The following is a 72,089-nucleotide window of genomic DNA, read 5'->3' as shown; positions in this document are numbered from 1 at the left end:
AAAGTGTGTGAATAAGATTTACACTAAATCCATTCATATGAAATCAGTTTAGTTCTTTTTACCTAGTCCAGTTCTAAAAAAAATTATGGGTTTTACAATTAGATAACTTGAATGAGCTAACCCTAGATCAAATGGCCAATAAGAATTTCAATTAGAATCAAACATTTTATATAGACAAAATGAAATTCACTAGATAGAAATTGAAAGCAAAAATCAAGTCATATGATTGAAATCACAAGTAAAAAGCCAAGACATGAAGTTGGAGAAACTAGGGTTCTAACTACACATGGCTAGAACATTAAACAATTCTAGAAAAGAGGAGTTAATTTGCAAACAAGACTTACAAATCAAACAACAAATGTTTCCAAATGATTACAATCGAAACATTGCAAAAACCTTCGAAAGCGCTCTTCTTCCGTGCCTTGGAAATGAAGTATGTGTGTCCATTTGCTCAAAATCCTGTGATATAGGAAAAAAGAAAACTGTCAAAAAGCAGTTATTTGGCCGAACACGACCTGTGTTGATATAGGTTAAATCCACACCACTTGTGTTGAGTGTAAAATACAATTCTTTCATTGAGATTCCTTCCAAAGTTCGATGCTTAAATTGATATAAATGGACCAACACGACCCATGTTGATATAGGGTAAATCAACATGACCCATGTTTAGCATGGTCAACAGCCCCCTTCTTGGTCAAACATTACTCATGCTCCGTTTTGGTGCAACTTCAACACGACTTGAGTTGGAATTTGTTTCAGGCAAAAACTTGATTTTCCAACTTTTTTCTCTTCTAGTCCAACCATCTCGAAACCATCATTTGTACTTCCCGGCACCTCACAAAGCACATTTTCACCTCCGAATCACCTGAAAAGAACATAAAAACGTGCAAAAAGGTTGTTCTAGAAACTAATATGACTTTTAATGAAATGTATATAAAATGAAATAAAGTGCACAAAATAGATGCAAAAAAAGGACCAAAAAGTGTGCAAAAAGGTTCACAAAAAATGCACCCGACATTACTCCATATATTATGAGGTGTTACTAAACTTCTTAAATTAAAATGAGTTTCAAGATACAATTTATAGTTACTAGAGCACACCTCTAAAACTTAATTAGAAGGAAACATGACTCATCCATGCTTGAATAATTTCAAACAATGTTCATTTCTATTCTTAGTGATACAATTGCACTAAGATGTTCTTTAAGCATTAATTGTGATACAATTCCACAATTACTAAGATGATAAAAAAAACATGATACTAAAGTACTCTCCTTTCCTTTCAGATTGGAGAAACTTCTATGTTTTTGCCTAATAGATTCTTTATTCGTTCTGCTACTTTTTGAACCCTTTTCAAAAGTATTAGAATTTTATTTAATCTTATAAACATGATCATATTTACTGAAATATTAGTAAATCATAATGAATAGAGTTATCGTCCCTTGTGGTAGATCTGAAAGGTCTATATCAATATATATATATATATATATATATATATATATATATATATATACATATATATATATATATATATATATATATATATATATATATATATATATATATATATATAGTAGATCAATAAATCCTTTACTTGCTTCACATAAACATGTGAACAATGAGTTATTCATAATTTTCATTGAACAAGCTTCTCATGCATCATGCAATTCAAATTGTATGACTCCAAGTTTTTATCCAATTGAAAACTTGGTGATGAGATTTCTTTTCACTTAGTCACTTATGACAGGACCACAAGTGATATCATAAGAATCAAGTGCACAGTTAATATTCCTATTATTCGAAACATGATTAATACACTCATTAATTCTATTGCAAGGATATATAAAATAAGGTAACCATATATACCAAAACTTCATTTTTTTAATTAAAGAGAAAATTGGAACTTCTCCTTACAATGAATGAAAAATTGAAAGACTACGTTTCTAGACATCTCCAAAGAGTAATAGAAATCTATTAAATTATACCAACTCCTTACTTGTAGCTTTAAACTCTAACCATCGAAACATGCGAAAAAAGTGTATTTCCCACAATCAGATTTAGCTCACTTTTTGCTTAAGCTGCCTTATTTCTTTTAGATCCTATAATACCATCAAAATACGATCATCACATTATGTATTAAGAATATATGAATAGGAACTTATGAAGTTAGATAATGGGTGTACCTAAAGTAGAACACAAGAATTGAATTTACCACCTTCAAGATCCTTTAGGTATTTTGGGCAGCATCGCTTCCAAATGTCCCTTCAATTGGCAGTAGACACAAATATACTCATTGGGATCAATAGTGGGAATGATCTGAGAATCAAACTTTCTCATTACCATATGATAGAATGATTTGACCTTGGTTGATCCCTTTCGATTAGGAAGAAAAATATATTCTTCATCATCAATGCTACCATTGTCAATATTTATGGAACTTTTTGCATTAGACCCTATAAGCATTTCTACTTCAATTATGTTCTTAAGCATTTATGATTTAGAAAATATCAACAACTCGGTTAGATAAGTTAGGGTCACATTGAGATTCCTTATATTAAAGTTCTCAACGAACTAACCATATGACTTCAGAAGCACGATAAGAACCAAATTAATGGCTTGCTCCTCCGGGAATACTATAACACCCCTATATTCGGGCAAGATGATTAAGATGTAATAAGCGTTAAAAATGAATTTTTGATAGAATATTGTTTAGGATAAATAATCTTAATCGAAACTATAGTATATTTGAGAAGGATTGCATGCCTACAAATAACGTAGAAATCCGACTTCATATGCAGAAGTTATGCTTCTTCAAAAAATTTTGATTAAACTGGCACAACTCTACCTATTGAAAAAAGTGAATTTTTGATAAATTACTTTTTACCGTAAGTGATCTAAATAGAAGTCATAGTAGTCGTTAAACCGAGAGTGTGTATATAGAGAACGTCTAAATCTTACTTCGTGAAAGCAAGTTATGATTTTTGCAGTTTCAGCTCAGTAATATAGGCACAAAAATAGAAATTTTAATCGATTGATTGTTAGCTAAAACAACCTAAAAGAGAGTTGAAGATCTCGTAAATATGAACCTCTCAATATAAAGACAGTCGAGAACGAAGGTCGGACGAGAGAGTTATGAATTTTTAACAGACTTTAACAGTGTAAGTCTGTTAAAAATATAACTTTAAAAATAAATTCAAAATTAGCCAACAACTTCTAAATGAAAATTTTAGATCTCGTTGATAGCTATGCATGGATATAAAATACATCGAAAACGGAGCTCTTATGAAGAAGATACAAAATGTTGAAGTTTAAAGAAAACAATTCGCCTGCAAGCACGCGTGTCGACATGGTGCGCAATGCACCTCTGCCAACCCATGAGATTTCGACATGTGTCATGATTTCAGTGGAGCCACATCATCACCTGAAAACTTTCACAAAGCAACCAGACCTGGTGCGCGGCACACACCTGCATTTTCGCATACAAACAACGTTGCAAGATCGATTCATTCCCCATATTTCTTCTAATAACTTCTATCGATTTTCTTATCACTTAGACCAAGATATCATAGTATTTAGGGTATTTTGGCGAAGCCCTGACTTCCCTAAGTTCCCGGTGACTAGTAGCCAGTAGGCCGGAGTTCTGCCAGCATAATTTTTGGACTTTCTTTAGGAAAATCTCTATACTTTAAGCTACACTTATATTTCTTTCAGTGTAACTTATAATTATACTCATAGTCATTACTATGAACCTGTAATTAAGATTTATCAGTGATTCCAAGTCATTACACTGATTAATCTACTTATAGGAATGATGTTTATGCTGGATTTAGTGAGGTGTTTAAAGTGAGGTTTCCAAACAATATATTATGTATACCAAACGAAACCTGTCTCCAGTATGATCCTACATGGTTGTTCCTTACTTGATAGATCTTGATATAGAAATTGGGATTAGTGAGAAATCTAGACTATCATTAATCTCTAGGAATATACGACTAAGACTTAGTAATATTCAAACATTGGTCACATCACAGGAAAAGCTAAAGTACCAAGGAAAAGTTCTGCTAAAATTCTAAGGCATCCGCTCTTATCAAGTGAATGCATAGTCTCTTTCATGAACTTGATTTTACTAAAAGTATTGATTAAATTATTAAATATCTTATTGCTTGAAATATGTGTTAAGAACATATATGATAATATATAATATGTGAATCACTTATGGTTCGAAATATGTTAAGATGTATATATATTATTTCATGATAATTATAATAGAAGTATCATTAGAGAGAAGGATAAAGGTTTATTAATACCTAAATCCTCTATAGACACTAAAGTAGGATAGTGTTGTCTAAAATAGAGCTGGTATTAGGAGTTGAGCAATGTAGTCTTAATAAGAGATAATAAAAGACTTACAAAAGAGGCTTAAGTTTAATTAAGTTAGACAATGGGTAGCATCTTCTTAAGAGTACATGCAAGACATGAATGGAGAGTAGAATTCTAACATCCCTAGTCCGAGAGTATGGATTAGGAATAGTTATCCGTCCCTGGTCGGAGAGTATGGGTTGGTCATAGTCATTTATCACTAATCCGAGAGTATAGATAAGGCATAGTCATTTGTCCTTGATCCGAGAGTATGGATTAGACATAGTCATTCATCACTAATCTGAGAGTGAGGGTTAGATATAGTCATTTACTCTTGATTTGAGTGTATAGATTAGGTAAAGCATTTGTTCCTAAATCCAAGAGTATGGATTATGTTGTTGCAAATGATTAAAATGTTGGATAAGGTGTCTAAGTCCATAACTTATTTGGTATATACTTGACCCGACCGGCATGGTCCATTTGGGTTGCATCTCATCCAAACTATTTATGGATAATTTTATGAGAGTTATACACATATGTTTATTAATATATTATAAGTTATAATATATTAATATGAAGTTATGTTATTTAATTAGTTTTAGTCTTAAATTAATTATAAATTAATTTAGAGATTAAAAGGAAGACTAATTAGATTATGGGCTATTTGTTTTATATAGTGTGGGCTAATACTCATTTGTTAATGGGCTAGGCTTATATGGAAGTCCATGGATGATCCATGGAGCTTTTAACCCATGGATCCTTGGAAAGGAAAAGACATGGGTTATTAGGGCTTCACCCTAACCATGCACACTATATAAGCATGCTTATGAAGCATGAAATGAGACTAGTGAACTAGTGTGTGTAAGCTTGTGTGTGGCCGAAAATTATACAAGTGTGTATACTCTCTCAAAGTTTTCCAAGAGTTTCTGGTGTTTTGTGATTCCATTTGAGGCATTCACACTATTGGTGCTTGGCCCTCAAACTCCTTAGAACCAAACTCATCAAAAGGTATGTAATCTCTTCTAACTCTTTTATGTTGAAATGTTCCCCATGCCATGTTAGATAGGTTATAAACCTTGAAAAATTTATTATTTTGCATGTATTTAGACAAACATAGATTCAAGGTTTATTAGGGTTGCATGCACACATAGGAAGTGTTAGATTGCTCAAAACCCAACAGTGGTATCAAAGCCTAGGCTTGCTTGTTTGATACTTGATGCAAAATAGTGAAAAAAGTCGAAATCGTTGTTGTCTGCATGATGGACTCGCCGAGTCCATTGGGGGACTCGACGAGTCCAAGGCAAACTTCAACCTACTCGTCGAGTAGGTTCATGCACTCGACGAGTAGGATCGACATAGTGCATATTTTCGACTTTTGCTGTTGGAAATGGACTAGAAACATTACCCTAAACTGTTTTGGTGTTTTAAAACTTATTTTAGTTGGTGTAATGGTTGTTCTAATCCATTTACAATAGCATATATCAAAATTCCATGACTTTATGTGTTCATATAATTCTTGAAATTTTGATGATCATGTTCATGTTCTTATGAATTTAGAAAATGATAGGAATTATTTGCTGAATTGTTTAGAATTAATTCTTGATCATTTATGTGTTTTAATGGAGTCCATAATTTGTCCTCAAGTTATGGATTTCCAAAGGTCACTTTTATTTAACACACACTTAAAACACATAAGTTACATGAAAATGATGAGTCTTCATTTTTATGAACCTTTAATTCATAAGTTATGAAATGAAGAGTTTTGCATAGTTACAAAACTTGCCCTCAAGTTTTGGAATTTGTAAAGTTTCACACACTTTAATAAACTTTAATTCCAACCCTTAGAATTTTAATAGTTAAAATTCAATCCTTATACTATTTATAACATTAATGGTTAATTATTATATATATGTATAAGAATAAGTCGTTTTACCGTTAGTAGGACTCATTCACGAAGCCGGTCTATAAGGTGGGTATAAGGTTGTTTCCTATAAAATGGCGACTTAATGGGTGTCCATTCTCACCCACTGCTTGCTTGATCGGTGGAGGGTCGTTAGCCGAATGGGTAGAACAATGACTTTAAATCCTCATTAAAAGTATAATGATTATTATAAAGTAACTAAACTCTTTTTAATTCCCAATCTTAGTTACCTTAGGAAAAATGTGAACATGGTGCTAGTCCATGGAATTCACACTTTGTACCTTACCAAGTCGTTGGTGGAGCGTGTGTGGGTAACCGGCACACAAACTTGGACTAGTAAGGATCACGAAGGGTGACTTAATGTTTGTCATAGATCAATGGAGCGTGTGTGGTTAACCGGCACATTGATTAGGTGATAATATTAAGGGTACCAAGTGAATTAGCATGGTTATTCACACCTTGTTTTGTGATCCTCGGCATCCCAGTCACAAAACTTGAAGGGCACAATTGAGATTGAAACATGCCATTGAAAATTTCAATGAATCTCAAAAGAATCTAGGAATTTCAAATCCAATTAAACCTAATAAATCCTTTCGTTTTCGTGGTGGAAATTGGTGAATCGTCATTCACCTACCTTTCAAATATATTATTACTTAGATTACGGCATCCCTCTTCTAAGTGTAATATATTGTGATTGGATCCTAGCCTTAATATTACATTTGGGTGTCTTATTAAGGATTCTATATATCTAATCTAAACTTACTCTCTTCTTTCAGATGTCTTCCAACACTAATGCTTTGGGCTCTAACCCAACTGGTTCTTTCTCTCTCAAGAATCTTTGTGGGAGGGTCATCTTTGATGTTTCCAATTTCATGGATTGGATTAGGAACATCAGGATGGTTACTTGTTATGAGGAAAAAGAATATGTCCTCGATAAGGAGTTAAAAGAGCTTGATGAGTCTACTGCTACTCCTGAGGAGATCGCTGAATTCAGGACTCATGAGAGAGATGCTACTAAGGTGGCATGTATCATGATGGCCACGATGACAGCCGAGCTCCAAAAGTCATATGAAGATTTCTACCCTTTTGAGATGCACCAAGACCTGATGGAAAGGTACCATCAGAGTGCTCGTCAGGAGCGGTACGAAATAATCTCCTCCATAATAACAACCCGCATGAAGGACGTGAATCCGTCACATGCAAAAGATGCAAAGGTATGTGGACTGTTTGCTGAAGCTTAATGTAAACATCCCTGAGGAGTTGGCAACTGACATCATTTTGCACTCCTTGCCTTCTTGTTATGACCATTTTCGTATGACATATCATATGAACAAGGAGGAAGTTACTCTCAGCAAGCTTCAAGGACTCTTGAAGACCGCGGAATCCGGTCTTAAGGGTAAGGCGGTTGTTACCTCTACTACTCCTACTCCAACATCTACCCCTGTTTTGGCTATCGGGCAAGGCAAAGGGAAGAAGAGGAAGCACCCTTCGAAGGGTACCAAGGGAAAGTCTCTTGAAGGCTCCTCATCAAAGACCAAGAGTGGTTCTGTCACTCCTTCTGCCATTCCCAAGGATGTTGAATGCTTTTATTGCCATGAAAAGGCACACTGGAAGCGAAACTGCCCTAAGTACTTGCAGGATCTAAAGGATGGGAAAGTGAAACCCACCCATGCATAATTGTGGCATTGTCGTCTTGGACATATAAACAAGAAACGCATAGGCCAACTCCAAAAGAGTGGAGTCTTGGAATCATTCGACCTTAAATCGGATGATAGTTGTGAATCTTGTCTACTTGGAAAGATGACAAAATCACCCTTCACTGGAACTTGTGAGAGGGGTGAGGGTTTGTTGGACCTAATACATACTGATGTATGTGGGCCATTCAAAACTGCCACAAGGGATGCTAATCGGTATTATGTGACTTTTATTGATGATTTTAGTAGATATGGATATGTCTACTTAATCAAACATAAGTCAGAAACCTTTGAAAGGTTTAAGGAATTCAAACAGGATGTAGAAAATCAATTGGGCAGGAACATTAAGATGCTTCGATCCGATCGAGGTGGTGAGTATCTTAGTACCGAGTTCCTTGACTATCTTAAGGAGTGTGGGATTGTCTCACAATTGACTCCTCCCAGGACACCGCAGCTGAATGGTGTAGCTGAGAGGCGTAATCGAACCTTGTTAGACATGGTTCGCTCTATGATGAGTCGAGTTTCGTTACCAATCTCTTTTTGGGGGTATGCCTTAGAGACTGCCGCCCATATCCTTAATCTAGTCCCTATAAAGAAGGTTACCAAAACACTTCATGAGATGTGGACTGGGAAGGTTCCCAATTTGGACCACATCAAAATTTGGGGTCGCAAAGCTTTCGTGAGGCGTGAAACTCATGATAAGCTTGAACCCCAAAGTGAAAGGTGTATTTTCATCGGCTACCCACAGAAATCCTTCGGTTACCTCTTCTATAGACCCAGTGAGAATGTGGTCTTTGTAGCACGAAGAGGGGTCTTTCGTGAGAGAGAATTTATAAGCCAAGGAGACAGTGGGAGGCAAATTGATCTTGAAGAAATTCAAGAATCAATTGGTGAAGGAACCTCAGACACTAGCAATAAACCTGAGGAGGAAACTCCTATTGATCCAGCTGACGAGTTTGTACCTCCAAGGCGTTCCACACGGGTTAGAAACACACCTTCGTTTTATTATGGCTTTCATATTACTATGGAAGGTGATACGTTTATCAGTGATAGTACATTGGTAAATTTGGATGAACCTAGCAGTGTTAAGGAAGCCATGGCAGGCCCAGAGTCTGCTAAGTGGAAGGAGGCTATGGACAGCAAGATGCAATCCATGTATGACAATCAAGTTTGGAACTTGGTTGACAATGTACCAGGCCATAAAACAGTCGGGTGCAAATGGATCTTCAAGAAGAAGACCGACATGGAAGGAAAAGTGCATACTTATAAGGCTCAACTGGTTGCGAAGGGTTTTACTCAAACTCAAGGTATTGATTATGATGAAACCTTCTCGTCGGTAGCAAAAGTTAAGTCTATTAGGGTTATGTTAGCCATTGCCGCATTTCATGATTATGAAATATGGCAAATGGATGTCAAAACCGCTTTCCTTAATGGAAAGTTGGCTGAGGATGTGTACATGAATCAGCCAGAGGGTTTTGTCAGTACAGAGTACCCAAATAGAGTATGCAAGCTTAAGAAGTCCATTTATGGATTAAAACAAGCATCCCGTAGCTGGAATCTTTGTTTCGATGAGAAGGTCAAAGAGTTTGGTTTCTCGAGAAGTGAAGATGAGTCTTGCGTGTATGTCAGAGCTAGTGGGAGTATAGTTAGCTTCTTGGTATTGTATGTGGATGACATACTACTTATAGGAAATGACATCCCAACCTTGCAGGAGGTTAAGTCCTGGCTTGGGAAGTGCTTTGCTATGAAGGACCTAGGGGAGGCTGCCTATATCCTAGGGATAAGGATATTAAGAGAAAGGAGTAGAGGACTAATTGGACTTAGTCAGAGTACCTACCTGGATAAGGTGTTGAAAAGGTTCAACATGGATAATTCCAAGAAAGGAGATTTACCGATCCAAAGCAATGCCAAACTGAGTAAGACTCAGAGTCTGAGTACAGAGACAGAAATAGATGAGATGAGCCAATTACCATATGCTTCCGCAGTTGGCTCGATCATGTATGTTATGACTTGTACCCGCCCTGATGTGGCCTTTGCTTTGAGCATGGTCAGCAAGTATCAGGGGAACCCTGGCAAGGCTCATTGGACCGTGGTAAAGAACATTCTCAAGTACCTGCGGTGGACTAAGGATTGGGTGCTTACCCTTGGTGGGAGTGATGACTTGAGAGTATTAGGGTATAGTGATGCTAGTTTTCATACTGATAGGGATAACTTCCGCTCTCAGTCAGGCTGGATCTTTACCTTAAATGGAGGGGCAATTTCTTGGAAGAGTTCCAAGCATGAGACGGTGGCTGATTCGACTTGTGAATCAGAGTATATAGCAGCGAGTGAAGCAGCGAAGGAGGCGATATGGCTAAAGAACTTCATCGGAGACCTTGGAGTTGTACCAACTATTAAGGAACCTATAGAGATTTTCTGTGACAACAATAGTGCGGTTGCCTTAGCCAAGGAACCAAGAGATCATGGCAGATCCCGACACATTGACAGAAAATTTCACTTCATAAGACACAAGATTGAAGAAGGACTCCTCGTGGCAAGGAGGATATCATCGGATGAGAATCCTGCAGATCCCCTTACGAAGGGACTGACGAGGGTTAAGCATTTTCAGCATGCGAGGCGCATCGGGCTGAGGGACGATATTAGTTTTACAGATTAGATAGTTTTCCTGAAACTTGTAAAATGTAATCGACGTTTGATGATGAATAAAATTTGTGATTTATTTATGAGTAAAGTGTTACTATCATTGTCAATTGTTTACTATTGTTTCAGTTTTGCATGTTTTGACTTCCAGAATAATTAATTTATTCAAACCTCCACAAACGATCATACATAGGAAGTAGGTATGAATCAAGATTGTCATGAATTGGGTTTGTAGATGGCTAAAAGGTGTTTAGACATGGCAATGGTTGCTGCAACATTTATGAGTACTCATAAGTTATGAGTATTGGTATAAACCCACGCTCACTTGTATCACTTCATGGAATTTATCTCGAGTGATCGTGAGACGATAATATCATATAAATCTTCAAACCTAGAGATATGAGTTGTTACCTATGAGTTGGTTGTGCATTGATTGCACGTAAACGCATCAATAACTTGATGTTATAAAACGTGCCTTTGTGTACGATTCAATAAGTAGTAGAACAAGCATATCAGTCGAAGTTTATCTGTTCCTTCTAGAAATAGAAGCGATATTTGGGCCCCTCGATGATTTTGTGTTGACCCATGTACCGGGCCCGGTCAGAACTAAACCGATATGTTCAGTGAAGTTCTTCGTCAAACAAATCGGAAAATCGACGGAGTTCCATGTGTTTGTCCGGATGATGTCATGAGAACAGAGGATTATGTGATCACTTGTCTTAAAAATGGCGCTTCATAGTTCGACGGAGTTTTCGAGAGCTACGATCGATGGTTGGTTCCTGAAGTTATATAGGCAAATATAGTTATTAGACTTATCCAAGTGGGAGTCTGTTGGATAAGGTGTCTAAGTCCATAACTTATTTGGTATATACTTGACCCGACCGGCATGGTCCATTTGGGTTGCATCTCATCCAAACTATTTATGGATAATTTTATGAGAGTTATACACATATGTTTATTAATATATTATAAGTTATAATATATTAATATGAAGTTATGTTATTTAATTAGTTTTAGTCTTAAATTAATTATGAATTAATTTAGAGATTAAAAGGAAGACTAATTAGATTATGGGCTATTTGTTTTATATAGTGTGGGCTAATACTCATTTGTTAATGGGCTAGGCTTATATGGAACTCCATGGATGATCCATGGAGCTTTTAACCCATGGATCCTTGGAAAGGAAAAGACATGGGTTATTAGGGTTTCACCCTAACCATGCACACTATATAAGCATGCTTATGAAGCATGAAATGAGACTAGTGAACTAGTGTGTGTAAGCTTGTGTGTGGTCGAAAATTATACAAGTGTGTATACTCTCTCAAAGTTTTCCAAGAGTTTCTGGTGTTTTGTGATTCCATTTGAGGCATTCACACTATTGGTGCTTGGCCCTCAAACTCCTTAGAACCAAACTCATCAAAAGGTATGTAATCTCTTCTAACTCTTTTATGTTGAAATGTTCCCCATTCCATGTTAGATAGGTTATAAACCTTGGAAAATTTATTATTTTGCATGTATTTAGACAAACATAGATCCAAGGTTTATTAGGGTTGCATGCACACATAGGAAGTGTTAGATTGCTCAAAACCCAACATAAAATGCAACGGTCGGTGGGATGAGGTAAATTACTTATATGAGTTGAATTTGTATATTGTAAATCTTAGGATATATATATATATATATATATATATATATATATATATATATTATAACGTTGTGGGATTGAAATCCCTATGCGCTCACCAGGTTTCCATTCTTGACCCACTCAACTTCTTTGTATCACACGTAGCAGTACAAAGGTACATGCATGATAAGCGATTCAAGGATATGTAAAATGTTAGTCTATAATATTATAAGGCTTGTTTATGCTTATGTTTCTTGTATCAGTTATGACATTCCAAAGTTTTTAATAATTAATGAAAAACATTTCTTCAGAGGTACTTTTACGGGATCAAATTTTGCATTTATAAATAATTTTTTTATTTTAAATAAGCATAAATAAAATGTTTTAAAATGGGCGTGAAATGGGGATGTCACAATTGGTATCAGAGGATTATTTTAAGCGGACTAGGAATTTAGAGGATTTCTAGACTTCCACTTTGAATGCTAAGCAATTATTGTAAAGATGTGTATCTATTATAATTTAGATAATACACTTGAATTGACACTAGCACAAGAACACTTAATATAAGAGGCCTAATTTCATGTTATATGATAAATGATTTATAGCATGCTTTAGGTTGCCTGAATTCCTATTACTTTATTAAATTTGAGGTGTGTTGCCATCCAAGATTTAGGAAAATTTATGTGTTCAGGTTTCTAAACATTTAATTAAAGTATTAGATATGACATATAACTTTTCAGAGTAATAAGGAGGAATACACGTCTAAACCTTTCATATCTATATTCTCATAGCGGTACACTAAACATCGTTTTGATGTCTAGAACGTCATGGTGAGAACTCATAGCGGATCAGGAAACGGTAACGAGAATCAACAACCAGAGCTTTCTGTAGTTGATCTTACACCTAAAGTAGTACCAATAGTTGAACCTATCACAATGGTGATGATTAGGGCTCTGTTAGCATAATAGAGGGAATAAATGAGATAGCTCATTCAAGAAAAGGGAAGAGAGCCTATTGTGCCTGTCATGCAGTTGGATCTTATGAGCGACAATTTTATGAAAGAAATTATAGTAGGATAGTGAGTAGTATGGAGCCCTAAGTAATTAGGAGGAACAAACCTGAAGTGGAGATTAAAGGTGATAGATGCAAGTACAAGGACTTTACTGCAGCCAAACCACCAAGTCTTTCTGGTAGACCGACACTAGGAGAAATTATAGACTGGATCTTCGAGACGGAGATGGTATTTGATAGCTATGACTACAAGAACAAACAAAGAATTTTTCTTACATTCTGATAGTTAAACACTGAAGTATTAAGCTGGTGGAAGTTGTTGACTGATACCATGCCTAAAGGAGAAGCCAGTAAGACACCATAGGAAGAATCACTTGTGCATTTAAAGAGAGAATATTGCTGTGAGCAGGATCTTCTAGAGATTAACAGTGAATTTGAGAACCTAAAAAAGGGCAAGATGAACGTCAATGATATGTTGCAAATTTTATGGAAAAAATGAAGCTAGTCCCTCACTTAGTTCCTACCAAACTTTCCAAACTAGTGGATTATGGGCCAACAGTGAAGCTAGAAACCACTATGAAAACTAGCGTCTGGGCAGCTTGGAATGTACAGAACCAGATAAACGAGAAGGGTCTGGAAAGAGCCGAGACAAGAGAGAAAAGGAAGCTTAAAGGATCTTCAAGATCCGACAAGAAGAATAAGTTCTCAAAGTTTGACCTTAATGGAAAGATGTATAGGGTAACGATGAAGCAAGATCGTGTGACAACTGTAGATCGAAGCACTATGGAAAATGCTTTGAAGAGGTGACTTGCTTCAAATGTAGGAAGATTACTCAATATGCCAATGAATTCAATGAAGTCTGCTTTGAGTGTGGAGAAGTGGGGAATTTCCACAAGGACTACCCGAAGAAAAGAGCAGCGGAAAGGCTAAATATTCTACCAAAGCCAAAGGAAAAGGCATATCATATGATCTTGAATGCAGAAAAAGGAGAAGTTGACGTCGCTTGAGAAAAGCAAGAGAAGAAAGTTATATCTTGTAATCGTTCAGATAGTATAAGGTTGCATAGCCTAATGTAATAGGAGTGATGTATGAATAAGATTGTAATAATTTTCAGATATAAGAAAATCCCTAGATTATGTTATGTTGTTTAATTATGGTTTCGACATAATGGATTGGCTAATCAGATAAAAGAAGATCGAGAATGTTTACCTTATACCGATAAAAACAAGTTGTTGTATAGTATGCTTTGCAAATAGACCACTACACAAAAAAATTGTACAATAAATTTCGGTGCAGGATCATCGTGGAGATAAACGTAGGAATAGAAAATCCTAGTGGAATCTAGAGTAAATAGTTGTATGTGCTATCTTGGACATATTATTATATGTTAAGTTTGTATGCGATTTAGCTTAGTGAACTGCAAGAAATTTATTGGGAAGAGAATGAGTAGGTGTGAAAGGTAGTAGAGACCTATACTACCAGAAGCACGAGACTCGCACTTGAATCAAGGAAAGTCACAAGGTTACTGAAACTCGAAGTAGTTGAGCTATTTTGTTCATTTCCATCATTACCTTTGTTTCGATAATGAATACGAAGATAAATATTATTCTAACCTTAGCAGTCATATCGTATCGATTTCAACTCATCCACAAAGTAAGTTCGACGTAGCGTCTGACTTTAGATTAAAGGAAAAGAGAATTGTAGTGATCAATAGAAGTATTGTGATCGTTATTAAGGCTAAGCAACCCATAGCTAGAAATGGTACCTATCATGATGTGATTATATCACTTTAGAAAATGAAGGAATGTACATTACCTACTAGAGACTAACTCAAAGAGACATAAGTATAACCGTTACATCCTACGATGAGAGTTCATTACAAAGTGACCCATCGATCTATCGTGATAATCGAAGTTAAGACCTTATCTTAGGTTAAGGAGCACGAACCTCCAATGGGGATCGAAATTAGAAGGAAGAGAAAGTGTTGAATTTAGCATTGTTAACACACATATGACCTTCCAGGCCATGACCTTCCGGTCCATATGTCTTAGGGGACTTCCGTCCCAACCCGGTAAACCTTCCGGTCCTACCCGTGTCGACCTTCCGGTCTACATCATAATGCCTTTCGGCCCATATCATGATGCCTTCTGGCCCATATCAAGCATAAAATACATAACGCAAACAAAACAGGAAACTAATAGCATACAATGCATATATCTTATAGCATTCCAGACCTTCCGGTCACACATGACATAGGTACCCTTCTAGGTACAATATAGTGAGAAGACTCACCACGTATAATGTCTCGTGTCTCACATGCTTGATATCTCTGAATCTCACAACAATGACCTAGCCTCGCCTACTCACATCAAGTAATTATTCCAAATCATTAACGGATCTCAAGGCTATACTATATTCCTTTCTACAATTCCACAGAAGGGTAAAAGACCATTTTACCCCTCCCTGACTCAAAAGTCCACATGTTGACTAAAACCCTAAAAGTCAACAAAAGTCAACAGCAAGCAGTACGCGAGGCGTACCAACTCCTGTACGTGGGGCGTACCCTTGCACTCCAGAAACGGGGAACACAACCCCTACGCGGCGCGTACTGGGATTATGCCCAGCGTAAATCCCAGTTTCATACTTTCTTCATTTTAGTGTCTTAATCGGTTAAGACTTGCATCCAAACTTCAGATCCGACTCCTGTAATATGACTTAATCCATAAAGTTGAAACCTTTAAGCCTTTGCATGGCTGTAAAGGTCACTTTGTGCTCAAAACACCTTTCCTCTTTCCATAATAAGACTATAACACATGCATGACACAAGATCCAAGTCCAAGACTGGAGTTTTATGAATCCTCAACACAATATACACTAGAAAAGGTCAGATCTAAGCTCATGGAGACTCTTTGCACACAAAGTCTCCAACTTTGAACCAAAAACCCTAGAAATGGTCTAAAAAGAAAAACTTATGAAGAACAAGGAAAGATTTGAGCTTTTTACCTTAGAAGGGATCTCCAACTACTATAGAACTCGGATCTACACTTGTTCTTCAACTTCTAGCTCCAACAATGGATCCTTCTTCTCCTTCTTCACCTTGAAAAGATAACTTTAAGCTCAAAACACACACACACAAGCTAAATCACGGATCTCAGCTCTCTAAGGACTCACTCAAGGGGATATGGTTGCTAGGGCAAAGGAGTACATGTTCCTTTTATAGTGCAAAAGCCAGAAATTAGGGTTTTGCATCTAGGCCGGTTACGCCCCTCGTAACCTTGGGTACGCCCAGCATACCCGGATGAATCCACGTACAAATTAAGCACGCGAGTACACGCATCGTACTCCTTAGTACGCCCAGCGTACTCACAAGCTTAACATTCTCTCAAGGGACTTAACATGACAACTTGGAAAAGAAGAAGGGTTAAATGATCGAACCTGAATTCCGGGATGTTATAGTTCAAGCTAGTGAGAACTAGGAGACTCAATGGCTTCCTTGATTAGTTTCTCTAGTGACCATGGTGGAAAAAGAGCTTGTCGGGTGACCAAGACGTCATGAGCATCTCTTTCCATTTTCTCCTTTTCTTCTTCCTCCCTAGCGATCCGGAGATTTTCATCAATCTCTTTGTCATGATTTTTCCTTCTCAATGCATCCTCTTCAGATTCCTCATCTTCATCACTTTGAACAATTATACCATTCGCCTTATCCTTCACACTAGAACCTGAAGCTACCTTAATCTTCGGTCTAGTGGTGACTATTAAAATAGTAGATGGTTGTTTGGGAGGTTTTTGATGATCTTCTCCCCCTTGTTGCGGAGGAACAACGGGCTTCATAACACCCTCAATTCGGCTTAAGATCTCAAGAGCTGGAAGTAACTTCTCAGTCAAGTGGTTTCGGACTGAGAGAGTTAGAACCAAATCAATACGAGGTTGGAAAGAAGGGAGAAGACATTAGAAATGCAGCTTTTGACAACTGCTCGCTTGGTCTTTAACGAATCAATCTCCTTAATTGCTTGATTCAACTGAATGGACTGAATTTCAATTGAAGTGGGTTTGCGAGCAAGTTCATCCATAATCTTGTTCTTTATGGAAAGATCTTCGTGAAGTTTGTCAAGAAGAGCATTGATATTGGTTAGAAGAGTAGTCTCGTCAGCTTGAAGAATTGAGCGCACCAAATAAAAAATTTCTTTTTCAGCTTGAAGAGATTTGGAAAGCGACTCAATTGCATTGTTCACTTTGTTGCCGTTGGTTTCAGCAGCACCCTGAAGAGGTTCCAGAAAAATATTGACATCTAAAATAAGAGAAGCTACATATTATGTTGCTCTGTGACAAGATCGAGTGGAGGCATCCACTGCCGCAGTTGCCTTTTGAATTGATTCATCATGCCTTTTGATGGAAGTTTCAATCAGGGCTTTGACAGCAACATCAGAATAAGTAGATGTGGAGGAAGTGGAAGATGAAGTGAGCAACTTGTCAAGTTTTTCATTGAGATCTTTCAAGTGTCGCTTGGTGAAAGGAGCATCGTCATCATCGTCACTCTACACTTGAGAAGGGCTATAGTAGAAAGACTTATAATCTACATCATCACCACCAAGAATGTGAAAGGATTCTGTAGAAGGAGATGGGGAAGTGAGTATAGGAGTAACAGGTGTTTTAGTTTCTAAGGTAGGTTCCCCTGTATCAGATACGTTGACACGAACCGAAGGTTCGGGTATGGCTGTTGTTGTTGAGGAGACTTGAGTGAAGATTAGTGGACGGAGAGGGGCAGTGGTAGTAAAAAGGCCATTCCACTAAGAAGGCAAACAAGACTTCTTGAACTTAGTCACTATGGTAAGAACATCGGTGTAGCCCATATCATAGAACATCGGCAATAGCTGTGTGGTGGAGATGGAATCAGGAACCACAAGCTTTTGAAACAAAGGACTTGTGATTGAAGATCTCAAAGTAGATTATCTCCGTGTGTTTATCATAAGAAGCAAATGAATAGACTTGGGATAGCAGAGACATGGGTACTGATTCTAATTGGGTTAAAGCAGTAACCAGTGGTGAGTATTTGAGGAATTCAACCACCTATAGCATGTAAGAATCATAAAGGAATGGATTCAGTTCGATAATCAGGTTTTGGTTGGGTTTGATGGTTCGCAAAAAAGATGAAGCTTTTTGTTCATGAACTGATGAAGATTCCGCCATTGTTGCAAGGGTGAAGAAGAAGAAGAAGAACAGTAGAAAATCACGTGTGTATTCTTAAGTAAGTTTGGAAGTGGTAAATAGGTACAAGGGGTGTGAGAAACCCTTATATACTGTTTCTAGGAGAGAGAAAGAATCTGGAGTAATGACGATACAATCTTCTGAATCGGCACCTAAAAAAGCGCGATTTGACGGCTTGGATTCCCTAGAAACACGTTATAGGCATGACATTAGGAACTGTTTCAAATTCGTGCACCCGTTGCAAATCTTATCCAATAACTCGGTTTGAAATTTTATCTTGTTACCGCCTTTTTATCTTCAAAAACGTTTCAAATTCCTTTACAAAGCGTGAAAAACCCTTTCACTTCATATAAGGGTGGCAATGTTCGCTCCTTAACATAGAGTACCACCATAGTAGTTACTACCGAAGCATCGAATCTCAAAAAATTGCAATTAGTACCACGAACAAGAATCGATAAAATCATAAAGATCTTCGTGCAAGAGTGTGCCAATAGAAAAGAAATAAAGCAAAGTATGTGTGGGATTTAAGTGATGTCTATTTAGACACGAATCTATGGATCCCGGGCATGAATCGCTTCCTTCAAAGTCAAGAGAGACTTAGAAGTGTTTGTGTGGTTTCCTATTGAAATATGATCAAATGTTTATTAAGAAACATTGAAAGGTATCTTTTCAAATTTAAGCTATAAGGGGTGACTTAGCTTCAACCGAACTTCAATACTTGACATAAGACCAAAAGTTGGATAAAGTACTTGTGAGACCGATGTGGCCTGTAAAACAAGTAGGTTTGAATAATTTTCAATGACTTTGTGATAAATGTAGAAAGCTCGAAACAAAACAAACTGGATCTTTTGAGAAGAAAAATATTGGTATTTAGACAATTTCATAAAGATCTCTCAAAAATAAAAAGGATATTTCTTGGTACTTTACATCAAAGGGGATTCGTTAAAACATGGGTGAAAACTAGAACATGTTATTGCTCACCGTCAATTTATTATAGGTGTTGGATTTTGGGTCTCACTTAGCATGTGGTGAAACAAAACTAAGATCATCAACACAGATGTTGTGTAACCATAAACCTCAGTGGTAAATGCTTTAGGTCTCAAGGGTTACGATTATTAACCAAAATGAGATGGAGAAATAATGATAAGATGGCTAAAGAACCGATAGTACCCCTGCTATGTAATAGTGAACAAGCAGTTAACTCTTAACTCAATATGAGAAGAGTAAGGTAGCTCGTGATTTGAGTGAATTTGTCAGCCTGATTGGGTAGAATCGATTTGTGTATATCAAATCATTAAGGCTTCACTTGAAGTCTTTGAGGCTTCAGTCAACATGCAATAACATGCTTCTAGGGACAGTTAACTAGTACAAAGATAAAGAAAGAGATACATGTCCCAACTATTGCATTGGAAGATGTCCATAAGTCTATTCTTATAATATTTTTGGTATTGTTATTTTATGCAAAGACAAAAAAATATTTTTTTGGAATTTTAGGAATATTCTGAAAAGAAATAAACATAAAGAAAATATTTTTGGATTTTATGAAAAGAAAGAAAAACATAAAAGATAATAAATGAGGATATACAAAATATACAACTGAAACAATACCTTAGAAATTATGAAACGAAATGGACCGAGCGTTCGGTTGATTTTAGTTTCCGAAAATTCTGGAACCGAAATAGACCGAACGTTCGTTCTATTTCACTTGATCAATTTTAATTGAGATAAGGATGTCTCGGTACTAACTCAGCTTCCATCATGCCTAAGCCTTGGATTTTTTTTTAAAAGTTGGCTTCAGGTAAGGCTTTTGTGAAAACATCAACTAGTTGATCGGTGGATCGAACAAAGTGGACTTCAATGTTACCATCTTCAACATGATCTTTGATGAAGTGTTATCTCAGTGCGATATGCTTCGTTTTGGAGTGTTGCACTGGGTTGTGACATATCCAAATGGCACTTTCTGAGTCATAATAGAGAGGAATCTTCTTCATGTTCAGGTCATAATTTCTTAATTGACTTTAGATCCAAATGACATGTGAGGTGCATGAGGCTACAACAATATATTCAGATTCGACTGTAGATAGTGAAACACATGTTTTTTTCTTGGACTGCCAGCTGAAAAGTTTGCCATCAAGGAATTGGCATCCACTTGTAGTGCTCTTTCGGTCAAGACCACATCCTCCAAGATCAGCTTCAGAAAAATCTTGAACGAAGAAGCCTGATTTTTTTGGGTACCAAAGACCGAGAGATGAGGTTCGCTTCAATTATCTGAAGATGTTCTTAACAGCCACCATATGTCGTTATCGTGGATTAGCTTGGAACCTGGCATAATAATAAGCAAAAAACATGATATCTGGTCTACTAGCTGTTAGATAAATAAGAGACCATATCATTTGCTGATAAAGGGTCATATCAACAGTCGGTTTCTCCAAAGATGGTGTTAGCTTTGTTCCAAATGCCATAGGAACCTTCACTTTGGAATCTCCCATCATACCAAACTTAGCCAGCAAGGTCTTCGTGTAAGCTTCCTGATTGATAAATATGCCATCGGGTCCCTGTCTAATATTCAAGCCAAGGAAAATGTTAATTGGACCCATTGAGCTCATCTCAAACTTAGTCTCCATCAATTTCCTGAATTTAGCTGTTATGATGGGATTTGTGGAACCAAAGATGATGTCATCGACATAGATTTGGATGATCATCACGTGGTTACCCTCTTTCTTGCGAAAGAAGGTTGGGTCAACCGAACCTTGTTTAAACTTGGACATTTTTAGAAATCGAGTAAGAGTTTCATACCAGTCTCTAGGAGCTTGCTTCAAACCATAGACGACTTTAACCAGAATATAGCAATGATCAGGATACCTTTCGTGCACAAAACCCGGTGGTTTCTCCACATATACAGTCTCCTCTAGTTCTCCATTCAGGAAAGCACACTTGACATCCATTTGAAACACTTCAAAATTTTTGTGTGCAGCATATGCCAGAAAGATTCACACCGATTCTAACTTGGAAACAGGAGCGAAAGTCTCTTCGAAGTCTATTCTTTCTTCCTGACAGTATCCCTTCACTACCAACCTAGCCTTGTTGCGAATTACATTTCCCTCTTTGTCCATCTTGTTTCTAAAAACCCATTTTAACCCAACTATAGATGCATCTTTAGGTGTGGGAATCAACCTCCAAACCCAGTTTCGCTCAAACTTATTGAGTTCATCTTGCATAGCTTGTACCCAATCAGAGTGATCATGTGCAATATTAACCATTTTCGGTTCTATTTTCGAGATGAACGAGTTAAACATGCAAAACTCTACTTGAGAGCACAGAGCAGTTTGCATCGCTTTTATTTGAGACCGAGTAGAACTCCCTCAAATGATTCACCAATTACTTGAGTTTTTGGATGATCTCTTGTCCATTTTGTGAGAGGAGGGTATTTTGGATCATAGGCAGGATCCAATTCGGCATTTATTTCTTCCTCAAACTCTGATTGAGAGTCTTCGTCATTTGTTTTCCCCTCAAATAATGAAACTATTTCAACATCCAGTTCAAAATACTCCCCCTCGGTTGGGCATCCATGGTTTGGAGTTGAAGTTTGATTCTCCACCTTAAATGATGAGACGGTTCCAACATGAGGGTCAGATTACTCCCCCTCAAATGGGACGTCATGAGTTTTAGCTGGTGATGAAGTTTCCTCGTGGAATGTATAACTATCTTTTGGAGGTTCTCTTGGACATGGTTGTTCGGTTGGTTCCTAATGTTCGCTTACCATTTCTTTTGCTGCTTCATCGATAGTTTTCTTCAACTTGTCGATCTTGTTGTCAGCAGCCTTTGCCTCAGAATGAATTGCTATCTCTAGTTTATAAAAGAGCTACATATATTCTTCAAATAAATTGGAAATTGGAACCGAGACTTGACCTAATTTTGGAAATATTTCTTCCGTTGATCCTGTGCTTGATTGAAGTTTCTTTACGTAAGCATCATCAAAGGTGACATAATAGGTTTCTTCAATTTTATTTGAGTGTTTGTTCAGAACCCTATATGCCTTTGAAGTTAAAGAGTAACCAAGAAAAATTCCTTCATCAGCCTTTACATCGAACTTGTTATGGTTCTCTTTGGAGTTAAAAATGAAGCATCTTGAACCGAACACATGGAAGAACTTTATGGTTGGATTCATTCAAGATTTTGTACAAAGTGATGGAAAATCACTTATTGAGGAAGGATCAGTTCTGGGTATAGCAGGCAACAACTATTGCATTGCCTAGAAGTACAGTGGTAAAGAGGTGAAACTGAGCATGGTTCGGGCTGCTTCACACAAAGAGCGGTTTCGTCTTCAACTATGTCATTCTGTTGTGGAGTGTAGGGAGCAGAGAAGTGGCGAGACACTCCCCTATCAACAAGAAATTCTTTGAACTCTTGATTCTTGAATTACAACCCGTTGTCGCTTCTAATGTTTATAACCATCTTTCGCAATTGAAGTTCCACTTGCTTTATAAACGCTTTGAGTTTTGCGGCTGCTTCTGATTTCTGTTTAAGAAAGAAAACCCAGGTGAAACTAGAAAAGTCAACAATAGTTACTAAAATGTACTTACTACCACCGGTACTTTCAATTTTTGAAGGTCCACACAAATCGATATGTAGTAATTCAAGTGGTTCGATGATCTTTTTGTTAAAACATGTGGGATGACTCTTTCGAATTTGCTTTCCCATCTCGAACGCAACGCACAAGTGTTCGTTATCAAATTTGAGATGTGGAAGTCCTCGTACGTGATCACCAATAACCAACTTGTTGATATCTTTGAAGTTGAGATGTGAGAGCCTTCGGTTGCATAAAGAACTTTCGTCAGAGTGTGCTTTCGTTAAAAGGCATACAGCTGACTTTCTTCAAATTGGATTGAGATTAAGAGGGTACATCTCTCCCTTTCGCTGGGATTTTAACAGGACAGTCTTCGTCTTCTTATCAACAATCTCTGAACCTTCATCATCGAATGAAACCTTAAAACTAGTTCCCACAACAAGTTGCGAGACACTGATTAGATTGTGTTGCAATCCCTCTACATATGACACCTTCCTGATTGAGAATTCCCCATTTGTGATCATTTTGTAACCTTTGATCGTGCCATATGAATTATTCTCGTATTTTACACATCCACCATCTTTAAGGGCCTAGAACTCGCTTAGCTCTTCCCTCCTTCCTATCATGTGACATGAGCAGCCACTATCAATGTACCATTCGTCTTCGAACTGCTCGTCACTTATTACCTGCAAAAATCAAGCAGATTTAGGAACCCAAAGTTTATTGGGTCCTTGTGATCCTTTTACAGGACAGGGAATTGCAATTGAAAGATCAACTAAGTATGTTCTATTTGTTAAACTGGTTTCATCTTTTCATTCGATGGTGAAAACTTTGATTTTATTTTTTTCTTGTTTCGATTTATTCGAATCAGACTGTTTAGTTTTGTTTTGATTCTCATCTAATATAGTATTTTGATTCCTAGGGTTAGCTGATGTGTAACGCCCGTACATCAGGGCTAGTCAATTTACAGACAATACACGTCAAAAATGACTTTTTGATAGAAGATTATTTAGGATGAATAATCCTAACTAAGTTGTAGTATATGTTACAAGGTTTCCGTGCATATTAAGAACGCCAAAATCCGAGTTATAACGAAGAAGTTATGACTTGTTAAAGTTTCGCGACAGAACCGGCACAACGCTGAATGACGTAAAAAGTGCATTTACGTTAGAGTGATATTTAGCCTTAGCGATCTAAACGAGAATCGAAGATCTCGTTGTTAGTAGCGAAACGACGAAAAGTTAGGCAAAACGGACGTCGGACGAAAAAGTTATGAATTTATAACGAAATTTTTTGTCCCGACTTATTAAAAATAAATAATAAAAATCAAAGTCAAAATTAGCCGACGGAGTCTAAACTAAAGTCGAAGAGCGTAGTCTCACCTACGCGTGGATATAAAGAGCGTCGAAAACGGAGTTCGTATGAAGAAAATATGAATTTTCGAAGTTTATTAATTAATTAATAATTAAATTTAATTATTAAAACCCGGTATTATCCGAAGGCGAGTCATCGGACTCATCCGAAGTACGCCCCACGTACGAGTGTACGCCCCGCGTACAGCGAAGCATGACGACCTTCGCACTCGAGTTCTTCGGATGACGCATGCAGTGACGAATTCAGACGCGTATGCCCCGCGTACGCCTGTACGCCCCGTGTACTCCGAGGCTCCAGCCTCCTATAAATAAGATGCGAGGGCAGCCGGTTATTTTGTTTATTTTCTCTCTTCTCTCTCCCATTTTGCATCGATTTGCATGCCAGAAATACCTCGAAGCCCCGGTATTATTCTCGAGCCCCGAAGCAAGTCCCGAGATCCCGAAGATCCCGAGAAGTGCGGTTCCCGAGCCGAAGCTCTGCCCGCGAGAAGTTCGATTTTTGTGGAGATCTTCCAGATCTACAGAAGAATACTACTTCTGCAAGTCGTAGTGCTGTCCGATCATCTTCTGATCAAGTGAGTGTATACTACCTTTCTTAAACACGATAATAATACAAGTATGGTTTGAGTGTATTAAGTTTATTGTTGTTTATATGTGTGAGTATGTAGTTACTTTCTTCTAACACATAAATATGGCGTATTTGCTATGAAATACGTGCTATGTGTTTATATGTTATTTTTCTATTTGAGATGGGCATGGAAATTGGAGTTTTATACAGGTGTTAAATGATTTAAACTGTGTAAGTATTTATATCTACAAAATTGTTGGGTAGAACATAGGTAGATGGAATAGTTGGTGACTATGGAGTTAGCGCCTATTGTATAAACCTTGGCGACGATGTGACTTCGTGCCTATTTGATGAACCTTGGCGAATATGGAGTTAGCGCACGTTGAGTAAACTTTGGCGACTATGGAGTTAGCGCTTGTTGAGTAAGCCTTGGTGACTATGGAGTTAGCGCCAGATAACTATGGATCTAGTACTTGATAAATAAGCTTTGGCAGCAATGGAATTCGTGCCAAATTCCTTACGAATAAATGAATGAAGGATAGTTGGTTCTTAGGGTAAAACCTTAAGAAGATAATGGGGATGGGTAATTGGGTTGATTGTTTGCTGATTACATATAATAATTATATTATTGTGGGTTGAAAACCCTATATGCTCACCAGGCTCCTAAGCCTGACCCACTCAGTTTTCTTTTCGTTACAGGTAATGGCACAAGGGTATAAGTTGGAGGACTTGACGAGAGATTTTGGATTATAGATCAGTAGTTGAATAACTATTGTAAGGTCTATTTTATATTGTTTATGCTTTTGGTCTGTAACGAACATGACATCCTGAGATTTTATTATTTAATGAAAATACATTCTTTTCGAGAAATGTTTTGATAAATGGTTATCATATTTTATTTTGGGAACAAATTTCACAACCGTTTTCTTTAAATGATCACTCTGATTTATTAAAAATAAAAGCATAAACAAATCGGTCTTTTCTGGCCGTAAAATTGGGGATGTCACAGTTGGTATCAGAGCATTAGTTTAAGCGAACTAGGAATATGGATTTATTTCAAGACTTAAACTTAGAATGCTAAGCAATGATTGTGAGTTGAGTGTGTCCATTATATTTTAGGTAGTACACCTAAATTGACACAGGCACAATTTTATTTTAGGAAAATTGCCTAAAATGCTATTATGTGCTAATTGTTATACGTTTGCCATATATGATGTTAATTGTTCGGATCTATGGTCTGTTGCCGACCGGATCTAGAAACCGTATGTGTTTAGGATTCTAAGCGTGCGTCTACGATATTAGAACTAACATGTAAACGTTTCGGGGTGATAAGGATGATTTGAATATCTATCGTGACTAAGGATCTAATTTCACCTCATTCGGTGTATAGATCAAAAATGGTGAGAACGAGGAGTGGAGTTGGAAATGCTGATGAAAACAGGAATCAAATACCAGTAATTGAACAAATACCTGTTGTAGCAGTAGTGTCTGAACCAATGACAATGGCTGGAGTTCAAGTGATGATCTAGGCAATGTTGAATAATCAGATGGAAGAAACCAGATGTCTGATCAGGCAGAATCGCGAGGAATTATCAATTCAAGTTGAAGAGCTCGAAGTAAATGGAGGGCAGTCTGAAGGAGGAAACTAGAGTGGGACCGTTGGTCAAGCCAACCCACAAATAGTTCGCCAAAACAACCAGGATAGAGGAAATGATGGATGTGGATGCAAGTACAAAGATTTCATGGCATCCAAACCACCATGTCTTTCTGGGAGCTCGACACCGGTGCAAGTCATGGACTAGATCTCCGAAATGGAGACAATGTTTGGAAGTTACGAGTGTAGCAACAGATAGAAGACCGCTCTTGCAATCCCTCTGTTAAAATCTGGAGTATTGACCTGGTGGAAATTACTGCCTGGTTCGATGCCCAAGGGGGAAGCTAGTAAGATGTCTTGGGAAGAATTCGTGGTGCAACTGAAATTGGAATACTGCTCTGAGCAAGATCTTCTGGAAATCAACAATGAGTTCCAAAATCTGAAGAAAGGAAAATTGAGCGTTACTGAATACGCTACGAGCTTTACGGAGAAGATGAAGCTTATTCCACACCTAATTCCAACTGAGCTTTCCAAGGTCAACAAGTTTGCCAATGCATTACCAGCGGACTTTGGTCCGATATTCAAACAAGCAACCACTCTGAAAGCCGCCATCTGGGTAGCCAAGAATGTTGAGACCCAAATAAAAGAAAAGGGTCTGGAAAGAGTTGAAGTTGGAGAGAAAAGGAAGCGTGAAGGATCTTCAATAATCGACAAAGAAAGTAAATTCTCGAAATCTGGGGGAAGAGATGAAGCTAAGTGGTGTGAGAAGCGTAAGAAGAAACACTTCGTGAAATGTAGTGAGGAGATGGCTTGCTACAAATGTGGGAAGCCAGGGCACTACGCCAACAAGTGCGCACCTATCAAGAAGGTGTGCTATAGGTGTAACGAAGAAGGTTATATTTCTAAAGACTGCCCACAGAAAAACACGCCTCCACAGCCAAGGGCATTCAACATGTTCATCAACAAAGCAGAAAAGGATGGGAGGATTAAAAGATGAAGACTTCATATTAATATATAAAGTTTGTATCAGGAAGCATAGCCTGTTAGAGGCATAGTATAGGGTGAACTTGAACTTTTGTGTAATAGTTTCAAGATTTAATATAAACCCTGGTTTTGTTATCTGATGTGTTGAATGATTATATGATTTATGTATGGTGACTTGGTTAACTGCGAGACAATACTTGGGACGAGTATGAGTAGGTGTGAATGGTAGTAGAGATCTATACTACCGGAAGCACAGGACTCACGCTTGGATCAGGGGAAGTCACAAGGTTATCAAGAAGCTAGTAATTGATTTCATTTTATGCAAGTCTGTCATTTCCCTTGTTTCGGTAATGACTAGTAGGATGATGGTTATTCCGACCCTAGTGGTCATATTAATTGAGTCCGACCGCGATGAGAGATCATCGGGGCATGACCCATCGGTTAGTTACAATAGATAAATGAATGTATTTATCCTTAAAAGAAGAAGGAGTCCACAATAAGGATTTATTTTGTAACTTAAAGATGTCGATCTAAAGTCCAACATAGTACGAAGAGTAGATGCAGGGTTGAGCATCAAGGTTATTACTTAGAATGGAGAGATAACTTATGGAGTCAGTATACAAATCCTATTTCGTTGATGATTCCAGGACGTAATCATCCTAAGGGGGAGATAACTGTAACACCTGTAGATCAGGGCTAGTCAATTTAGAGACAATAAGCGTCAAAAATGACTTTTTGATAGATGATTATTTAGTATGAATAATCCTAACTAAGTTGTACTATATGTTACAAGGTTTCCGTGCATATAAAGAACGCCAAAATCCGAGTTATAACGAAGAAGTTATGACTTGTTAAAGTTTCGCGACAGAACCGGCACAACGCTGAATGACGTAAAAAGTGAATTTACGTTAGAGTGATATTTAGCCTTAGAGATCTAAACGAGAATCGAAGATCTCGTTGTTAGTAGCGAAACGACGAAAAGTTAGGCAAGAACGGACGTCGGACGAAGAAGTTATGAATTTATAACGAAATTTTCTGTCCCGACCTATTAAAAATAAATAATAAAAATAAAAGTCAAAATTAGCAGACGGAGTCTAAACGAAAGTCGAAGAGCGTAGCCTCACCTACGCGTGGATATAAAGAGCGTCGAAAACGGAGTTCGTATGAAGAAGATATAAATTTTCGAAGTTTATTAATTAATTAATAATTAAATTTAATTATTAAAACCCGGTATTATCTGAAGGCGAGTCATCGGACTCATCCGAAGTATGCCCTGTGTACGAGTGTACGCCCCGTGTACAGTGAAGCATGACGACCTTCGCACTCGAGTTCTTCGGATGACGCATGCAGTGACGAATTCGGACACGTACGCCCCGCGTACGCCTGTACGCCCTGCGTACTCCGAGGCTCCAGCCTCCTATAAATAGGATGCGAGGGCAGCCGGTTCTTTTGTTCATTTTCTCTCTTCTATCTCCCTTTTTACATCAACTTGCATGCCAGAAATACCCTAAAGCTCCGGTATTATTCTCGAGCCCCGAAGCAAGTCCCGAGATCCCGAAGATCCCAAGAAGTGCGGTTCCCGAGCTGAAGCTCTGCCCGCGAGAAGTTCGATTTTTGTGGAGATCTTCCAGATCTACCGAAAAGTAGTACTTCTGCAAGTCGTAGTGCTGTCCGATCATCTTCTGATCAAGTGAGTGTATACTACCTTTCTTAAACACGATAATAATACAAGTATGGTTTGAGTGTATTAAGTTTATTGTTGTTTATATGTGTGAGTGTGTAGTTACTTTCTTTTAACACATAAATATGGCGTATTTGCTATGAAATATGTGCTATGTGTTTATATGTTATTTGTCTATTTGAGATGGGCATGGAAATTGGAGTTTTATACAGGTGTTAAATGATTTAAACTGTGTAAGTATTTATATCTACAAAATTGTTGGGTAGAACATAGGTAGATGGAATAGTTGGTGACTATGGAGTTAGCGCCTATTGTATAAACCTTGGCGACGATGTGACTTCGTGCCTATTTGATGAACCTTGGCGACTATGGAGTTAGCGCACGTAGAGTAAACTTTGGCGACTATGGAGTTAGCGCTTGTTGAGTAAGCCTTGGCGACTATGGAGTTAGCGCTTGTTAAGTGAACTTTGGTGACTATGGAGTTAGCGCCAGATAACTATGGATTTAGTACTTGATAAATAAGCTTTGGAAGCAATGGAATTCGTGCCAAATTCCTTACGAATAAATGAATGAAGGATAGTTGGTTCTTAGGGTAAAACCTTAAGAAGATAATGGGGATGGGTAATTGGGTTGATTGTTTGCTGATTACATATAATAATTATATTATTGTGGGTTGAAAACCCTATATGCTCACCAGGCTCCCAAGCCTGACCCACTCAGTTTTCTTTTCATTACAGGTAATGGCACAAGGGTATAAGTTGGTGGACTTGACGAGAGATTTTGGATTATAGATCAGTAGTTGAATAACTATTGTAAGGTCTATTTTATATTGTTTATGCTTTTGGTCTGTAACGAACATGACATCCTGAGATTTTATTATTTAATGAAAATACATTCTTTTCGAGAAATGTTTTGATAAATGGTTATCATATTTTATTTTAGGAACAAATTCCGCAACCGTTTTCTTTAAACGATCACTCTGATTATAAAAAATAAAAAAAAAAAAAAAAAAAAACATAAACAAATCGGTCTTTTCTGGCCGTAAAATTGGGGATGTCACATGATGTCTTCTTGGTATGAACTTCAGCATGCGAGACTTGCTTGCCCTTTCTTTTGATATCCTCGAATGGGTTCGGCTTCGGTTGTTGATGAAGATAATGGGGTTTAGGACCGAAACTGGTCTTGCGGTTCTTATTATTGTTGGATTCGACACAACCATTACTCCTTTGGTTCGTTTGACTGCACGACTAAAAGTGAGTGCATGGACTTTTGTTTTCCTGAGGCTTTCCTTTCACCTTCGGATTCGATACTTTGTGAGCATGATTGGCGTTTTGAGAATTCCAAAACTAATTTCTCTCTTTGATATTTTTCTGGTACCTTCTATTCCTTTGACGTGTTTGTTCAACAAGTTGGTTTTGAGATTTGTGAATCTTTGCTTTTGGTTTTGGTTTCTCTTCACTAGCTTTGCTTGGAGACGATCCTGTTGTTGCCTTTTCCGATTCGCTTTGAATTTATTTAGTATCGCTTGTACTTGGCTTATCAAAGCTTAAAGGCTTGTTAAGTGGCTCAACCACATATCTACCCTTGACTCTCCATGAGGTTTGCTCCGACAGACCTACTGTTTCTTCTACATTGTCAATAGGAGCTGACCAAAAAAAGTTATCACACCCATCAACGTTGTCTTCATCTACTAAGGAAGTTAGCTCAACCGTTTGCTTCTTGGTAACTCCAGTAGTGGCATATACTTGATCCGATATAGTTTGCACCTTTTGATATACAACTTCCTTTTCTCTAAGGACTTGAGACTTGTTCTTGGACATGCGAGCGAACTCAACTGAATTTTCAGATATGAGTAGCTTTGCCGGTTCGGGTTCGCTTTTGAGAAACTCAGAGCAGTTGACCTCATCTTTTATGGTAATTTCACTCATATCACTGTCCTCCTCAAATTATGAGGAATTTTCCACATTCATCTTATTTTCTGAACTTAATTTGGTACTCAATGAGTCCAATTTGTGCATGGTTTCGGTCTTTATTTTCAAATTTTCATTTTTGTCCAACAAATTCCTAAGCATGTCCTTATGGTCTTTGGACTTAATAAAGGACTCTATTTTGTCCATACCAATTTTGTGCCTCCAAAATCTCGTCTGATGATACAACAGATTCACAATTGTAGCAATCAATGTTGACTTCATCCTCCGGAGTCTCCAACCAGTTTGCTCTCCTTCTTTTCTTCTTCTTTCTGAGGATTATTTTTGATCTCCTCTTTCACCTTTTCTGAGTTATAGCTTCCCAGCCAGTTTCAGTTCTTGGCGACAGGGAACTTCTTACGAGCAAACTGCTTCGGGTTGGAAACCATCATTGCATACTCTTCATTTGTTAGATCACATTCTGACATTTCTAACTCTTTCTCATCTTCTACCACATTCTTTCCCTTAGAGAGAAGAGCCAAGGATCCCATACTAAACACCACTTTCGCTTCCTTAGACACAACACTTTCATTAGACTTAAGAATACCCACCATCTTCACCAGTTAATAGGTCTTAAACTGCTCATGAGCCTTCATAGTTGATGCCACAACCATCCACTCAAGTCTTAAACCATTCAGAAATGTGACCTTCTGTTTGATCACTTCTCTTCCAATACCGTGCTTGATCATATTGCTTAAAAGATGGTTGAAATGATCGAATGTTTGAATTGGTTTTTCATCAACCTTTTGTTGGAAAGCACCGAACTCAGAGAGCAATAGAGTTTGGATGTAATGTTCTAGGTCCTCATCTGTGGAATACAGGTCTTTAAGTCTATCCCATATCTCTTTTTTAGTAGTGCATGGGCTTACCAAACAAAAAGTGTCAGACTTCAAAGCAAATCAGATCATTCTCATGGCTTTTACATTACACAACTTATACTTTTCATCTTGAGGAATCTCGTCCACATCAGTCAAGAGTTTGTTGTACTCTGTTTGAGTCTTAATGGTTCTATTCGTTCCAGAATGAATAAAAGGGCCCAATGTTATCGCCTCCCAGATTAGATAACCATTGTCTTCAGATCCAACTACATAATCTTCAAAGTGATGCGTCCAAACTTCATAATCTTGAGTGTATAGGATTGGAATCCTAGTTGTAGATCCAGTGCTGTTGGGGATATTGATCGGATTGGTTTGTGAATCACAGTGGGACATGATGACCTTTTATATATATCTGCAAAGAATCAGACTTGTAAAGATTGAATTAGGGTTTTATCAAAATCAAGAAACAACGTCAATGAAGAGATAATGGCTGCCACAGATTCGATAAAAGCGGAAACCCTAAACACATTCTTCCAACAGAAGAGATGCGTATGAATTACATAGTCTCCTTCTATGATACTGATTGATGAGAATAAAATTCTTTTAGATCGATAGATTCAAACAGATATCAATAATAATTAATAGAAAAACAATGAACTCCTCAATGAATCAAACGAATGTTGAATGATTAATATGCTCCACTTCAAAAGAATTCATTGAGAATTGCTACTGTAGAGGTCTGCTAGGGTTACAATACTTGATCTATCACAATTCCAATTTTGACTTTTTAATTGACTAGTAAAAGCGAACATATGCTCAAATCATTCCATTGAGATCCAATTCCAATTGGGAAACCCATCACCAATACGGAAGACAACAAACAACAAACCTCAAAACATAGATTAATTTTCAGATCAACAATCGCCATGTTCTTCATCTCAAAGAAAATTTCCAGAACTTTTCAGTTTCATCCACAAATTTAATCATAAATGGAGACACGATAAAAAATTCTCATCCAGTTAGATTTACATATTGAATCAACAGAGTTTTCATCTACATAAATCGTATTAGAATTGATTTCAAGAATAAAAAAAATTGAGATTCAAAATATAGTCGAATCATGAAATCGATTTGGTAAACCAAATAAGATTGATAAGTTGAAACAAACATATTAGATGATCTAGATCGAAGAATCGAGTGATGAAATCGAGCAAGGAAAATTTGTGAATCAGAATTTTTATCGAGAACTGATTATGTATGTCCAAGTGATAAACAGTTGCGACAATAATGGGCTCAATAACAAAAACAAATCGGTGGAATAAATACGGATCAAAACAATTAGGCCAAACGATCAAAACAATAAAATCAATATTGGATCAAAGAATTGATCAGATCCAAACAGAATATACGAAACAAATACGAACCAGATTGAAATAATACCAGATGAACAGTACAAGAATATCATAAATCTTCATAAACAATGACTTGAACATAATTTTGATTCCAAAACACCAATAAACTTCAATAACTTGTGTAGAAAATTATCAAATCAAGAACCGATACTTCAAAAATGAATAGATCTTCAAAAACCCGCTCTGATACCACTTGTTAGGTTAAAACCCTAATCAGGATTTGATGAACAAAATGCACAAAATAAGAATGAACGTAATAACGAAGATATGTCGAATGATTAGTCGATTTATTCATGAACATGAGGAATAAATTACACTTTCAGAATAGACTAAAGAATCTAACTCTACATAAGGAACCTCATTATGTTTGGTGGCTACATTTTGCCTCACTCTTGACCTTAATTATGAATAATACATGACAATATATAGGGAATAAGAAAAGTCTTGGGCATTTTATCTACACTTCATCAAGAGGGCTCATTGTCATAATTCATGGAATACTTTGAACCTTACAGTGATATTGATGTTTAAAACCTCCAGGATATAAACATAAAGAGGGGGAAGGGGAGGGGTAATCATTGCATAACCCCTCTCTCCATAGTTAATTTAGAAGTGGTTGAACCATTGATGAGGGTATACATCCTAACTGATGATAAATTAAAAAAAAAAAAAAAAAAAAAAAAAAAAAAAAAAAAAAAAATCTTCATATCCAAGGTTTGCTATTGTGTACAAAGCTCATAAATGTGATGATTAAAACAAAGTAATTCCAATTAAAACAGTCAAATGCCTTCTCAGAATCTACTTTAAAGATAAATGTGCTATCTTTGTTTTTTGTCTAGGCATACGATCACTTCATTGAAGATAAGGGGATCGTCAAGAATCTATTTATCTTTTATGAACGTTATTTAAACGAGGTTGGTGTTTACCAAGAATATTAGTAATGGTTTAATATATGCAAGAGGTTATATTGATGGGATAAAAGTCACCTAGAGTGTTGGGGTCTGAGATCTTTAGAATTGGGGTTATAAAGGAGGAGTTGCAAACTTGGTCTATAAAAAAATCTTAATCGCATATTGTAATGACGAATCGGCGGGCCGCATATTAATATTATTTACACAATGATATACAAATATCATGATAAGCATTAAATGTTGTCAAGCCCCCTTTTATGATATAGTGACATGGCCTTTCCTTAGCTATGTGATAAAAAACCTACATGATTTCGTGGTTTGGGCGTGAAATACCGACAAAACTCTTATCATGAAAATATAACTGTAAGCTTTTGTAGATCCTTCAGAAGTTGACATACGGTCGGGCTTAACCTAGCAAGAAGAAGAGGACAATAGACAACCGTTTCGATTTTCATTTTATGAGTGTTTTACTCAACAAAGTATTTAATGATATTATCTGAAGACCTTAAACTGCATATCCATTCTCACATAAAAAATTAAAAATATAAAAATGAGGCATGTTGAAGTGTAAAATATGAGGTCATATCAGTGATATCACACTACAAGCTTGACCCCTATACTGACGACTTTTACGACCTATGTGGCGACGACAAGTCGCTGGGAAAGCCTACATCAAGAACAAGTCATCGGTAAAAATTCATCGGCATAATTTCATCAACGGAAGCAGAAATAGTCACAGGGATAGATGCTATCAGGATAGATTCATCCTATACTGACGACAAGTCGTTTGCAAAAGCTCCATTGAAACTAATTTTTGGAAAAAAAAATAATAAAGTTTTTTATTTACTTTTACCGATAACATGTCGTTGGGATAGGACCAATCAACCTATAGAGACGACTTGTAAACGGTAAAAGCGTGTAACTATTTTTTTTTTTTCAGTTGAGCTATAGCGATGACTTATCGGCGGTATTGATCAAAACAATTTTTACAGTTAAAACCTATGTCGAAGACATGTCCTCTGTATAGCCTATTTTTTTTTAATATTTTTCATAGATTTTTGTAAAATACCAAACATGTTTTTTAAAACAAATCCAAACAATATGCAACATAATGCGATAACTAAATAAACCTAGCAAACTCATACTTCAAATTCAAGACTTAAAGTCAACTACATACCAAAATAATAATAATAATAATAATAATAATAATAATACAAATCTTCGATAAACATTTTTCAAAATAACACAAAAGATCAAGCATCATAATCTTCATCCGCCTCCACAGATAGTCAAAGGTATTTCGTGGAAACACATTGGGATCAATCATCATAATCTTCATCTGTTCCTCGGCATACATGGATTATAAATAAATAGAAACTATACCTTTCATAACCTATACTGATGACAAGTCGTCGGTATAGGTTTTGAGAAAACCACATATACAATTTTCGGACCCATTGAGACTATGTCGACGATAAGTAGTCTGCATAGATTTTCATAGATTTTCAGGTCAAACATATTTGGTCAAGCTGTGTGGTCAATATAGATGTCTTTGGTAAATATAGATGTCGTCGGTATAAAGGTATTTCATATACACTACAAGAAATATGGGTAATAGCAGCGACGTTTTTAGTGGTGACAGCCGCCACCAATAGCGGCGACATGTAATTGACGCGTTACATATCGCCGCTAATACCTCTACAATGTCGATCCACATCAAATAAACCATGTCCGTACAATCTTCATTTAATCTAGCGGCTTGAAAAGAGTAAAAAAGGCGCTGAGTTTTCCCTCCGGGAGTGTCGTCGCTAATACGCATATGTCACCGCTAAAGGCCTAGCATCGCCGCTAAAGGCTTTCACGGATAATCCCACGGCTTCAACTGTTTCGTGTTTGCCTCCTTTGCTCTCACCTGAAACGATTCCGAAACCCCCAACTTTCTTTCAACGGCGTTCGATTCTGACCAAGCCTCGTCTCCGGCAACAATACGGTCGACCAAGCAAGCGTCTCGCAGATGGAATATTTGCTTTGATGAGAAAGTCAAAGAGTTTGGATTTGTACGAAGCGAAGATGAATCATGTGTATATGTCAAAGCCAGTGGGAGCATAGTTAGCTTTCTCGTTTTGTATGTCGATGACATACTGCTCATAAGGAAACGACATTCCGACTCTACAGACCTCCATTACCGGCGACGACTACAATAAATCATGAAATTTGACGAATTAAGGTTGAAATCCTCCTCTATTTTCTATTCTTCTTCTTTTCTGGTGAGTTTTTTTATTGATTTAAGCTTTAATTTAAGGATTGTTGTCGGAAAAATATAGTTTCTGCCGGAATTGTTGCTTGAATTGTGGAACTCTTGTCGGAAAATTTCGAAATTACATGTGTATTTTTTTGTATGTGGAATGTATTTGTATGTGTATGATACATGTATGTGTTTTTCCATGTGCATTTTTTTTGTATGTGTGTGTTATTTGTATCTGTATTATTTGTGTATGTGTACGTGTATGAATTTTAAAATTATATATGTAATTTGTATGTATGGAAAAAATGAAAAAAATTAGGTCGATATAATTGAAACAAAAAGTATGATGCTATAATGTATATGTGTAGGAAGCATGTTTGTGTATATTTGTATGTATAATGTGTGTATTTACATATGTAATGTGTGGGAAAAAAAGAACAATAAAAAAATGATGTGACAACCCGAAATTTCCATTCTTTACTAACCATATCAAGTCAGTAGAAGATTAGAACAGTTACAGTTAAGTTCCAGACTTTTGGGTATAAGTTTGATAGTTTTTCAAGATTTACACTTAAGGAGATATCAGGAGAGTGGATGCACTTGGGTTTTGTGCAACACTGTTATTCCAAAACTCGAGGATATTAAGGTTCAATTCCGGAATAAAAATATTTTCTGTCAAAAATCCTAGGACTATATATAGGATTCTGAGCCAAAATAATTCATTAGTTACATTTCCAACTAGAGAAAAACCAAATTCTATCTCACGGATCTACGGGTTTTCATCCCAAATCGTGAGTACTTCTATCTAGTTGTAATATATAGCTTAGATTGTGCCTAATAACATCAAAATCGGAGCAGAACCCCAATATTTGAGAGTTTACCGCCCAAGAACACTTGGAGAGTAAACTCTTTTATAAGGGCCAAAGTGTGCCCAATGTCCCTCAAAACCTTGGAAATGAACCTTGAGACTACCCATAGCTTGTTTAGACATCCAAAACATTAAGAATCAAGGGTTGAAAGTGAGTTTACGGCCAAGGAAGTTCTTGGGCTGTGAACTCCATTTTTAGGTGCCAAAATGCCCTAAATGCCTTCATTGAGCCAAGAGACTAGCATAGCACAATACCTTGATGTGTCTAGGACCCAAAACAATCAAAATACCAATACCCATAGGTGTTCATAGCCACAAACACATGACCAAATGGTCCATGGGCCGAAAACTCAAGTTAGTGGTGTTTTGATGCCACAAACACTTCCTAAGGCTTAGGCTTGAATTTAGAATGCTTCCTTATGACCTTAAGACCCTCATAAACATAAATGTCTATGAGTTTATGGCAGTAAACTCTTAAGGGCCGTGAACTCCTCAAAAACTCCAAACAATAGGGCCAAGAGGTGCTTTAATCACTCCTAAAACCTTGGACAATTGCCTTGATTAATTCTTAGATATATTAGGGACTTGGAAATCACCAAAAACACCCTTCCAAGGGAGATTACGGCCGTAATCTCCAAGGGGTTGGTCCCAAGGTCGTGAACTCCTCAAATGAGTTAAAAGGAAGCCCTAACACCCTAGTAAGCCTTGAAGCACTTCACCACTTAAGTTGTAATCACTTTAAGCTTCATTTAATGACCCAATATAGAGTTTACGGCCAAGAGTTTACTCCCCTGGGCCGTAAACTCCAACACACATGGTCCTTGGACCATAAACTTCTGTATGAGGTCTTGCACTCCTTTGTTGCAACCCATTAGCCTCCTTGCACTTGACCAAAGTGTTTTCCTCGCATTAGGATGTTTATACATGTTTAATTAGTGTTATAATCACTAATTGTTTATATACATATGTCTTTATATGTAATTAGTACCATTGTGTGTGTCTAAAGTCTTCACTTGACACCTAGCAGTCCTACCTCTTCAGTTTATCTGTGCCACTTACAATAGGTGAGTTCATACCCCTTTAACTAACCTTTGAAATACTTTTAAACATTTTAAATGCTTTTATGGGGAAGGGGAATACAAGTTAAATACTTATAGTTATTACATCAATCACATATGATTAATAACTACAAAACCAATAATTTTACTACTGTTCAAACTATTTATCAAAGCTATTTTACTTCAAACTGTTTTACAAACTCTTTTACTTATCAAATACTTTTACTTAAACTTTGGTATGCTTATTATAAATTGCATGCCCGTATATGTATAGTTATATAAGAAATGTTTAAAAGGCTTAGGAAGGCCGTCCACCCTATTTCCTTTTCGCGCTTGAGATGTGGTCTGGTGGGATATTGGGTACCTGTCTGAAGGTCGTTTCAATATTAATTATACATCATGTGTACATATATAGTCATAAAAGTTCTTCCAGATTCATTCATACCAGTTACTTCATTAGTGTGTTACCATATGGGTAGCACGAGATAATACTTATACAATTGCTAGATCAATGAGATGTTCAATGAGTCAGTTCATTCATAAGTTAGTACTTATTACTATGAGAACATATACATTACATTACAAGAAGAACATATACAACTATACTAGAAGAAGAACATATACAACTATACTAGAACAAGAACATATACAACTATACTAGAAAGAGAACATATACAACGATACTAGAACAAGTAACAATACATTACATATACATGAATACGTTAACAAATTGTGATCCACTGCATCGGAGCATGCCTTCAATGTCATGGCCCGAGTTGTAGCCAGAGTCTCTTGGAGGGAGAGCGTGAGTTTGCGTATAGATCTATACTGGATTGACTATCCTACACCTTGCTACTAGCTACAGCTGGACCTGTAGATCTGCGGGTGCCAAACGTCATACCTTTTTACGACCTACATTTGTCGTTGTTACCCAGTCGATAGTATGGTACAATTAATCACATGATGCCTTAATATAAATCCGGTTTAAGGTAGTTAGTACAGCAGTAGTTCATATAGCACTACACTACAGTACTACATTAATTTTCCCTTTACATATATTTAGTGATCTTTTCACTTAAACTTTAAATGTAAAAACTATATTTTGCTAATGATAGTTACACTTGGGAAAATTACACACTTTTACAAGAAACGAACATTCATAGCAGTTAGGTCTTGGTAGAAGGCTACATTCAGAGCAGTTAGGTCTTGGTAGAAGACACCCTTATATAATAGTAGGAATCATATGGATTTCTAGGGTTTTTCAAACATTTACAGTTGTTTTACAAAACATTTTTATACTTACAGTTCATATACATTTTCAATACTTACAATTCGTATACATACAAATACTTACATAAAAATTAAGACACTAAAATACTTATGATCTCACCAGCTTTAAAGCTGATACTCGCTTTCAAAATTACTTGTATCCTCAGGTCATTAATAGACAGGTACCGATGTAAGGTTTAGAGAAGATGGAGCTCATTCAAGACTCATCTTTCATTTTGATTATACTTTAGTGTCTATCATAATTTTTCAGAACGCACTTGTATTAAAATTATATTATTAATGCAATGGATGATGTTGTTGCTTGTTTACTACTTTTCATTGTTGTGATACTGTATATGACGTCCTCCGTCCCATAACGTTTCCGCCGTTCAATGGTTTTGGGGTGTGACAAATGATGCTATAATGAATATGTAATGTGTAGGGTGTATGTTTAAGTGTATTTGTCTATATTGTAATGTGTATGATGTATGATACAATAATATGTGTAGGAAACATGATTAAATGTATTTAAGTAGAAAGCACAATGTTACATTAGAAAATAAAAATGAATATATATATATATATATATATATATATATATATATATATATATATATATATATATATATATATATATATATATATAGTGTAATAGAAACTTTATTTGAAGTGTAACTTTTATTCATATTATTTGTCTAATTTTTATTCATGTTGTTTGTCTAACTTTTATTCATATTGTGTTTCTATATTGTACATCTTGTAATTTTATAGACTACATATAAGGTTTAGTTGGGTGATACTCTTTACCATGGTGGTCGATGTTATGGGCATTGGACACGGAGGTGATGGAGCCGAGGATCCACCACCTTCGGTAGGCTTTGGTCATGGTTAGCACGAACATGATGTTAAGTCTTATTATGATATATTTATTAGCTATTTTTATTAATTTATTATAAATTATCATGACTAATATTTTCGATTGTATTTTTTTCAGCTGAGTTTCAAAAGAAAAGAAAGGGTTTATCTAAAAACATCGAGCTGGGACAGTTAATACGGGCAAACAAGGGAAAGCCTATGGGTTTGGATTTCGGCAGGGATGCCCTATCGAGAAGCGTGCTAATTGGTTTTCACATGAGACTGGGATATATGTGGATGAACATCCATTTCAACGTATCTGGTTGGGACAATGTATCCCCCATTTTAAGGAATGCAACAGTCGTGCATCTAAATGTAACTTAGATAATATTTTAAGTTTAGTCGTGATAGTACTTAATTAACTAACTTTTTGTTTAAAACAAATAAGTTATGATATATTTAATTGTTTATTTAAAGTATAATAAATCTAATTTGTAATGGTAAATAAGATATCACTCAAATCGAAGCATTTCGTAAGGCTAATATCAATCGCCAAGAGGTATTCAATAGTCTTGCAGTCGAGCAACAATACGTAAGTGGTTAATTTGTATTTTTCATATAAGTGTTTATATCGTCAATGAGTATTTAGTAATCTAACTTTTATGGTGTTTATCATTTTTTGAAAGTACAGTTGCCTTTACTTCAAGAGATCAATCAGCAAACAGAACCTTCTTCTGAAGCAAGAGGTCTAACACCAAGTGATATAAAAATTGTTTTGAAATAATATTGTGTGTTCGACGCGGACATATCAGAGGCATTAGGCATAAACCTCCTACGGTTATGTCTATGTACGATCAGGTAATTGTTAGTTTAAGTTGAAAAGTATATTACTATTATGATATGTTGGTAATATATATATATATATATATATATATATATATATATATATATATATATATATATATATATATATATAGAGAGAGAGAGAGAGATGGAAATACTGCAAATAATACTAAAGAATCCGGCCTGTTCTGCAGCATTAGAAGATTGGTTTCACTCGTTGTTGCCACGAAATGATAATGAAGGAAACAATGAGAGTTATGACGAGTAGTTACTTTTTTAGGATTTTATGAAATGTTTTTTGAGCTAATATTTTGGAGATATTACACTATGTTTGGATGAATATTTGGACCGATTGTGTATGCAGATGGGGCGTTGGGGGTACAACAGTACCTCCAAAAAACTATTATTATTATTATTATTATTATTATTATTATTATTATTATTATTATTATTATTATTATATATAATATTATTTATAAACATTTATCATATTATTGTACCTCAACTAATGATATTATAACATGTTTTTTAATATCTGCTATTACATAACTACATATAATATTTATTGATAATGTTTGTACCCCATATTAAAATTCCTGGTTCCACCACTCTGTGTATTGTCTAATATTTTGGATTAATATTTCTGTAAAATTAACAGTTTTATGCATGTTATTGCAGTCTTTATAATTTTAATGTTACACTAAAAAAATGTTTTAGCTGCGACGCCTTTAATTAGTGGCGACACGTAGGTATTAGTGACGATAAAGCATTAGCAGCCACATATAGCATTATATAGCGGCGACTTATAGTATTAACGACGACAATTGAGCAATTGCAATGAGGCAAAGAGGGAACCTTTTGCGGCAACAACCCTACTCTTTAGCGGAGACATTTATTATCGCTAATGCTCACATGTTGTGAGAGTGTGAACATGTGTTGATTTGTACTTCCCTGTTATCGAACCTTCATCGTCCACATATAACATAACGTTAATAATAAACATTTCATATCTCAGAAATATTAATGAATTGTTGATTGATGCTTTTCTTATGCATGTTGCCTATATAAATAAAATATAGAGCCACGTTAGCGAACGCGTGATGTTTGAGAAAATTCAATAAATTATTGAGGGATAATCTCGTAAGCGGTGATATGTATTTTCTTGCTTACTAATCGATATGTTTATGTATAAAATATCGAAAACGTTTACGAACATGTCATATATATCTCAGAAAAAAGGTAATTAATTAACAACTCGTTTATATCATTGTTTTCAGTAATTAATTTGTATTTTCTTGTCTATTGCATTATTTCTAGATATAAAATATAAACCCACATCAGCATCACATGTTTGAGAAAAAACTAAAAAATCATTTATGGATATAAGCCACGTGGTCTGTTCCTTTTCTCTCTTCAGAAAAAGTAAGGGTGGAGTTAACGAACATTTCGTTGCTGAAATAAATTAATAAATCATTGGTGTGTTAATTGGCGTGTTCTTAACCATCAAATCTTTTTACTTGCATGTAAATCATAAACTATCTTAAAGAAAACGTGAAGCTTGAGAAAAATTAATTGATTAGTACCTGTTGTATTTTGTACTTATCTTTTCTATAATATATAAATATATCTATATATATGGAGCAACATCTACCAATATGTCATAACTGAGAAAAATATAAATCGTTAGCTAATAGATAATCTCATAAAATGCAGTGTCTCTACTTCAGTATTACACTTGCATGATTAAATGACATATATCATATACTGTAAATGGAAAAAGTGAAACTTAGATTAAAATAACTAGCATTTCTTATCAATTTATTTACATTATCCACAAAGAATTTTTATTTCGCTTTTTGATCATGAGTCTTAATGATGCTCGCCCACGTAGGGTTGTAAACGGTGGGACTTCGGTTAATTATGGGAAGGAGAAACCGAGGGACATTGTTCTTGGAAGGAATGTGCACATTAGTTGCCACGAGGTAACAGAGCCTGATGCTGATGATGAGGTTACCGGAGAAAGAGAAGCTTACATGGCCAGTGTATTGGCAAGATATCGAAAGTCCTTGCTTGAAAGGACAAAACATCATTTGGGTAACAGTCTTTTTCCATCTTATTTGTTGAACTTTATGTTTAAAATCTTTTTTTTATTCAACGTACCATTTTAATTAGCTACACAATTGTTTATCATGTCTAGAATATCCATGTGATGTATGCATGCAGTTAGTTTGGCTTTTTGGGCTAGCGGAAATTTGTTATATGACAGTGTTTGATGTTTTTTTTTTTGTTTTCAAAAAAAGGGTATCCGTATAATCTGGACCTCGACTATGGTGCGTTGTCTCAGTTGCAGCGTTTCTCCATTAACAACCTTGGGGACCCATTCATCGAGAGCAATTATGGTGTCCACTCCAGGCAGTTTGAGGTTGGTGTATTGGACTGGTTTGCTCGTTTATGGGAGTTGGAAAAGAACGAATACTTGGGTTACATTACAAATTGTGGAACAGAAGGCAATCTTCATGGCATATTAGTCGGGTAATTTGTATGATTTTAGGCTTTTATCTCATTTCTTGGATTTTTACTACTTGAATACTTTATATATCGTGTAAATGTAACAGGAGAGAAGTGTTTCCTGATGGGATTTTGTATGCTTCTTGCGAATCACATTACTCCATTTTCAAAGCAGCAAGAATGTATCGAATGGATTGTGAAAAGGTCAACACGCTCCTTTCTGGGGAGATCGATTGTGAAGATTTTAAAGCTAAACTTTCTCTTCACAAGGACAAACCAGCAATCATTAACGTGAATATAGGTTCTCTCTTAGGCCCCATTCGTATATATAGGACATGGCATTGATCACAAGACTGGTTATACAGAGTTTGACGCATTAGACTAGATCAACATTGATGTCAATAGAACAAAAAAAAAAAGCATTGAATGTCCTTCTCATTTTTATCATAAAAAATAGTTCTAAAAAGCTTTTACATCCAATTATTTAGATTTTTACAAACATATTTGCAGGAACAACAGTGAAAGGAGCTGTGGATGATCTTGATCTGGTCATCAGGACCCTTGAAGACACAGGATTCGCACATGACCGATTCTATATCCACTGTGATGGGGCTTTGTTTGGTCTAATGATGCCTTTTGTTAAACTTGTAAGTAATATGTGATAATATGAATCTTATAACGTAATGTATACACGGCCCACTCGGTTAATTGAGTCCAAAAAAGAAAACTGTATTTTTGAATACAAAACTTTATCTAGACACGATATCACCGGTTCATCCATTTTATCCATATAAAACTTAAAGGGCAAAAATAAAGAAACATTCCCGTAATGAAAAAAGGGAAATGGTAGTTGAGTATTTTTACATGCCTTAATTTATTTCATAGATCATAACTTGTACTTTTTTCTGTACAATCAGGCACCAAAAGTAACTTTCAAGAAACCCATAGGATCCGTGAGTGTTTCGGGTCACAAATTCGTCGGGTGCCCAATGCCATGTGGCGTTCAAATAACACGATTAGAACACATCAACGCGCTTTCACGAGACGTTGAATATCTTGCTTCACGAGATGCAACTATCATGGGAAGTCGTAATGGTCACGCCCCATTATTCCTTTGGTACACTTTAAACCGAAAAGGGTATGGAGGGTTCCAAAAAGAGGTCCAAAAATGCCTCAGAAATGCCCACTACTTAAAAGGCCGGCTAACCAGTGCTGGAATTGGTGCCATGCTCAATGAGCTCAGTAGCACAGTGGTCTTTGAACGCCCACAAGATGAGGAGTTTACACGCAAATGGCAGCTTGCATGTCAAGGAAGCATTGCTCATGTTGTGGTGATGCCGAATATAACGATTGATAAGTTGGATGATTTTGTGGATGAGCTTATTGAGAGACGTGTGGTTTGGTATGGAAATGGGAAGCTTCAGTCGCCTTGTGTTGCTCCAGATATTGGTGAGGATAATTGTTTATGTGTGTTACACAAGTGAGAGTCATTTAGTGCTGTGGAAATAGTGGACACGTGTTATTTGATATGAAATCGTGTTGGTTGTTTTAATGTATTTTTTATGGTTATTTATGTTAGACGTTGGAGTGTTGGGATTGTTATTGAAATGAAAGGATAATGTTTGAAGTTGAAATTATGAAGTTATATTTGAGAATTATGTCGTATGAAATGCCTCATGAATAAACATTATATACCAATAAGGGTTAGTTCTATAAAACCTTTACTTGGTTGCCTCTCATTAATGGGTCATATTATGATAACATTGGTTACAACTAGTGTGGCTTGTTGATTAATAAGTTTGATAAAATACGTATATATGTTTTTGTTTTTATATGTATATAAATAATGTACGTTATAAGTTATATGCAATGATGTGTTGGTTATTTTAATATACGTTATTGTCATTAGGACATTTTGTGTAATTTAAACTTACATGTGAGCAAAAGAGCTTTGTAATTTGTACTCTAATATATGTTATGGTATGTGCAGAGTGCACACATGTATAAGATCGAATTAGAAGTCGGTTCGATAACAAGTCGAGGGTCCGGGGGTAGCGTCGTTGGGTTTGGGGTTTCCAAAGGGGCGCGCCCCTTTGCGGGGTCTAGGGGCAATGCATCTAGCGGGATCCAAGGGGGAGAGCCATGGCAGGAAACCATTGATTTTTACAAGTTGGTAAATAGTGGGAAAATCGAATTCTTGAGGGTGATTATGGTAAAACTGACTAAGATCGTCAGTTTTGGAAACCATTGATTCCCTCATTAATTCTGGAATCCCTTGATTTGTTTCCAAAGAAACCGATGACGGTCAACTCTAAAAACGAAACCCTAGATTTCGTTTTTTTATATAAACAACTCTCCTCTTTGAAGGGGATACTTTTTAGCACTCGTTATTCTTCATACGAACCCAGAATTATCAAGTAATTTGGCTTACGTTTTCTGTGTCTAGAATCGTAAGTGTCACTTTGGGATTATCCTAGGCTAAATTTCTTGTAACCCGGACATAAGGTAGAAATATCAGTTCAGAAAGTGTTTTCATGATCCAAGGGGTATCCACATCGTATCCACTTTCTAGCAATATATATATATATATATATATATATATATATATAGAACATAGACATGTATTATATGTTTTTTGTTATGTGTACATCATATGAATATAAAAACACATTTATATTGATAGTTTCACTACAAGAAAAAGACCCTTTTACGACGCGCAAACAACGACACTCGGAGATTTATGTTACGCAAAAGAGAGTGACGTTAAAAAAGTGCCATCTCTTCAAAAAATTTAAGGATTTAGGTCACGCATTATTGCGTGCCCTTGAATTAGTGTCTGAAGAAGAAAATTTAAAAACACGGAGGGTGCTTTATCTTAAACGTGCATCGTCTGTGGTTGTCGCTTTATAATTTTAATGAAACACGCGTTTTAATAGCTAAGGGGGGAAATGGAATCCATAAAAATCAAAACCAGGGGGGAAATGGAATCCATAAAAATCAAAACCAGGGGGAAATGGAATCCATAAAAATCAAAACCCCCGCCTGTTCGATCCTTTCTCAGCCATCAACCCTAATCTTTGAATTAGCAAGAAAAAAGCCTTAGGGATCGACTTCATCTTCACCCACCTCCAATGCCTCCAACCCTAGTCCTTCATCCAACACAACTCGGGATTTCTCTGGATGAAAACCTCCAACTACATCCTCCACATGAAAAAAAACCTAATTAGCGGCCACGTTTTGACATCAGGTATCCTTTGGATGAAAGCCTTCTGTTGAAACCATGGTCCCTTTGAGATCTTCTATTAGGGACGATTGCTTATATTTAGTTCATACATCCCCTCTAACCAAACCACTAGCATCGCAAAACAACCCTAATCTTTTATTCGTTCGTCTTGGCGGCTAGAGAGGGAATTGTTCAAGGTTTTTGTGTGGGTCTGCCGGATTTATGAGTCACCGTCGAGGGAAGAGGGGGAAGAGGACTTCGAGACAAAATTTTCTCCAACCTAAGCTATCGATTCCTATTATTTTCTTCTCATTCTTTTCTGTTTTCCCCGCCAAGCACCATCTACCGCCATGGTCGGCAGCCTAGGCTGTCAGCGTGTTTCTATGTCGCCACCCTCCACAATTAGACAGTTGGAGGGTGAACGAATTTCTCCATCAGTTCGATTCTTGCATAGAAGTTGCAATCCAAAAACAAAAGGAACAGCTGTCTGTCGAGGTTAGTTACATTTATAAAAAGATTTTGTTTTTTACATTAAAAAAGGATTAAAATCTTTTTCTTTCCTACTTCATCTCACTTTCTCAGAAATGCAGCTCAGCAAAATGATGCTTCTGAAGTATTGGGAGTGACATTTGACTGTTTACACCAATCGTTCAAATCATCTGGTTTTGGTTGTGGTGGAGAGAACCTAGAGTGGAGGGCTTCAGCAACAATATCTCCTTGCCATGTCACAGTATTTTATTCCTTTATATTACAAATAACTATAATCTTTTTAATGGTACAATTTATTCAGTTTTCTTAGTATAATTATAATTTATTGATGGCTTGTTATTGTCTTGAACATTATTTTATTCCTTTATATTGCAAATAACTATAATCCTTTTAATGCTTCGACGATATTTGGCTGAATATGTCCATGGATTTTCATCAGGGGCCTTAAGCATCGGTTTCTGGAAAGGTTTGTTAATAATTTCTGCACATTTTCTTAATAATCTCTAAGGATGGAGGATGAGGTTGCCTAAAAATCAGCTTCTCAGTCCACATTTCTTCATTTGCCTGATTTGAACAATGTTTTTTTGTTCAGCAATCCAGGACATCCTTTTGCTATTGGTCTTACTCTGGCAAAGCTTGCTGCTTTTACAGTGGATGAAAAGGGGAATGAAACATTTGACACCAGTGGTGCACTAGATAAATTACGAAAGGTCAGTCCCATTTTCCATCTTTTGTATCCTGCTTTTCCATTTAAATATTTAGTCATTGACACCTCTTTAGGTCTTAGAAACAGGAAATGAATTCTTAACAAAGTTCAGTTCTTTATGTCCTAGTCATGATATATGTCTTCTACTTTTTTATCATTTACCAAAAAATATTAAGTTTATGTCTTTTTGATATCTCACATGTTTTTTTTTTCAGTCATTGCAACTTGAAAGGCTTGCTATGTATCACGATTCCAGCCAACCTCCTTGGATGGTGGATAAGAAATGGGAAGATCTCAGTCCTAAGGATTGGGTTGAGGTATGATCCTTGTTCCTTGCATATTTAAACAGTTGTAATGGAAGTAGTAAGTACCCTTAGATGTGCAAGATTTCTAAGCTTCAATTTTCACAAATGATAGATATTTGAAGATGGAATAAATGAACCTGCCAAGGGTCATGCAGTTTCTGCATGGGCTCGAGATCGCCACTACTTAGTTTCACTATAGGTTATCTTGGAGCCAAATTTAGCACTTCTGTCATCTTTGTAGGTGATATATTAAGTTATATGCTGGTATACTCCAACAAACGATGGATTCTGATGACCCAGAAGCTAGAAGTATTGAGAGAGATCTTGATCCAAAAGTTATTCTTCTATGGAGGTTTGTGTTCTGGTTACACAAGCACGTGTTACTGTTTTTTTTTTTTTTTGGTTTAATAATTACTTGTATCTTTTGTAATATATGATTGTGACCTTTTAGAGATTTTGCGTTCATCTTTCAGGTTCTTTGCACATGCAAAAGTTGAATATGTAAAATCAATGGAAGAAGCCAAGTAGAGGATGAAAAAAAGGATAGCTGGTTTTCATTTGGATGGTCTATGACCGACTTGTCTCCTTTTCTTCTGGTTTATGTAGCCATTTTTATATTTTTTTCACGATCATTTATTATTATTATTATTATTATTATTATTATTATTATTATTATTATTATTATTATATTTTTTTGAAGTGATTTTTTAGAGTTTTAGAAATGCAAAAACTGAAAAACTTAGTTGTGTTTGATAAGAGTTGCCTAGGTTCGATTTGGTTTATGATATCTAATGGAATCAGTGAATGATTTGATGTGTTTTTTCTTTTTTTTTCTGAAGAAACAAAATGATCAAAGCATTAATGGGTGCAGTAGGTTTTGCATTGATTTAATAATAGAAGAAGTGAGGGTAGTAGTAATTTAAAGTTTTCATCTCAAGGGGAGACATTGACTACAAGATCTCCCAGGTATGGTTAAGCTATCTTTCTGAATTCCTTAAGACTTTTTATTTGTATTCATAGCATGAGTGCATGACCAATGGAGTTCAACATTCGGTATTGGAAACAAACAGTTCTTTCTTTGCTTGATCTAATTAAGGAGTCATGTAATGATAAAACATATGATATCATTGCCATTGAGAAACTTATCCAATCTGGTATGTTTCCATTGATATATAACATATTCTCCTTTAATTTATGCCTTTTTCTATATTAGTTTTTTTTAAAGTTGAAGTTCATGTTTTACTTTTTGCTTACAGAAGACATTTCGGTTGATGAATTAACCAATCAGATCTCATGCCTTTCCATTTTTGCTTAAAAAGCTTCACAACTTAATGTAGCTAAGAACATTTCTTTTAAGGTTCCAACTTCAACAACATAGCTGGAGGCAGAGAATAATGTGGATGTGGACAGAGTAAGATCATCTTCTATTTCTATAGAAAAGCCTCTAAAACTTTGGTATACTCTGTTCCCTATTCAGATTACCAAAACTGCATATATTCCAGTTTTTCCCTTCCCTGTCATTACCATATTTTGTGCCCTGTGAACTTTACTTTCCTGTCCCAGTTTCTTATTTTGGTGTTAAGTCTTTATTACTGCTGCTGAAGTCGAACAACCTACTATGTTATTCTACCTATAATTGTTTTGGATATATTTGCTCGAGGATGCAACGTAAATTTTCAATTTCTTTTTCTATTTATCATTTTATATTTTAATATATATATTTCTTTAATTGAAAATTAATAATGTATTGATATTGGTTTGGTGTAGTTTAGGTACTATACTTAAGTCGAGGCCAATTAGAGCTGCTCATTGTTTAACATCTATTCAGGTAAGTAGGTTTATTTATTATATCTAATATGAAGAAATTTACGTTCTGTTTGAATGTAATTTAATTAATTTAAAAATGTTTGCGGTTTTCGCCAACCTCTGAACACATATTGCTTGCTTATGGTCGACATCACAGTTCCCCTCTTAAAAGCATTGTTATTAATGGGGAGACCTCATTATCCATTTACACAGTTTTAGAGGTTACTATTTTTTTTTCTAATTTTCTATCCACATTTGTCGATTGATGGTTGTTTATTATTTGAACATATGGTTTTGGGTTTCAGGTATATAGAGTTTTAGATATGGAACTTGTCAGTGCGCTTCCGAGTGCAGAAGATGAGGTCAATGTAGCTTGCTTTCATCCTCTTGCTGGAGGTGGTCTTGTTTATGGAACCAAGGTCTGTACTTTATCTAATAAAAAAAACTTTAGTCTATATTTTTATTTTTATTATTTATTTTTGGTTGTAAGAAGGCAAAATTAGAATCCTTCAGCATAATGGTGGTCATGCGCCCAGACCTGATCACTTTTTTGAAGCAAGAGCAGTTGAGGTACAACAACTCTTGTATTTGTAATACATTTGCTAAAACTGGGTAGATTTGCTAAAGGTGCTTTTCTATTCTATTCTTTTTCATGAATAAACTTAATAAGTCCATGCATATGTTAAATAGGTCCAATAATAAAACCATTTTTCATAGTTGATTAATACTTGTGCATAAGTCGGTAGCACATGTCAAAACCTTTATTCTTTTAGCAATTAGTGTTAGTTTAATGTGCACACAATAATAGATGTGATTATGACTTATGCGCTTGTATTCATTGATATTTATTTTATGCAGCTTCAAGACGAAGTCATACTTTCAAATTCAAAGAGATTGCAGATCACTTAAACCAATGTGAACAATTTACCCTCGACATTTTCCTTGATAGTAAATCCTCCCCTGAATACTTAATCCATACCATAGGTGTAGTATGTAAACTATTTATTAACAAATAAATAAATCAATATGGAAACCTCTCAAATATAAGTAAATTGTTGGTTGATAGTTTTTTTTTTCTTGTTTCCAGGGAGTGGGTCAGCTGGAATGAGGCAAAGGGAGTGGGTTGACCTTTTGTTTTTTTGTTAAATGTTAATCGTTACTGAAAGCAAAAAAAATCAAAATTTAATTTTGATTTATTTGATGTCTCGTGTCTTGCAGGTTCATGGTGGTCGGCAGTCCATGTAAGTTTCTTGATTTGTAACATCTTGTATTCAAGAAATAGCAATGTACTTTCCATAAAAATTATAAATTATATTCTTTGAAAAATTTGTAGATTGGTAGGTTTAAGAGCAGAATGTCCTGATAAGAATTAATTTTAAAAGTAGAATGAAAATGACAAGTGATTTTGTGTTGTGTTTATAGGGTTGATGAAAGCGAATAGCTTTGGAGTTAGAAGAGGAAAAGAAAGCTCAAGCCGAAAGAGATAAGATGCTGCAAATGCAAGTGTTGCATTCTTCATTTCAATTGTTAGTATGAAACACAGAGTAGATGGGCCAATGTACAACTTCTTATCCATATAACATCTGTTTGGAGCATTAGTCTTAAAGAATTATGAAAGGCAAGATGCAACTTTACTTAGTTGGAATTTGATGTAGAGAGTAGATTACATGCAAATTTAGATATTGTAAAAAATAGAATTGTATGACATTAAATTTTATGCAATGGATTGTATTTTTTGTATATGATATTTTATTTCTATTATGAGACATTAAATGCAAATTTAATTTAAAAATTAATAAATATATAAATATTTTTTTTAGAACATTTAAAATTATGATACGCAAAAATGTGTGTCATCTTCATTTATGACATGGCCTTTCTTGACAGGGGCTTCCTTGATACGCATTGCGTGTCATAAACACGCGCGTCGTAAGGTTACAACACGCAAATGCGTGTCGTCTTCCTTTATGACAGGGCTTTCCTTGATACGCATTGCGTGTCATAACCGCGCGTCGTAAATACGCGTCGTAAATGCGCGTCATAAATGTGCGTCGTCTCTCTTTATGACAGGGCCTTCCTTGACACGCATTTGCGCGTCGTCTGAGCGTTTTACGACGCGCAATGAGCGTCGTAAAAGCCCTTTTTTCTAGTAGTGTTTGTTTTATTTACTTCTTTTACATTATTTGAAAACAATATTTTAATGAAACGCGAACAATAACACGTTGATTTAAGATACGTACGTATTTTGTAAGTGTCTTAAAAATGATGTTAGTTTTCCAAAACTTGAAGGATAGAGTGGTGTGGATTATGAGAATTGATTTGGCATACAAAATTAAAGAAGACACAAAGAACACGGTGATTTGAGTGTTTAACTCCACGAACACTTTCAATGTTACATCTCTCAAGCACACATCTACAAATTGTATGGAACCCACCTTATATAGAAAGGTCTACATCTCTCTCTCTCTCTCTCTTTCTCTCTCTCTCTATATATATATATATATATATATATATATATATATATATATATATATATATCATGTTACAAGGCTATACTCTACCACATGCAAGTGGTCTACATGAGTCAAACCATTACAAAGCCATACATGGATAACTTTGCACCCCAACATTCTCCCCCTCAAAATTAGGAATTGATGACCCGCTTCAATTCTTCCAAAATTCGAGTAACGCCACGAACCAAGCCTCAAGTGTGACACATGTATAAATGAACTTCAAATCTTCAATTCTTTAATGACTTTCCAATACGGCATCTAGGATGTGAGACCGTACAAACCGAGTATCAAAAGGTAATTAGGAGTATTCAAACCTCCTCAAGCTTACCTAAATTTGAGCACAAAAGCACACCCCAAAAATCTTCAATAAAACCAAACCCATCACAAACCGGGAAAACCCAAATCACTTCCGAATATCCGATCGAATTATTTCATAAACTTCGTTGCTCAAGGTCATTTTGGTCTTCAAGTTTGGGTAATATGAAAAAATCAACTTTCGAATTACGGCCCATATTTAATTATCTCCTACTTTTTATAATCAAAAAATGATTTTAAAACCAAAAAGGGATGAGAAAGCGCTTAATTTGGAATTTTTCTATCCAAAACTCCTCTATAACACATGACATAAACGTTATGCAAAAATCCTTAAAATCCATAAAATCTTAATTTTCGAATTCGTTCACGGGCCGTCTTTGACAAAATTTCACAATTTTGGGTAGAAATTGTCAATTTCGAAATTCTACAGTGACCCTGTGCGCCCATAACAACCTAAAATTTCAAACTCTGTCCCAAATGTGAAACTGGGCATAAAGTGTTAAGTCGCATTAACTGCAGGGGTCTGTTTGAAAAATAATCTCATTTCTTAGAATTTTCAGCTCAATGTTGAAGTTGGGTAAATTCTGCCATGTTTTCGAACCTTGAGGGATTCAATGTAAAACTTCTTCACTTTATTATTCGAATAAAATGGCACCACTTCGTCATTCGAGTTCTTGATGAATCCTTCATTATCAGAACCTTCATTCTCAGCAGACTCAATCTAAATTTCTTTCCCAGACACCTTCCACACTAAAGCGAGAGGACCTCCCATGCTCATTTTTGATTCTTCAGCTATTTCATTTAACACACTTTCATGAGCTTTCAGAACATTGTAGAGATCACCAAGAGAGTAGTTGTCAAAGCTTTGTTGAGTCTTATTCATAAGACTGATATTTCGCCACTATTTGCGAAGTCCCATCAGAAAGGTCAAGTTGAATTCAAAAGTTGAATTATTGACTCCATATCGACTGCATTTGAAGATTAATTCATTAAGACGGTCATAGTACAATTCAATATTTCATATTCTTTTTGTCTAAATTCTCCTAACTCAAGAAGACATTGCTTAACAGAGTTATTCTTTATCTTCTCACTCCCTTGATACTTGTCTTTCAAAGTATCCTAAATTTCTTTAGCTGTTGTCAAGGTTCTAAAAAGCTCGCCATGGCTACGCCATAGCACACCATGGCTCCAAGGCATGTGCCTATCGCCAAGCTTTACCAAAATGCCGCCTTAACTCGTATATGTGGTATAAGATAGGGTAATAATCGAAAATATATATAAAAATATTAATTATATACAAAATTGCCACCTTAAGTTACGCATTACAAACGATGTGGCTCGCCAATGCTCGGAAATGCTTAAGGCTTGACATTGTCGCCAACTCACGCTTTACGTTATTTAGAACCTTGGCTGTTGTGCATCCACGAACATAGTTGTAAACTACCGGTGGAAGAGCATCACGTAATTCATGCATACATCTCTTGTCATTAGCTCTGACGTTTGAAGAAGTACCTCAAACCTTCCTAATACTCTATGAATAATCTCTCCCCAACAAAGTGGGGTACGACACTTCCTCCTATAAAGAAGCTCAAAAAGTGGTACATCGATACTAGAGTGATAGTTATTGTTGTAAGAAAACTCAACTAAGGGATGGTAAGATTCCTAGCTCCCACTGAAGTCTATGACACAAGCTCGGAACATACCCTCAATTTTCTGAATGGTCCGCTCACTCTGACCATCAGTCTACAGATGATAAGCAGTGCTAAGATGTAACCTCGTACCCAGTTCCTCATGGAACTTCTACCAAAAATGAGATGTGAACCGAACATCTCAATCTGATACAATGGAGACTGAAATACTATGTTAAGCAACAATCTTGCGCACATACAGATCAACCAATTTCTCTGCAAAAGAACTCTCTCGAATGGATAGAAACAGGATGCTCTTGGTTAGACAGTCCACAATAACCCAAATCATGTCAAAGCCTTTAGCCATCTAAGGCAAATTAATGATGAAATCCATAGTGATATATTCCTATTTTGAAATGGGAACCTCCAATGGATGTATCTTGTCATGCGACCTCTGATGTTCAGCCTTGACCATCCAACAAGTCAAGCACCTCTCGACATACCAACATATATCTATCTTCATACACGGCCACCAATAACTAAGCCTCAAATCCCAATATATCTTGGTGGATCTAGGGTGTATCGAGAACCTGGACTTGTACACCTCCTCCATCCCAGTTTGCCTAACCCTATTAAAGTTCGAAACCCAGACCTATCCATGTTGGGTCAATAATCCCCGACTATCAGTGGTGAACATGTCAACCTCACCCGTGAGTCTCTCCTGCTTCCAATTCTAATTCTTGACCCCCCCCCTTGTCTCGAGCCTCCCTAATCAGATCAAGAAACATAGAATTAATCGATATTCTCATACATAGACTCTCAATAGAGGAACTAACCATATTGTGTCTCGCAGTGTCACTGACTACAGTCGCTTTCTCAAGGTGATACAAAATCTCACAGTCATAATCCTTGACCACGTCAAACCACCTATGATGTCTCATATTCAGATTTGGCTGATCCATGAGATATATCAAACTCTTGTGATCTGTGTAGATAGTACATCGGACCCCATACAAATAATGTCACCAAATCTTGAGAGCAAACACCATTGCTCCCAACTCTAGATCATAAGTTGGATAGCGAACCTCATGCGGCTTCAGTTGTAAAGATGCATAAGTGATAAGCCTCCCACGTTGCATAAGTATCGCTTATAAACCCGATATGGATGCATCACAACATACGATAAAGTCCTCAACACCTATGGGAAGGTTCAACACTGGTGCCTCACTTAACTTTTGTCTCAACATCTCAAATGCAACCTGCTGCTTAGATCCCCAATGACAATCCATGCCCTTCCTCGTCAGATGAGTGATGGGTACTGTAATCTTGAAGAGGTCCTAAATAAATCTCTGATATTACTCTACTAATCCCAAGAAACTCCTAATCTCCAAAGGCGACTTTGGGACCTGCCACTGCATAACCCCTTCGATTTTGGCTGGGTCGACCAAAATCCCATTTTGATTAACGAGGTGCCTCAAGAACCGGACCGCTTGTAACCAAGACTCTCACTTCGAGAACTTGGCATATAGTCGTTCTAGCCTCAAGACCCCAAAAAGCTCTCGAAGATGCTCCTCGTGCTGCTCCCTGGTCTTGGAATACACCAAGATATCATCGGTGACACGATCACTGATCAATCAAGCATCAGCCTTCACACCCAATTCATCAAATCCATAAATAACACAAGCGCATTGGTGAGCCCAAATGGCAACTCGTAATGACCATAACAATTTCAAAACATGGTCTTCTCCACGTCCTCCTCTCTAACCCTCACCTGATGATACCTTAACCTCAAATCGATCTTGGAGAACCAAGAAGAACCCTGGACGGGGTCGTCAGTCCGCGGAAAAGGATAATGGTTCTTCACTATAAACTTGTTCAACTCCTAATAATCAATGCACATCCAGTGTGAACCATCCTTCTTCTTGACAAACAATATCGGTGATCCCCACAGCGAACTGCTCGATCTAATGAACTGCTTCACTAACAGCTCTTAAAGCTGAGAGGACAACTCCTACATCTCGTGCGGTGCCAGTCAGTACGGTGACTTGGCAATTGGAGTCGCACCTGGAACCAAATTGATCCTGAACTCAACTTGGCTCTTAGGAGGCACACCGGGTAACTCCTCTAGAAACACATTAGCAAATTCTCAAACGACCGGCACATTCGAAACTGAGGTCTGGTCCCCTACCCGAGTATCAATCACATATGCAAGCTAACTCGTACAACCATGTTGAATATAGTGTTGAGCATTGGCATCAGAGAAAAAATCTTACCCATTCCTGGTACCCTCACCATAGATAACCAGTTCTCCCCCACTTGGGTTTCGAACAACCACCCATTGACCCTCACATTCTATCACAGCACCAAACCTACTCAGCCAATCCATCCCAACAATCACACGCACATTCTCCATGGGGATCGAAATCAAATTGATTAGATAAGGTACCCCAAAAATCTACAAAATACAACCTGATTAACCCTGGATGCGGAACCCCGTGTTCGTTGGTGATAGAAACCCACAACGGACACTCTAACTCTCCAATAGGAATATCAAACCCCTTATAGAATGTCTGGGATACAAAATATCGACTCGCATCCGAGTCAAAAAGCACAAGAGCAGTCAAAGAGTTCACTAGAAAGGTGCCTAAAAGAATCATAAACATAGCCATACCATAAATAAATCGAAAAAATATAAACAGAAACATACTAGTAGCGATGTATAGTGCTGCCCTGGCCTCCTCAAAAGTGAGCTGAAAAGCACAACCTTGAGCCCTTGGGGGCTCTAACCTACCCTGGCGCCCATCGGTGATCCTCAGAGTGGTTGGCGTTGGGTTCTGCGTCGGCTTGGCGGCGATCAATGGACAGTTGGCCTTCACATGGCCAACCTGATCAAAATGGTAGCAAATTTTGGTGTTCGATACTAGGGCCGGCTAGCGAAAATCCCTCGAAAAGTGTCCTTCCTTACCACATTTGTGGCATCCAGCAAATGATCGACAAGAAACATCATGAACCTTGTCGCACTTGCCACAAGTACGACCCCTCTGACTTCCAGATCTCAGATCAGTGACCTTGAACTGCTTTGTTGTAGGCTGCAACTGTATGAGGGCTTGCCTCTACTCCCTCGTCTAGAGCTCCAAATCAATCTCCCACTGCCTAGCGGCCTTCTATAACGAATAATATGACTTTCATTTAGATTACTAAGGCTAAAAAGTAGTTTATCAAAAACTCACTTTTTACGTCATTCGGTGTCGTGCCGGTTTTGTCGCGGATTTTTGGTTGGTCATAACTTCTTTGTTATAACTCGGATTTCAACGAGGTTTTCGCCTACAAGTTTCTAACGAGATTTTCTACAACATCAAATAACAAAATTTTACTTATTTAAAATTTTATATTTTCACTAAATTTCACTATTTGGCTTTTAATTGGAATCTCATAAGACTTCCAATATTTTCTGAGTGATTCTAAACATAGTTTAACTTCATTTCTAGTAAAAACCATTTGTTAGAACTCAACACTCAATTTCACATAGTATTTCACAATTTTATTCATTACAAAACACGATTTCAAAGCGTGTATGTTACAAATACCTCCTGCTTTTGAGGATTTCATCCCCGAAATTACATCGATTAAAATAAATGGGGATATTTTGCTTTTATCTCATTCTTATTCTCCCATGTATAGTTTGGGCCTCGATGGTGTTTCCACTTGACAAGCACCAATTCTACTTCTTTATTGCGTAGCTTAGTTGTTCTTTCATTCACGATTTCTTCAGGCTCTTCAACATATCTTAACTTATTATCCAATTTCACCTCGGATAATGGAACTGTCTCATCGTAGATGCTCAAGCATTTGCGCAGATAACTTACATGAAACACATCATGAATACCTGCCAAATCTTCAGGCAATTCTAAGCGGTATGCTTGCTTTCCAATTCTCTAGATGATTTTGAAAGGACCAACAAATCTAGGACTCAACTTTCCTTTCTTCCCAAATCACATAAGGCCTTTCCATGGGGATACTTTCAGCATCACGAAATCACCCACTTGGAATTCCATAGGTCGTCTTCTCTTTTCCATATAGGACTTATATTGATCCTGGGTTGCTTTCATTCTTTCTCGTACGATTTGAATCTTGTTGGTGGTGTCTTGAATCATTTAAGGGCCTCCAAGGATCTTCTGTCCTACATCACGCCAACATAACGGCGTACGACATTTGCGACCATAAAATGCTTCATATGATGGCATTTTGATTGAAGTATGGTAACTGTTATTATACGAAAATTCAACAAGCGGTTAGTATTTATCCCAGTTACCACCGAACTCCAATACACATGCACGAAGCATATCTTCTACAGTTTGGATTGTTCTCTCCGTCTGACCATCTGTCTGGGGATGATAAGTGGTGCTGAGAGCAACTCGAGATCCCAATTCGCATTGCATATTCACCCAAAAGTGAGAAGTGAAGCGAGTATCGCAATCGGAAATGATCTTTAGTGGCACACCATGTCTTGCAACAATTTCATCCAAGTATACTTGTGCATATTTCTCCATTGGAGCCGTTTCACGCATGGAGAGAAAATGTGCACTCTTAGTCAGGCGGTCGACGATTACCCAAATGCTATCATGCTATCTAGCAGTCTTCGTCAATTTGGTAATAAAATCCATGGACAGCTCTCCCCACTTCCATACAGGACCACTAAGACTTTCTGGGGTTCCATAAGGCTTTTGGTGCTCTGTTTTGACTTGTAAGCATACTAAGCATTCATGTACATATCTTCCAATGTCTCTCTTTAATCCAGGTCAACAATAATCCGCTTTTACATCGTAGTACATTTTACTTGTACCAAAATGTATTGATAGCTTAGACTTATGAGTTTCATCTAAAATCTTCTGTCTTAATCCACCAATCTTTGGAATCTATAGCCGATTCTTAAATACTTTTAATCCTCGTGGATCATCAAGTAAAATATCAGCATAATGTACCATTCCTTCATTCTTCACATTTTCTGGCTTTAAGGCCTCAACTTGCCACTTCTCTAGTTCATCAAGAATAGTGAACTTCACCATAGTGTGAGTAATAGTATAACACATACTATTACGATAAATTTTCCTGCTAGGTGCATCTGCAACCACATTAGCCTTTCCAGGATGGTACAGGATTTCGCAATCATAGTCCTTGATCAGCTCCATGGCTCGTTGTTGTCTCATATTCAGAGTTTGCTGACTGAATATATACTTGAGACTCTTATGGTCGGTAAACAGTTGGCATTTCGTACCAAAAAGGTAATGTCTCCAAAGTTTTAGGACAAATACTACTGCAGCGAGTTCAAGATCATGGGTGGGATAATTCTTTTCATAATCTTTCAGTTGTCTTGAAGCATAGGCTATCACTTTACCACGCTGCATCAACACACAACCGAGTCCCAATCTTGAAACATCGCTATACACGGAGAAATCATCATCACCTTCTGGGAGTGATAAGATGGGAGCATGAGTCAAAAGATTTTTTAGAGTTGAGAAAGCTTTTTCTTGAGCTTCACCCCATTCAAACTTCACTTCCTTCCATGTAAGACTTGTGAGAGGTACGGCTATATGAGAAAAGTCTTAAATGAATCTCCGGTAATATCCCACGAGACCTAAGAAACTTCGAATTTCGGAAGCATTATACGGGGTACTTCACAATTTTGAATGGCTTCGATTTTGATACGATCTACGGATACATCGTCACTAGAAATAATATGGCCGAGAAATTGAGTTTGACGAAGCCAAAATTCACATTTCGAGAATTTAGCATAAAGTTTCTCCTTTCGAAGAAGTTCTAAGATTTCACGAATATGAATGGCATGATCGGCTTCAGACTTGGAATAGATTAGAATATCGTCAGTGAATACGATGACAGACTTATCGAGCATTGACCTTCGATTCTCGTTTAGGATGTATCGGTCAAATATCGCTCGATCTAAAATTCGAGTTTTTAGCTATCTATTGCTAAGTTGAAACTTCGAAAAATCATAACTTCCTCATACGAAGTCAGATTGTGGCGTTCTTTTTATCGAATTTCTCGGTTTAACGAATAATACGACTTTCATTTAGATTACTAAGGCTAAAAAGTAGTTTATCAAAAACTCACTTTTTACGTCATTCGGCGCCGTGCCGGTTTTGTAGCGGATCTTCGGTTGGTCATAACTTCTTCATTATAACTCGGATTTCGACGAGGTTTTCGCCTACAAGTTTCTAACGAGATTTTCTACGACATCAAATAATAAAATTTTACTTATTTAAAATTTTATATTTTCGCTAAATTTCATTATTTGGCTTTTAATTGGAATCTTATAAGACTTCCAATATTTTCTGAGTGATTCTAAACATAGTTTTACTTCATTTCTAGTAAAAACCATTTGTTAGAACTCAACACTCAATTTCACATAGTATTTCACAATTTTATTCATTATAAAACACGATTTCCAAACGTGTATGTTACAATAACCTAGCCAAGTTGACTCTTATACTACTTGAAACCTAACATCAAATCGAACTCATGCTATTAAAATAAGGTTTCAAGTTTATATATATATATATATATATATATATATATATATATATATATATATATATATATATATATATATATATATATATATATATATATATATATATATATATATATATATATATATATATATATATATATATATATATATATATATATATATTTAAAATCAAGTAGAACCTGACTACCTGAGCTATTAGAGTAGTACATTTGTAACCTTCACATGTATATATACATAAGTATTGAGTTGAGTAGAAATTGAATTTGTTGATTACCAAATAAGCGGTCATGGCGGCATATTGACTCGACTCTCCTACAGTCAGAGATTCAACCAAACAAAATATATTACAATTTATATCTTCTCTTTATATATATATATATATATATATATATATATATATATATATATATATATATATATATATATATATATATATATATATATATATATATATATATATATATATATATATATATATATATATATATATATATATATATACAGATTTTTATGTTGTGAACCAAAACAATTACAAGTAGCAAATAATAAGTAAAACTATAAATATAGAACAAAAATGAATAAATAAATAAATAAATAAAACAATTACAAGTAACAAATAATAAGCGAACAAAATATATTACAACTTATATTTTCTCACCTACAGTCCGAGATTCAACCGAAAAAATATATTACAACTTATATTTTCTCTTTTTATAGAAAAAAAAATTATTTTTATACAGATTTTTATTTTGTAAACCAAAACAATTACAAGTAACAAATAATAAGCGATTCAATTGCTGCTGCTGAAAGCATAACCCGATTCCGGATTTGCATCTCTACGGGAACTTTTTTGAACCCGAAACCACAAATAGCATAACTAAACAGTAAAAACAAACTTATAACCCGTTTAACGGCTTCTTCTTATTCCGATGTGGGAAACTTTATACAAAAAAAAAAAAAAAAAAGTTGTTCAATCAGATCCCATCTGTAACAGCGTCCTTCAAGCTCCCCCCAAGCAACGACAACAAACTGCCACCATGGACTCGCCCCTCTGGAACCACAACACCTTCCTTATGGTTTGGAGTAAATGACGAAAACGCCCATGTCCTCATAGACGAAGGAACTAGCACTTGAGGCGGAATGAGTTGTCGTCTTTTCGCAGGCCTTTCTAACCAACCGACAGAACTAGATACAACACTGACACCCGATAATGAGTTATTATTGTCAGATGCAGACTGGGCCACCACACCATGAAAGAGTCGTGGCCTAATACCTCCCTCACTTTCTTGAACCATGGTTCCATGTGCCATACATAAACCACCTTTCCCTCTAGCAAACTTCTCACACTTCCCCTCTCCTCCTCCTCCTACCCACCCGCACCGCCTCCCGCCGCCATGGCCTTTACAGAAATCCGTGCTACCTTGGGCGCACTTGGTGCAATTTTCAAATTTGCACCGCTTCCCGCCGCCATGTGTCACACAACAATGGGTCCGGCCACGCGCGCTCTTGGTGCACCCCGCCACCACGCACCGCTTTCCACCGCCGTGCATCACACAGAAATTGGTTCCTCCGTGCACGCTTTTAGGGCAAATCCCACCGCCTTCATACAAACATCTTTTTCCTCCGCCATGGGATTTACAAAGTTGAGTACTACCTTCAGCACCGGTGGTGCAACCGGAAAACACACACCGCTTCCCGCCGCCATGAGCTTTGCAGTAATTAGTGCTCCCCTGAGCTCCCTTGGTGCAACCGTGGAACCAACACCGCCTGCCGCCGCCGTGAGAGATGCACAACCCTGGTTGTAATTCGGCGCTCCGGGAACAACCTTCCACCACACACCTCTTTCCGCCACCATGTTTGATGCAGAACTCCCACTTCCCCCTAGCGGCGTTGCTGCACCCTGTTGGGTGGCGGCACCGCCTCCGGCCGCCACGCGGTATGAGAGATTCTGTTTGACCTGATGTTGTTCCTGTTGAGTAGCCTGAGACAACCGATGATTCGGAAGGACACCCATGATCGGATTTTTCTCCATGTTCAGAAAGCTCACATCTTTGGAGTAAGGTTTTGCTTGTAGTACTACTTTTTCTTGGAGCTAGAAGAAGCGATGGAATATAGCCACCTGACTTTTTTGCTGATGTGGCACCCTCGTCAAAAACAGAAATTCCGAAACCATTATTAGCTTCGAAAGATCCACTGTAATGATTAGAAAATCGATTCAGATGACTCTTTGAAGCACCAGAATTATAAGAAAGAGAAAGTTGAAGAACTGAATCTTCATCGGCTTGTTTTTTGTTTCGGTTGATTCCAGAAGAACAAAAATCATTGGAGTAAGTAGTTGGTGTAGGCCCTAATCCGAGGACCAATGTGGAGCCATGTTTGGGTGCACTCTTTGTATGTTGTTCTCTAGAGTTTATAAAACTAATGTTACTTCTCGAAGCCAAACGTAAGGTGGTATCACCATAATCATAATTCTTACTTAAGTCATCGTTACAAACAAAGGCTGCATTGAGATCGATCTTCAGGTTATTGTAAACCATTTTTCTAAAGGGAGTTTGGGTAAGTAGTAAGAGAATCAATTACTATTTACAACTATAAGCATCTATAGATCAAAATAAACAGAACATGGGAACTTTCCACCAAGCTACATCCACCACTCACGAATCCAGATGTATCTCTCCTATCCATTTGTGTACAAGGAAGTGTACTCTATCATTCACCTGAAACTGAAAGAAAAGATTTTTTAACATCAAGAAGAGCAAGAATCAAAAGTCACATGAAAACTTTGAACAAGATGGATTCAAGACATAGAATCTTGGGTACATGAAAGATAAATCTATAAAAGATACATCGAACTGATTTTTTCCCCATTCCAATGCAAAATCTAAGTTCCACTACCCCAGATGATATTTACTTAAGTTCAAATATATCTCGATCCCATTAACGATTAGAGCAGCAACTAACTTCTAGAAATCGACTTCAAATGACAACATAATTATAGAAACAATATAACAAAAGCATATGAAATCCTTAATCTGTAAAACGATGCAAAATCAAGAATCAAGTAACTGCGAAAGCAGCATTTCTTATATCATCGTCTATTGAACTTTTCCCATAGATGAAATTAGAAAGAGAGCAATAGAAAATTAGAAATTAACAAAAGGTAGTCAAAGAATATACCTCAAATTTTGAGAAATATTAGTCAAGATTAGAACATCTGAGAGGTCATTAAGGACAACGGAATCCACCGAAGAACGTCAATTGACAGGTATATAGAGAGCTGATTAGCGATGGGGAAACGGGAAGATGAAGTTTCGAACAGGTGGAATCTTAAATAGGTACCGAAGGGGCGAAGGGGAGAAGGGGCGAACGGGAAAAAAGGAGAGGAATATTTTTTTAAAGAAAATTGTATTTTCAACCCTTGTACTTTCTAAAAGTGTTAATATAATCCTTGCAAACCTAAACAGAAGGTTGTACGGGTTGGGGTCATTCGGTTTGGGACCGAATAGTCGAACACAGATAATCTCATTAGGTTAGAATTAGGTTAACTTTCCGTTTATTTAGATTAACCGAATAACCCAAATGAAGAATCACATAAATATTTCTAAATTTTATTTTTATAGATAATTTTGTGTTTTATTTTCTTTTTATTTATATTTTTTGGGTTCAACCACGAATCCAATAACATTTACAACTTAAAAAAGGAGAAGTGGTCCAACATAAATCTGACGAATGGACAGAATATATATGCATCTTTTAAAACATTATGAGATATATTTTTAGTACCCCTTAAAATGTTATAAAATATAAGTAGTAATTTGTGAATGAAAAACATTCGTTCTAAAACAATACATTTTAGTTTCCGTTTAATTTGTAGTATTTATAATACATTAACTCATTTGGTCAGACTAGTTAAAGGGTTTATCACATCCAAAATATATATCATGTCAAAATGATTTGATAACACCAAATTGAAGAAATGGATAATTTGTTATAATATCTTTAACTTTTCAAGACAGCATTTTTTTTGGGTTTTTTTTTTCTTTTTTTTTTTCATTTATTTATTTTTAATTGTTTTTTTTCAATATATTTATTTAATCACATTGTATTAATAAAAAAGAACAAAACATGCAATTTAATTAACTCCTAGATTAACAATAACATTAAAACTTAGTAGTATGAAACCGATTAAATTGAATTCTATTTAGTTTGGTTACTGTTAATATTAAATTATTAAAAAACTAAATAAACTGAAATTTGATTAAATCAACCAAATAACACCATTACTGCTAGGGATGAACGTAGGTGGGTACCTGTCCGAATTATCTTGAATGGGAACTAAAACCGGGGTTCCTAAAATATTGGAACCGGAACCGACGGGTAGCGGTTCTCATACTGGATATCCGATTCGTTAAATTTGTTGAATTTTTAAAACTTATCAAAGTATATCTATTGTAAACTTACAAAAGCGTTATCGATAATATCAATACATACAGTACGTAGCCAGAATTTTGTTTTATGGTGGGCCAAATAATAAATAAGAACGAGTGGCAAAACTCTTCAAACGATAATAAAATGTAACTATATATGCATTCTTAACTAAATTGTTTATTAAGTTACACACGATATTGTCTTACATCATTAAAATAATCTAAAATGAAGTATAATCGACATAGATAATAATGTATTCTTTTCTACCAATTTCAAGTTTTGAATGGAATATGCAATATCACAACTCTAATTCGTTTTATTTAACAAAAATATATATTATACATACCGTATATATGTAATTTTAATTTTGGGAGGGTGGGCCAAGGTCCATTTTTGCCCTATATTGGCTATACCCCTGAATATATAATAAACTCCACTAATTTCATGTATCTTAAATTCATAATTATGATTTAAAAAATTCAAACAATTGAAGTTCATAGCTAAACGAATATTTCTATAAGTTAGAATTTAAGTTCAACACAATATTATATTATCTATTGTCTACAAATTTCATTTTGAACTTGGATATTTAAATTCACAATGAAAATTACACATGGACATTTAAAGGTTCAAAACAAATTATTCAAAATTCTAGATTTTAAATGATGTTATTCATGATACTTGTATAAAGTAAGTGATTGTGATATATTCTTGTGGGTACCCAACGGGTAGCGGTTCCTTAAAATGAGAACAATAACTGATTAAGGCGATTCCGATTCCAGAACTCACGGTTCTGAAGCAATTTTGATTCAGAAAGCATGTAACCTATTTCGTTGCGCATCCCTATCTAATGCTATTGCACTGCATAGGGGATTTATTTTGTCTTTGTACGATATAAAAAGGATATCGTCTCTAACCAACTAGTCTCACACTCAATATGAGAAGATAAATCTTAAAACTGTACATAGTAAAAAGGTGTTGTCTATATTTGAGTCTGGGATCTTTCATATATAATTTCATATTCTTACCACTAGGACACTCACTTGAGTACGTCTTTGTACTAAAATATGGGACTCGTGGATAGTTAAATAGAATATTAACAATGTTTTGGTATGTTAATCGAGTATACACATTTTCTTGAATATATAGTTATATGTGATCTATTTTACTTGTTTGTGTGATTTTTTTTAATCGACAATATATTATGTAAGGAAATTTAGGGTTTGTGGTAGAGATCTGGATACCAACTTGGATCGTGATATCACTTTCCGAACTGATATTTCTACCCTATGATTGGGTTACAAGAAATTCAGCCTAGGATAATCCAAGGGGACACTTACGATTCTAGGCATAGAAATCATAAACCAATATGCTAGAGAATTCTGTGAAAGTATGATGAAAACGAGAGCTTAAGATCGTAACCCTCTTCTAAAGAGGAAGAACTTTTTATATATTAAGCGGGAGAGGGTTTCATTAGGTTTGAGCCGTCATTAGTTGTTTTGAAAGCAAGTCATGATAATCCTAATTTAATGAGGATTTAGGGTTACCAAAACTAACAAGTTTCGTTAGTTTTACCATAATCACCCTCACGAAATTGAATTTTCCACTATGTTCCCATATATAAAATTCCCCAGCCAGGGGCTCTGCTCCTTAGACCCCGCTAGAGGCGTTGCCCCAAGACTCCGCCAAAGGGGCACTGCCCCCGGACCCTCGACTAGTAGTCGAATCGACTTTTAATTCGATCTTATGCATGTCTGCATTCCGTACAACCCCGTACATATACTAGAGTACAAATTATGAAGTCTCTTAACTCACATGTTAGTTCCAGTTACTTAAAATGATATTGTGACACTAAAATCACCAACATAACCCACTGCTAAGCTAACACTTAATTTTATGTATGTTCCAGACGATATTTGAACCATCAACTACAAAGAAAGACGTCAACATCTAATATTGTTAGGCTAAGGGTTGCAATTTGGCTATATGGTTAACAAATTAACCAACATGAAAATCATCAATCAAGATTTATATTTTGGTTACTACTTTAGTCAATTAACCATTTTAATTGGAAATTTTCAATATGTTTTCATTAATTTTGCTAGTTCCAAAATAAAGAAGTTTGGAAGAAAAGTTAAAAACTAAATAATTATAATGATATTTGTAATCTTATATTAATATTTTAAAATAGATTTAATAAAAATAAACAACTAAATCCAAAAATGTTTGCTACTTCATTAATCTTCCAACTTTAAACCTTTATATCGAGCTAATATTGCAAATTGACATAAACATTAAATTTAATTTTCTATCAATTTTCTAGTTAACTAGCTCGTCACAATATCATGAACCTTGGTCCGAAAATCAATATGTATGTTTTGGTTTTGGATATTTTGAACATCCTAAACAAACAAAGAAAATACAAATATTTTGTTAACAAGATTAAAACATAATTTTTGGAAACACATACTTGATTATACAATAGTTAAACCAATGAACATATGTCATTTTTCTCATATATACTTATATTATTTATTAAATTATATGTAGAACCCAGAACATTACCCCTTCCATCCTATAAAACTATAGCATTTGAAAATAAATAAATATGTCGATAAAGACATCTATTAGAAAATATAATCTTCAACAAAAGTAAGAGGAAGAAGATAGAGTATTCATGAATCTAAGAGGGCCAATTAAATATTTCAATTCCAATATTTAACTTTTTTGGGTGCGTGTGTTATGTGTGCATAACTCACTACACTCAATGGTGTGTACGAACTACCAAAAATACCCATGACTTGTAGAGACAAAATCAATGTGTGGTCCTCTCTTTTTATGACTTTTGTAGTAAAGAGACATTTAAGAATTTTAATATGAAATTATAAATAATGCAAGTGTCACTATAAATTATAATCATTTTAGGAAACTTCCGTCCGTTTTATAAAATGTTAGAGTCGGCCATCTGTGCCACTGGACAAATACATACGTTTGTTTCTTTAGAGGCATAAATTTATAATTGGTAAAATGTCCGAATGTTTAATATTAAACCATTTTGAGGATCAACACTCATGACTCAACACACGAATCATATTGTTTGCTTTCCGAGCAATAACATTTGTAAGTGTAAAATTGTTTTTTAATGAAGGTCTAACTTGTCTTTTTAATTTTTTATGAAGATGGGTGTGACAGGGATTGACGTGAAGGGAAAATCTGTGGAGCTGATAAGTCGATGACGTGGCAATTGTCACCTAACAGTTAAAGTTTTACCCGTCCACGTCGGACATCTTGGTCGGTTTCAATCGCTCGATTGGCTCTTTGTGAGATGCGAGTACTCGTTTATGATACAGGTTACAACCTCTTGCCTCCTTCCATGGGGCTTTTAATATAAATAAAATAATGGGAGCAACTGGATTGTATTTAATTTATTTTAATCTACATTATAAGGTTTAAGGTTGCAAGTCTTTTATATAGTAATATAGATGCTGACGTGTTTGCTTTTAGCAATATCGATTGAAAATTTACATTTCAAAATAAAATCCCAAATAACTCTCAATTTGGTTGATTTCATTACTTATGATCGTTTAGTTTGTATATCGGATAAAGGCCATTAACGAACGAGAATCATTTGTTCATAAGTATTTGATTCCAAATAAAAGAATCATTTGTTCAAAAGTATTTAATCCCAAATGAATTACAAGATGTCTTTGTATATGACGACCTCTCCTTACTTCTAAAAATCTTTTATTATGAAAATTAATAAAGTTTTAATAGATGGTAGACGTATGTATTGACATTTTGGACATAAAAATTTGTATATAAAAAAAATGACATATGTATGCTTCTTATAAATAGTTGATTCGGTATTGTAGTAATTTGTATCACTATTTCTTAATCATGTTTGAAATTTCCAACAACACCATCTTTCACTTATCGTGGGGACTTGTGACAATTGCATTGAATAAATTCTCATCATACAATACTTTAATCAAGCTCTTTATGAGAATAACCCATAACCTCCCGTTAATATGTAAGGAAACGTGTTTGCAAATCAATGTCACCATTATACTAATGTCATATTTCAATAAACTATTTAGTTATTATGAATCTCATCTTATATGATATATGAGTGTCAACTAAATAGATGTATGTATAAGTTTTGCATATTTCGGAGTTAAATTAGACTAACCCGTGACATTCTTAAAATTAACACCATATTTAAATTATCCAATGAAATTGTACTAGAAAAAAAAAATAAAAAAAAAACATATTAACTGTAGTAAGTAAATTTATATAGAAGTTAAATTTAATTAAGATTAACCAATATACCAATTAAGATTAACAACAAATTTTGGTTAACCAATTAAATATCATCAGTTAAAAAGCCCATGTAAATATTTAGGTGGTGTTTGGATTAGCTTATTTGTGGTGGAAATAAGCAATAAGCAAAGAGGATGTTTATTAAAATTAACTTATTTAGTTTATTTCTAACACAATAAGCTGATTTTTAAAGATTTTATCTAAACATTTAAACTTAATTTATTGTGGTGGGAATAAACAATAAGCAATAATCACCCGCTTTTTTTTATATCCAAACACCCCCTTAATAATTAAAATATAAGTCGAAGAGTATGAATTTTGAAATGAATATAGTTCAAATACATATTTTTCTTGAACCATATAATAACAATATGTCGGCATCTATTAAAAGATATATACAGATATAAAGATTGTTTTGAAGTTGAATAATGGTTTATTAATCTTTAATCATGATTGACCAAAAATCAAAATATTCATAATAATATAAGAATATAAATCATATATCGGAACACTATTGTATGATGTATCAAAGTTAAAGTTCATTTATTCCAGTAATTGTTGTGCCAAAAAAAATAATAATAAAATAAAATATAAAAAAAAAAAAAAAAAAACGGTTAAGATTTTCTCTCTTGGAATAATGGCTACTAGGGTTTGTCGGTAATAGGGGAGGGTTTAACAATCGATCTCAACGATTTCTTTGTTTTGATCACCTACGTGATTTATGTTGTTTTGGTTTAACAAACATCATCCCTATTATTTCTTCATCATTTATTTTATTTAGTTTTGTGATGGTGGTTATGACAGATGGTTCTGGAGGTGTATAGGCTATTTTTTAACAGAAAAAGAGATAGCAAGAACGTTACTGGAACCAAAAGACCTAACATTGGGCAATAATTGTCCAACGTTCAAGTAAATTGGGTAAATGGTTCAATTTTACAAGATTTATTCATTTGGAAACGTTCAAGTAAATTGGGTAAATGGTTCAATTTTACAAGATTTATTCATTTGGAAACGTTCAAGTAAATTGGGTAAATGGTTCAATTTTACAAGATTTATTCATTTGGAAAATATGGAAGCTCTTGTAACATATGTAATATTTGGATTGGGAACCATAATATCTATGTTACATCGTTTTTATTTTATTGTAACGAATTTTAAAAAGGCGTCTCTTATGACAAGAAAACGAATGACAATATATTGACAACTTTAATGTATCTATGATCATTTATGTTGTCACTATATAGTATGACTTGTTAATTATACTTCTTTCATCTTATCAACTTTTATCTTTAATCTCTAAATATCAACTTCCAACTTACAAAGACATTATAGTTATGAGCAATATTAACCACATACAATACAAAATCTTAGAGAAAACACACTATGTCCAAAAAATAGATGACACGAAATTTGATAATCTTTTAGATTTCGTAATACCAACATAATACATATGATCAGTTTTTAGTTTTACACCATGACATATTGTTACAAATGTGATCATCAAATTTAATTTAGATTTTGGGAGTAACAATAATATTTTATAATGTCAACGTCAATATGGATAAACATTGATTTTTTTATAAGTATTTGTTTCTGGATTTACATGATATCCAGGTGTAACTTATTAAGTCCATGCATGTTGATTTTCATCACATGATTAACAGATTAAACTCGAATTGGGTGAGACTTCTTTTACTATTTAAATAAATAAATAAATAAAGTATCATCATAACATAAAAGTATATCATCAAATGAATAAACGTGAAGTAAAGTAGTAACCCTCTTATTTTGTAAGATTCTATATAAAATGATCCAATAATGTACATGACCTA

At 35.8% G+C, this 72,089-nt stretch overlaps 3 protein-coding genes and 2 long non-coding RNA genes across 7 annotated transcripts; 4 read left to right on the top strand and 1 right to left on the bottom strand.

Annotated features, from left to right (window-relative positions):
* The first annotated feature begins 43,129 nt into the window (after positions 1-43,129).
* On the top strand, positions 43,130-45,608 carry LOC145047521 (serine decarboxylase-like). 2 transcript variants are annotated; one of them, XM_078995819.1, is made up of 5 exons: positions 43,130-43,560; positions 43,767-43,998; positions 44,082-44,275; positions 44,494-44,621; positions 44,892-45,608. In XM_078995819.1, exons 1-5 carry the CDS (start codon positions 43,329-43,331, stop codon positions 45,456-45,458), a joined length of 1,353 nt encoding a protein of 450 aa, XP_078851945.1. In that variant the 5' UTR covers positions 43,130-43,328; the 3' UTR covers positions 45,459-45,608. The 2 variants fall into 2 exon arrangements, with proteins under 2 accessions (XP_078851945.1, XP_078851944.1); XM_078995818.1 differs by having other exon boundaries at positions 44,485-44,621.
* A 1,753-nt stretch (positions 45,609-47,361) lies between these two features.
* Positions 47,362-48,935, top strand: LOC144997801 (uncharacterized). Its single transcript, XM_078957666.1, has 6 exons — positions 47,362-47,692; positions 47,780-47,927; positions 48,126-48,152; positions 48,279-48,396; positions 48,608-48,709; positions 48,810-48,935. Exons 2-6 carry the CDS (start codon positions 47,920-47,922, stop codon positions 48,894-48,896), a joined length of 342 nt encoding a protein of 113 aa, XP_078813792.1. The 5' UTR covers positions 47,362-47,692; positions 47,780-47,919; the 3' UTR covers positions 48,897-48,935.
* A 7-nt stretch (positions 48,936-48,942) lies between these two features.
* Positions 48,943-49,566, top strand: LOC144997802 (uncharacterized). Its single transcript, XR_013659948.1, has 3 exons — positions 48,943-49,049; positions 49,171-49,293; positions 49,537-49,566. It is a non-coding gene; the product is annotated as an uncharacterized LOC144997802 (long non-coding RNA).
* Positions 49,567-50,825: 1,259 nt separating this feature from the next.
* LOC144998282 (uncharacterized) lies at positions 50,826-51,995 on the top strand. Of its 2 annotated transcripts, none has more exons than XR_013660225.1 (5): positions 50,826-50,922; positions 51,017-51,073; positions 51,362-51,418; positions 51,591-51,744; positions 51,926-51,995. It is a non-coding gene; the product is annotated as an uncharacterized LOC144998282 (long non-coding RNA). The 2 variants fall into 2 exon arrangements; XR_013660226.1 differs by having other exon boundaries at positions 51,017-51,130.
* A 10,185-nt stretch (positions 51,996-62,180) lies between these two features.
* LOC145047520 (uncharacterized) lies at positions 62,181-64,812 on the bottom strand. The gene is made up of 2 exons (XM_078995817.1): positions 64,687-64,812; positions 62,181-64,232 (listed from the first exon to the last, which is right to left on the bottom strand). The coding sequence occupies exon 2, from the start codon at positions 64,044-64,046 to the stop codon at positions 62,484-62,486; it is 1,563 nt and encodes a 520-aa protein (XP_078851943.1). The 5' UTR covers positions 64,047-64,232; positions 64,687-64,812; the 3' UTR covers positions 62,181-62,483.
* Positions 64,813-72,089: the final 7,277 nt, after the last annotated feature.

This window comes from Lactuca saligna, chromosome 5 (assembly GCF_052625555.1).
Source record: "Lactuca saligna cultivar CGN05327 chromosome 5, ASM5262555v1, whole genome shotgun sequence".
In the NCBI taxonomy this organism is placed as follows: Eukaryota; Viridiplantae; Streptophyta; class Magnoliopsida; order Asterales; family Asteraceae; genus Lactuca; species Lactuca saligna.
Note: the sequence above shows the minus strand (reverse complement) of the source record. Positions and strands in the feature narration are given on the sequence as shown.

Excerpts from the sequence above, each read along its gene's own strand:
- LOC145047521 (XM_078995818.1), top strand. The coding sequence starts at position 43,329 with ATGAGTCTTAATGATGCTCGCCCACGTAGGGTTGTAAACGGTGGGACT. Across the intron at positions 44,276-44,484 it reads AATCATTAACGTGAATATAG|GAACAACAGTGAAAGGAGCT; the intron begins GTTCTCTCTTAG and ends ACATATTTGCAG. Across the intron at positions 44,622-44,891 it reads TGATGCCTTTTGTTAAACTT|GCACCAAAAGTAACTTTCAA; the intron begins GTAAGTAATATG and ends CTGTACAATCAG.
- LOC144997801 (XM_078957666.1), top strand. Across the intron at positions 48,153-48,278 it reads AAGCATCGGTTTCTGGAAAG|CAATCCAGGACATCCTTTTG; the intron begins GTTTGTTAATAA and ends TTTTTTGTTCAG. Across the intron at positions 48,710-48,809 it reads GTCCTAAGGATTGGGTTGAG|ATATTTGAAGATGGAATAAA; the intron begins GTATGATCCTTG and ends CACAAATGATAG.
- LOC145047520 (XM_078995817.1), bottom strand. The coding sequence starts at position 64,046 with ATGGTTTACAATAACCTGAAGATCGATCTCAATGCAGCCTTTGTTTGT.